At 40.8% G+C, this 63926-nt stretch overlaps 5 protein-coding genes across 12 annotated transcripts in view; all 5 read right to left on the reverse strand.

Annotated features, from left to right (window-relative positions):
- The window catches only part of LOC133621732 (aerolysin-like protein), a 3463-nt gene extending 735 nt beyond the window's left edge, over positions 1–2728 (reverse strand). Inside the window, exons 1-3 of the mRNA XM_061984035.1 lie at positions 2273–2728; positions 1945–2049; positions 1300–1792 (exon numbers count right to left, since the gene is read on the reverse strand). Of these exons, the coding sequence (XP_061840019.1) occupies positions 1300–1782 (483 nt within the window). The 5' untranslated portion in view covers positions 1783–1792; positions 1945–2049; positions 2273–2728. The remainder of the gene's footprint in view (positions 1–1299; positions 1793–1944; positions 2050–2272) is intronic.
- Positions 2729–18904: 16176 nt separating this feature from the next.
- On the reverse strand, positions 18905–39783 carry LOC133621733 (PRELI domain-containing protein 1, mitochondrial-like). Of its 2 annotated transcripts, XM_061984037.1 has the most exons (7): positions 39625–39783; positions 34830–35015; positions 34536–34761; positions 29205–29318; positions 25880–25958; positions 25218–25243; positions 18905–19602 (listed from the first exon to the last, which is right to left on the reverse strand). In XM_061984037.1, exons 2-7 carry the CDS (start codon positions 34919–34921, stop codon positions 19567–19569), a joined length of 573 nt encoding a protein of 190 aa, XP_061840021.1. In that variant the 5' UTR covers positions 34922–35015; positions 39625–39783; the 3' UTR covers positions 18905–19566. The 2 variants fall into 2 exon arrangements, with proteins under 2 accessions (XP_061840021.1, XP_061840020.1); XM_061984036.1 differs by lacking the exon at positions 25218–25243.
- Positions 39784–40189: 406 nt separating this feature from the next.
- gpank1 (G patch domain and ankyrin repeats 1) lies at positions 40190–50062 on the reverse strand. Its single transcript, XM_061984038.2, has 4 exons — positions 49047–50062; positions 48834–48975; positions 44280–44355; positions 40190–41757 (listed from the first exon to the last, which is right to left on the reverse strand). The coding sequence occupies exons 1-4, from the start codon at positions 49464–49466 to the stop codon at positions 41316–41318; spliced, it is 1080 nt and encodes a 359-aa protein (XP_061840022.1). The 5' UTR covers positions 49467–50062; the 3' UTR covers positions 40190–41315.
- Positions 50063–50691: 629 nt separating this feature from the next.
- On the reverse strand, positions 50692–60548 carry LOC133621736 (uncharacterized). The gene is made up of 2 exons (XM_061984040.1): positions 60362–60548; positions 50692–55530 (listed from the first exon to the last, which is right to left on the reverse strand). Exon 2 carries the CDS (start codon positions 55456–55458, stop codon positions 52744–52746), a length of 2715 nt encoding a protein of 904 aa, XP_061840024.1. The 5' UTR covers positions 55459–55530; positions 60362–60548; the 3' UTR covers positions 50692–52743.
- Positions 60549–63256: 2708 nt separating this feature from the next.
- The window catches only part of LOC133621737 (protein sidekick-1-like), a 782002-nt gene continuing 781332 nt past the window's right edge, over positions 63257–63926 (reverse strand). For all 7 annotated transcript variants that reach the window (XM_061984042.1, XM_061984041.1, XM_061984043.2 and 4 more), the window contains one exon: positions 63257–63926. This exon is cut by the window's right edge and continues 469 nt beyond it. The gene's annotated coding sequence lies outside the window, so the exon portion shown is untranslated.

The following is a 63926-nucleotide window of genomic DNA, read 5'->3' on the forward strand; positions in this document are numbered from 1 at the left end:
ATAAAGCGAATAAGCTTTTACAAAATGTACATGCCTACTTAAATTTGATATATTGCGACCCCAAAGGGAATAAGCGGTAGAAAATGGATGGATGGATGGATGGATATGTTTGACCTACTTAACACTTAGACTTATTAATCTGCTGGGGGAAATGTTTGAAATATGACACTATTTTATTGACCTATTGTAATTAAACAAACTACATTACTGTCAAACCCATATCAAATTACAATCTTTATGGTGGGCACAGTGGCGGAACTAATCATAGCTAAGCCATGGGCACGTCCCTTTAAACTCTGTGCTTATCGAGGTGCTGGATCTGGTTTTTAGCGCAGTAGTCAGCACGCTCGCCTCTCAAGCCAGCGCCTTGGGTTTGCGCTCCGCTCGGAGCAGTAGGAAAAACTCAACGCAGCCGAGAGAGAGAGAGTACACAACCGCTTGTTCTCTTTTTCTTCTTTTCTTTTGCTTTACGGCTCCACTTTTATGTTTACTGTAATGAACTTCACGTTAGCTTCTGAGTAAAAAATGCTCACCGAGCTTGTACTTTGTTGACAAGTGACTGATGACATCGGTGGATGGTTGATGACGGTTTTATCCCAAATACACTTGGAGACATATTTGCACGTCGGAAAGTGAAATGTGAGAGTGAAAATAAGGCACAACAATTTGTTACACTGACTAAATCACTAAAGTCAGTCTTGGTAAGATTTTAGCAACCATGACTCACCCTGACTGGGGCAACCTATAAACACGCATACGTCCAGTTCTTGTATTAGTGGTAATCAGAATAAAACAGTTTGCATTATCTGAGCTCTTCCGGGTCCAAGCGTGAAAAAGGCCCGCCCTCCCTAGCCCAAAACCAGGTTAGGGGGGGGGCCAAGCTCCATCCTTCTCCGACCCAGGCCGCTAGGGATCCAAACAAGTCCTTAATTCTTCTCTTATAAAAACACATTGTGACAACTGCTAATACAAAATGGTATTATACCCTATGACATTTAGATATAAAACATGCTTTTGTCCGTGATAGGAAATAGTAAAAATACTTGGCAATATCTGTCCTGTATACAACCTACTATAAAAAATAGGTGCTATTCATCCTTCCATTCATCCATTTTCTACCGCTTGTCCCTTTTGGGGTCGCGGGGGGTCGCTGGAGCCTATCTCAGCTATTCATGCATTGAAAATAATTATCCCATTTCAATTGCTTGTTGGAGTTAATAGAGAAAAAAAATGATTAAAACGTATTGCACTTATCTTGCCATATTGTGACTCAGGTGATCCACAGATACTACCACTCACCTGGGGTGTGTACATGGCCAGGCTGGGATAGGTCATGTTGGTTAGCACAGAAGACTTGATGGCATTGATGAAGAGGAACCCCATAGAGTCGATGTCTGAGCCAGATTTCCCCTCCAACCCCAGGCAGACTCCAGACCCAACGTCGATAGAGTACTCGGTCTTCAGGGGCCAGTCAGTCATGTGTGCGAAGAACTCACGTCCAGAACTCGTCCAGAACCTGATGCCACCTAGACGTGTCCCGAAGCCGTTCCCCCACAGGGACAGCTTGGTGATGTGCTCGCCAAGTTTGAACGTAAACTCACTGAAAGTGTGCGCATTTCCAAAGGTCTGCACACGCCCGTCGGTCAGTTCAGCCCGCACGGCTTTGATCTGCCAGCCGGCCACTGCCACTCCAATCTTCTTGAGGGTGGCACCATTGTCAAGGCCGTGTAAAGAAAATGAATAGCCTCCCTGTCCGCCAATGAGATAGAGTGAAGTCGCCATCTTTAATAACCTGAAAGAGAAATGTTCTTCAATATATTTACCAATTACTGGACTTCCTGAAGATCTGTAGCAGAGTGTGAACAATGTCTTTTCCATATCAGTGGTAAAACAAACTGTTGTTTAACAGCTGGGCGGTAGATATCTACTCTACTTTCAACTCACCTTACTGATAGTCCAGAGACACACAAACCAAGAAAGCAGTGACGGCCTGGTTTCTGTAATGTGGAGGTTCTTCTGGAAATGCGGCTCGCAAGGTGAAGGACTCACCTATTAATAGGAATAAGGGGGTTAACATGCATTGGAAATCACATCCTGTTGTTGAGGCTAGACAAAGGTCCAGTTATCTGACGTTCTTCTGGAGTAAGACGTTCAATACATTAGTGATTTTAGTAAATTTGATAAACAAATACAAAACCAAACCAGGATAGATGTAGAAAGGTTGATAGGAGCAGACTATGAATCATCAATGACCAGATGTGCATATACTCACAAGTTGAAGAGTGGACAGACAATATAAGACCGGTAAGATGTCCAGGGACCTTCTGTGGTCAGACTAATGATGAAAGTCAAGGGAACTTTCTGTTTTTATAGGTTAGAGTGGTGAAATCACCTGAGAGCCTGTTGAATCTGATTGGTTTGGATGGAGACCTGGACACTGGGTGTGACTTCTTATCAGAGGAAATTCTGTAGACTTATCTTTGAAGTTCATTAATGTTATCCAAAGCAAACCTCTTTGAGACAAAAGTCCATTAATGATTGAGCACTGAACAAGAGAAGCAGGTTGCTAAAATACATTATCTACAAAAGTCAAAATATGAAATATCTACATCATATCTATATCTGCAAACTCTCACACAATAATGACTGATAGAATACTAAAAACATTATCATTGACCAACTCAAAACTCTTTTTCGCTGAATAAAACACCCAGAATGTACTTGAAAACAAATAACGTGGGATTTACGATATTAAAGGGGCGGTTTACAACTAGCTCACAGTTATATTTTTCAAAACAAAAGATAAACTAACAATGACACCACCTTATGTTACCATTAGTGGTTTAACAGCACACATTTGTTTTCTATATTTTGTCTATATTTTTCACAGTTACTAAGTTTACGTAATAAAAATATTTACCGACCCGTATAAAATAACTGGTGTTCACGGCGGTCACTCCCCCGGTCTCATCAACATGTACGTGCAGGGAGCACGTGCACACATACAAGAACCAGCTTAGTTGTCTTGTGGTTAGTATGTCCACCCTGAGACTGGGAGGTTGTGAGTTCAAACCCTGGCCGAGTCATACCAAAGACTACAAAAAATGGGACCCATTACCTCAGCATCAAGGGTTGGAATTGGGGGTTAAATCACCAAATGATTCCCGAGCACAGCACACGCTGCTGCTCACTGCTCCCCTCACCTCCCAGGGGGTGAACATGGGGATGGGTCAAATGCAGCGGACGAAAATCACCACACCTAGCGTGTGTGGGACTATCGTTGAGACTTTAACTTTAACTTAACTTTAAAACAGTTCAAGAGAAGCAACGAACAATTTGCAGTCATGTTGTTATGATAGAATATACATTCAATGATAGCTAACGCTCTCCAAATCGCTATTATTAACTAAAAAAAACACCCAAAGCCAATGTACGTACGTAGTTACGTCATTACGTCCTAGAAACCGTACGAGGGCGAGATATGACGCTTGAAATACGATGGAAAGTCAGCACCCTCAAGGCATCTGTGTAAATGTTGCAAACCGCCCCTTTAACTATAAATGAAAAAATACTTAATATTTAAAACAAATATTTGTTTGCAGACCACCTCCTCCAGATTTATCTTTTACAATAAGGCAAAATGCACATGAACACAAAATATAAAAAACACGCCTACAAATCCGATATTATATCACTTTTCTGTTGTAACTAAAACATGTTTCCGTGTCTTTCCCGGACACTCACGACTCAGGCTGGCGGCTTTGTAAATAAACCCTGTTTTGTGCCTTGTCTGCCTGGAACTGCTGTGACGGATATTACCGTAATAACCCGTATTTCACTCAAACGCACAGATTCCAACCATAGTAATGCTCTCTGTAGTTCAAGACTTACGGTAATTTGAAAACTGCATTGCACATCAAATTGGCCACTCCGGTTTCGATGTTAAAGGTTTAAAAAATAATAATTTGGAGAAGTCCGGCAGGCTGAGTTGAAAACTTAACGGGCCGGATGCAGCCCGCGGGCCGTATTTTGCCTATAGGTCTGCCACAGATAGTGGGTGAGTGTTCTACAGAATGGGTGCAGCTCAGCTAAAGGTGTGATTTCTGTGTGCTGAAAGCTGCTCATTATTTTAGTTATATCAGTTATGTAATGCCTGTTTTGCGACACGGCTTATACAGTTATAGTTAACTTTTAACTTAAAGGGCAAGTTAAACAAATGGGACTCTGTTCATACGATTATTAGACCTTTTTTTTTTTGCAACATAACCTTTGATTGTAGTTTAACTGTACTGCTTTTTTTATACTTACTTTATGGTATACACACAATCGCTGCATAAACAACCATTGTGTTAGTCATTTATTACCATGAATTGATTTACGTGGACCCCGACTTAAACAAGTTGAAAAACGTATTCGGGTGTTACCATTTAGTGGTCAATTGTACGGAATATGTACTGTACTGTACAATCTACTCAAAAAAGTCTCAATCAATCAATGTCAGTCTACTGATACGGCTTATGAACAGAGTCCAATTTGTTTAACTTGCCCTTAAAGTTAAAGTTAACTTTTAACTTGCCCTTTAAGTTAACTTTTAACTTGCCCTTTAAGTTAAAGTTAAAGTTAACTTTTAACTTGCCTTTAAGTTAAAGTTAACTTTTAACTTGCCCTTTAAGTTAAAGTTAACTTTTAACTTGCCTTTAAGTTAAAGTTAATCGGATATCTGCAAAAAAGCCATTATCGGACATCTCTAGTATAAATGACTAACAAAATGGTTGTTCATGCAGCGACTGTGTGTATACCATAAAGTAAGTAGGTAGATATAAAAAAAAGCAGTACAGTTAAACTACAATGAAAGGTTATCTTGCAAAAAAGAAGTCTAATAATCGTACTGCTCAGCAGCATAGAACAAAGGCAATGCAGGAGAAACAATCAGATTCACACACTCAAAATATCACAGCAATAATATAGCAACAATAGCAGTAGCAATCTTCATAGCACACCTGTTAGTTAAGCAGTAATTACAGCTTTCACACACTGCAGCACAACACAGCCCTCCACATGCACAGCAGTAGAAGTACCGGTAGTACTAAAACGCTGCCAAGCCTCACGCTTTGAGTGTGACAGTCACGCAATTGAACCCATTGTCACGCCACACTTAACATTTCTCACGCTTATATTTCCCCATTCAGTACTCTGTTTATTTTTTTTAATGATAGTAAACTTCAGTCCTCGCAGCTTGCAGTAGTTCGAGTAACTCCGATTGACTGACCGAGATTACCAGTACCAAACCAATGCATCAGTCCTTTGTGCCTGAATCTAAGCAGCCACAAAAGGCTCCATGCAATGTCAAATCAAATCAAATCAACTTTATTTATAAAGTAAACCAATCAGAAGCAACGCGAGGCGGGTTTTTATGCTGATGGAGCTATTTGGGTCAGGGGGTGAGACCCTGTAAATATGACAAACATAATTAAGAAAGCAATAAATAAAACAGAACTGTGGCTATAACATTGGGGATTTAAGCTCTGTCCCAGTAATCCAGGAAGAAAGGAGTAGATCCGGGGCATCACTAGGTTTGAAAACTAGGTTACTGTGATGCACTTGCAAGATCTTTTCGCTCACAACTTTTTGGCACTGTATTAGAATTACACAACAAACACGGAATACATCTAAATGGTGGAAAGTGTAAGTGTAAGAAAGTTTTAGTCAGCTTTGGTAAGCATGAGATGGCCTCAACACACAAGGACAGTGTTGCTGCATGGAAAAGCTAGCAGGCAACTTGCAAACAGGGAAACTGTCAGGTTCAAACACTGATGACATCTATTAAACAAGACAAGAAGCAAGGAATTAAACAGAGACAAAATTAAATTTAGCTCAATGAGGAGAAACGCGTAGACACTGTACCCTTTTACAGTGTCTCAACACGCTCTGGCGAAAGATTGTGCGCTTCTTTTATTTGGACTTTCCCTGATTACATGGCAACAGCTGTTTCTAAGGTACGGGGGTCGTAAACAGCCACCGCCTTTGATAAAAACAGTTCAAAGAAAAGGTCGGTTCAAAGAAAAGGTCGTAAAAGAGTTCAAAGAAGAGGTCGTAAAACAGTTCAAAGAAGAGGTGCCTGTAGGTTGGGCAGGTCCTGCTTTCTCTCCACTTTGTAGTTCTTGGGTCACAACAAAATCTTTCTGTGGATTACAATACATCCAAGAAACAGAACACCTCCATGTTGCTTCCCATCCTACACAGTGGAGTTTTACAAGCCTTCTTCTTGGTAGGTTCAAAGACATCTTTTGTCTTCTCGCCGGGAACTCATGGCAACACAAAGTTTTGTGGTAACTTAGATACAATGATTCTAACAGAAATGTTGCAGATGATAGCAGTGTAAACACACTTGCACAGCACTACAAAGTTGACCTGGAAACAGAGGAGGTTCTGGTGGAAATAAAATGTATTGCCTGGAAAACGGGGGTTGGATGTCCACCCAAAGATATGTTGTCTGCGGACAGAGAGTCAGGACCCGGGGTGGACCGCTCGCCTGTGCATCGGCTGGGAACATCTCTGCGCTGCTGACCCGTCTCCGCTCGGGATGGTGTACTGCTGGCCCCACTATGGACTGGACTCTTACTATTATGTTGGATCCACTATGGACTGGACTCTCACAATATTATGTCAGACCCACTCGACATCCATTGCTTTCGGTCTCCCCTAGAGGGGGGGGGGGGGGTTTACCCACATATGCGGTCCTCTCCAAGGTTTCTCATAGTCATTCACATCGACATCCCACTGGGGTGAGTTTTTCCTTGCCCTTATGTGGGCTTTGTACCGAGGATGTCGTTGTGGCTTGTGCAGTCCTTTGAGACACTTGTGATTTAGGGCTATATAAATAAACATTGATTGATTGATTGATTGATTGACAACCTCTTTGCATGATTTAGAATTTTTGCACTTGCAATATTTTTTTGCTTACAACTTGTTGTTACTGTATTCAGATTGCACAGCAAATACTGAAGAAATTGAAATGGTTGAAAATCAATATTGTTAGTGTCGACGTATTTGTTTAATTTGGAGCCAGAAGATGTTTAAAGAGGACACAATGCCTAAACTTAAAATCAGAAGTATTTATTCCCTATTGGATGAAATTGTAATACGATTTGTCCCTATTATCAAGACAGCGACTTACACAGGACTGTCTGGACACACCCTGTCTCTCGCGCTCTTACAAACCCCGTTTCCATATGAGTTGGGAAATTGTGTTAGATGTAAATATAAACGGAATACAATGATTTGCAAATCCTTTTCAACCCATATTCAATTGAATGCACTACAAAGACAAGATATTTGATGTTCAAACTCATAAACTTTATTTTTATTTTTGCGAATACCGGTAATAATTAACTTTGAATTTCATGGCTGCAACACGTGCCAAAGTATTTGGGAAAGGGCATGTTCACTACTGTGTTACATGGCCTTCCCTTTTAACAACACTCAGTAAACGTTTGGGAACTGAGGAGACACATTTTTTAAGCTTCTCAGGTGGAATTCTTTCCCAGTCTTGCTTGATGTACAGCTTAAGTTGTTCAACAGTCCGGGGTCTACGTTGTGGTATTTTAGGCTTCATAATGCGCCACACATTTTCAATGGGAGACAGGTCTGGACTACAGGCAGGCCAGTCTAGTACCCGCACTCTTTTACTATGAAGCCACGTTGATGTAACACGTGGCTTGGCATTGTCTTGCTGAAATAAGCAGGGACGTCCATGGTAACGTTGCTTGGATGGCAACATATGTTGCTCCAAAACCTGTATATACCTTTCAGCATTAATGGCGCCTTCACAGATGTGTAAGTTACCCATGTCTTGGGCACTAATACACCCCCATACCATCACAGATGCTGGCTTTTCAACTTTGCGCCTATAACAATCCGGATGGTTCTTTTCCTCTTTGGTCCGGAGGACACGACGTCCACAGTTTCCAAAAACAATTTGAAATGTGGACTCGTCAGACCACATAAAACACTTTTCCACTTTGTATCAGTCCATCTTAGATGAGCTCAGGCCCAGCGAAGCCGAAGGCGTTTCTGGGTGTTGTTGCTAAACGGTTTTCACCTTGCATAAGAGAGTTTTAATTTGCACTTACAGATGTAGCGATGACAGTGGGTTTCTGAAGTGTTCCTGAGCCCATGTGGTGATATCCTTTACACACTGATGTCGCTTGTTGATGCAGTACAGCCTGAGGGATCGAAGGTCACGGGCTTAGCTGCTTACGTGCAGTGATTTCTCCAGACTCTCTGAACCCTTTGATGATATTACGGACCGTAGATGGTGAAATCCCTAAATTCCTTGCAATAGCTGGTTGAGAAAAGTTTTTCTTAAACTGTTCAACAATTTGCTCACGCATTTGTTGACAAAGTGGTGACCCTCGTCCCATTCTTGTTTGTGAATGACTGAGCATTTCATGGAATCTACTTTTATATAATCATGGCACCCACCTGTTCCCAATTTGCCTGTTCACCTGTGGGATGTTCCAAATAAGTGTTTGATGAGCATTCCTCAACTTTATCAGTATTTATTGCCACCTTTCCCAACTTCTTTGTCACGTGTTGCTGGCATCAAATTCTAAAGATAATGATTATTTGCAAAAAAAAATTATATTTATCAGTTTGAACATCAAATATGTTGTCTTTGTAGCATATTCAACTGAATATGGGTTGAAAATGATTTGCAAATCATTGTATTTCGTTTATATTTACATCTAACGCAATTTCCCAACTCATGGAAACGGACGGGGTTTGTACAATATATATCACAATGTATGAATATGCAATGAGGTGTAATCTTCCTCTGCTTTCTCCTCCCTGGACTCCGACCCCACATCTGGTGTTTGTCCTTCTGACCTCGGCAAAGAAGCCAAGTGACCAGTGAAGATGCGGTAGATAATAACGGGCCGTATTTTGCCCACGTCTGCCTTAGATGGTCAGAGAGAGCATTCCACAGCCTGGGTGCAGTTGAGCTGAAGGCGTGATTTCTGTGTACTAAATGCTACTCATTGTGGTTTTATCAGTTGCGTAACGCCTGTTCCGCTAGCCCACTTCCAAATAATTCTCTATTTCTATTTTATCAGTGACGAATAGAATGGCTGTACATACAGCTGCAGTGTGTACATAGAGTGTGTGACTGACCACTTGTACAGGACAAACCATAAAACAGCATTACAGTTAAACTACAATGACGTAGGGGAGAGGTTATGTTGCAAAAAAAGTTTGGCTACCACAGCTAAATGAGGGTAATCGTCTGCGATATTAACATTCAAAAAGCAGGCCCTGGTGCATATCAAATCAAGCACTTTCACAGAGAACAGCCTTAACATTAACATTAACAAACTTTTCCGGGAGTTTGCTGCAGCCTATCGCTTCGTTTTATTTAATTTCACCGCCTTCACTTCAGTGGAGTCTCGGCGTGCATTCTAAACCGCACCGCTGTTATTAGACTGCAACAGGTGTGGACAATATTGGAGACAGGTGTATTTGTCCCACATTAAAAGTATACAGCGGAGGAGAAAAACATTTGATGTTTTGAAAGCGCAATATCGGTCGCTCCTTCACTCACCTGCTCTGACTCTGAGAGTGTTAAAGACAGGCGGAAACATGCAGCAGGCGTTCTGTAAAACGCAGTGTATAGGGATCCTTGCCACAACTTGTTAATGAAGTCTTTCCGTATGTTTTCTGGGATGGTCGCTGGTCCTTATATTTAATTGTTAACTTTGTCAGTGTCCCCAATAACATTTATAGCTAAAATGTTTTGTCATCTCTTTGATTTGAACGCATGCTGTAAAGACACGTAGCTTGTGTATTAGATGTGAGAGGTCCCACTGCTATTTATTTTTGTTGGCCAAACTGTTGCACTGATCCACAAATCAATCGATCAATCAAAACATGTATTCATATAGCCCTTAATCACAGACCACAAGGACACCCCCTGATCTAAATCCACATCCGGGCAAGGAAAAACTAAAAACAACCTTGATGGCGAAATAGAAGACACCTTGAGAAGAGATGGCAAATGTCGGACTCCCTTTCCAGAGTGACCGGCCACAATGGATGTCGAGTGGGTACAGTTATTGATTGATTGATTGATTGAGAAGTTTATTGACATCTTAAAGAATTGAATCCATGTAATGCTTTAAAAAGGCAAATGGATGGCACAAAAAAGCCAAAAGGCTGGTTTCTATTGTGGGTTTTTTTGATTGATTGATGGAAACTTTTATTAGTAGATTGCACAGTGAAGTACATATTCCGTACAATTGACCACTAAATGGTAACACCCGAATAAGTTTTTCAACTTGATTCATGATACAGATATATACTATTTTCATAATACAGTCATCACACAAGATAATCATCACAGTATATTTAATTATTTACAATCCAGGGTGTGGGATATGGAGGGGGTAGGGGGTTAAGTTTGGTTGGTATCAACACTTCAGTCATCAACAATTGCATCATCAGAGATATTGACATTGGAACAGTGTAGGTCTGACTTGGTACATATGTACAGCAAGTATTGGACACAGAGAGAGATCAGAAATTATAAGAAAGAGTGACTACATTTGATTGTTTACATTTGATTATTTACAATCAGAAGAGGTATGATGAGGAAGGGAGGGTGTTAGTTTAGGGTTGAAGTTGCCTGGAGGTGTTCTTTTAGTGCGGTTTTGAAGGAGGATAAAGATGCCCTTTCTTTTACACCTGTTGGGAGTGCATTCCACATTGATGTGGCATAGAAAGAGAATGAGTTAAGACCTTTGTTTGATCGGAATCTGGGTTTAACGTGGTTAGTGGAGCTCCCCCTGGTGTTGTGGTTATGGCGGTCATTTACATTAAGGAAGTAGTTTGACATGTGTTTCGGTATCAGGGAGGTGTAGCGGATTTTATAGACTAGGCTCAGTGCAAGTTGTTTTACTCTGTCCTCCACCCTGAGCCAACCCACTTTGGAGAAGTGGGTAGGAGTGAGGTGTGATCTGGGGTGGAGGTCTAGAAGTAATCTGACTAGCTTGTTCTGGGATGTTTGGAGCAGTGACGTGCAGTCACTAGAGGCAGGGCCTCACCTGCCATCATGGAAAGAAAAAAAATGTAAAAAGAAAAAAAGAATTATTGTTAAATGTATCCAGTGATTATACTATAAAGTTATTTTCCATTTAACTTCACCAGTTTTCGATTATTTTTATTCAAAATCGCTGAATTTTCACATTTGCCGTTCAAATACTGAGAAGAGACGGTGCGGTGAAGAGCAGCCAGTTGAGGCACGTCACTCATTTGTGTCTCACCATGGATTGCGGACTCGGCTAACTGCTGGCCTGCTGTGCAGTGAGACCGTATTGCTATATGAATTATATTATACATTTCCATAGTTTAGTTAGCTGAGGTATATAATGTACAGTGTATTTTGTCAACAACTGTATGTGTGTAACGTATTTCTTGTGCTGAGCGATCATAAAACTGCTGCAAAAGACGCACTGGCTGAGGCTCGCAGTAATCCGCCTCCTGCACCCCCGCCGTAGAATTTGCACCCCCTGACGGGAGTGTTTTATCAACTAAAGCCCACACTTAAACTATATATATATACATGTGTATATATATATACACATGTATATATATGTATATACATGTATATACATGTATATACATGTATATACATGTATATACAGGTAAAAGCCAGTAAATTAGAATATTTTGAAAAACTTGATTTATTTCAGTAATTGCATTCAAAAGGTGTAACTTGTACATTATATTTATTCATTGCACACAAACTGATGCATTCAAATGTTTATTTCATTTAATTTTGATGATTTGAAGTGGCAACAAATGAAAATCCAAAATTCCGTGTGTCACAAAATTAGAATATTACTTAAGGCTAATACAAAAAAGGGATTTTTAGAAATGTTGGCCAACTGAAAAGTATGAAAATGAAAAATATGAGCATGTACAATACTCAATACTTGGTTGGAGCTCCTTTTGCCTCAATTACTGCGTTAATGCGGCGTGGCATGGAGTCGATGAGTTTCTGGCACTGCTCAGGTGTTATGAGAGCCCAGGTTGCTCTGATAGTGGCCTTCAACTCTTCTGCGTTTTTGGGTCTGGCATTCTGCATCTTCCTTTTCACAATACCCCACAGATTTTCTATGGGGCTAAGGTCAGGGGAGTTGGCGGGCCAATTTAGAACAGAAATACCATGGTCCGTAAACCAGGCACGGGTAGATTTTGCGCTGTGTGCAGGCGCCAAGTCCTGTTGGAACTTGAAATCTCCATCTCCATAGAGCAGGTCAGCAGCAGGAAGCATGAAGTGCTCTAAAACTTGCTGGTAGACGGCTGCGTTGACCCTGGATCTCAGGAAACCGAGTGGACCGACACCAGCAGATGACATGGCACCCCAAACCATCACTGATGGTGGAAACTTTACACTAGACTTCAGGCAACGTGGATCCTGTGCCTCTCCTGTCTTCCTTCAGACTCTGGGACCTCGATTTCCAAAGGAAATGCAAAATTTGCATGGTTGGGTGATGGTTTGGGGTGCCATGTCATCTGCTGGTGTCGGTCCACTCTGTTTCCTGAGATCCAGGGTCAACGCAGCCGTCTACCAGCAAGTTTTAGAGCACTTCATGCTTCCTGCTGCTGACCTGAAGTATTGAGTATTGTACATGCTCATATTTTTCATTTTCATACTTTTCAGTTGGCCAACATTTCTAAAAATCCCTTTTTTGTATTAGCCTTAAGTAATATTCTAATTTTGTGACACACGGAATTTTGGATTTTCATTTGTTGCCACTTCAAATCATCAAAATTAAATGAAATAAACATTTGAATGCATCAGTCTGTGTGCAATGAATAAATATAATGTACAAGTTACACCTTTTGAATGCAATTACTGAAATAAATCAAGTTTTTCAAAATATTCTAATTTACTGGCTTTTACCTGTACATGTATACATGTACATTGACATGCATATACACACATGTATACATGTATAAATACTCATGTATACACATGTATATACATGTATACATGTGTATATATACACACATGTATATACTTGTGTATATGCATGTATATATATATATATACATACACAAATATGTATATATGTATATACATGTATACACGTGTGTACATGTATTTATGTATATACATGTGTATATATGTATGTACTTACGCACATGTGTGTATATATATATATATATATATATATATATATATATATATATATATACACATGTATAAACATATATATATATATATATATATACACATGTATAAACATATATATATATATATATATACATATATACACATGTATATACCGGTACATGTAAACACGTATATACATGTATATACATGTATACACGTATATACATGTATACACGTATATACATGTATATACATGTATACACGTATATACATGTATACACGTATATACATGTGTATATATATATATACACATGTATACACATTAGAGATGCGCGGATAGGCAATTATTTCATCCGCAACCGCATCAGAAAGTCGTCAACCATCCGCAATCCACCCGATCTAACATTTGGATCAGAACCGCATCCGCCCGGCCGCCATCCGCCCGCACCCGCCCGTTGTTATATATCTAATATAGACGATGCAAGGCATTAGTGAGGTTATAAAGCTTTTGCCTGTTAAAGAAAAGAGACTGATCCAATGCAGCATTCGCGTGCCACGCTGTCACGACCCAGACGCACACCAGTGCGCAATCATATGGGAGCCGCGCTGAGCGCACCTCCAAGCGCGTCTCGCTGCCGGCGACGGCCGGGTATATGGGCCCGACGCTCCAGCGCCATCCATTTTCAGGGCTAGTTGATTCGGCAGGTGGGTTGTTACACACTCCTTAGCGGGTTCCAACTTCCATGGCCACCGTCCTAGCTGCTGTCTATATCAAGCAGGGTGAGCTGAGCGCACTGCGCGCGGAGTGACCCCTGTTACGCGCCCCCGGCAACAGGGGTGGCGGGCAGGTAAGCTGCGCAGGCGGAGCGCGCGGAGTGACCCCTGTTATGAGCCCCCGGCCACGGGGGTGGCGGGCAGGTAAGCTGCTTACCTGCTGCGCGTGACGCCGGCCGCGGCGAAGGCGGACGAGGCGGGGTGTCGGTGCGGTGGGCGCGGTGGTGACCCTGGACGTGCGTCGGACCCTTCTCGAGGATCGCCTCAGCTACGGCTCCCGGTGGGGCCCTCTCGGGGGAAGGGGCCTCGGTCCCGGACCCCGGCGAGGCGTCGGGGGCCTTCTCCGCTCCGTAAAAGTGTCCATCTCTTTTTTTTTTTTCTTCTGTTGTGGCATATGCAGCAGGTGCCTGCTCGTTTTTCGTATGTGGGTAACAACATTTAACTATGTATATATATTTCCGAATTGGTTTAACTGCCACCCGCCTGAATCTATTTAAAATCTAATTTTTTTAAATTTTAATCGCCCGACCCGACCCGACCCGCTGATAAAATCTAATTTTTTTAAATTCCATCCGCCCGATTCGCGGATAATCCGCGGACTCCGCGGTTGTGCCCGCAAACCGCGCATCTCTAATACACATGTATATACATGTATATACAAATGTATATATACATATACATACACATATACATGTGTATATATAGATATATACATGTGTATACATGTATAACCATGTGTATACATGTGTATACATGTATATACATGTGTATACATGTATATACATGTGTATATATATATACATGTATATACGTGTATACATGTGTATACATGCATATACATGCATATACATGCGTATACATGCGTATACATGCGTATACATGTATATACATGTGTATACATGTATATACATGTGTATACATGTATATACATGTGTATACATGTATATATACACATGTATATACATGTATATATACACATGTATATACATGTATATATACACATGTATATACATGTGTATGTATACATGTATACGCATGTATATACATGTATACATGTGTATGTATACATGTATACACCTATATACATGTATATATACATATACACATGTGTATACATGTATATGCGTGTATATACATGTGTATACATGTATATACATGTGTATACATGTATATACATGTGTATACATGTATATACATGTGTATACATGTATATACATGTGTATACATGTATATACATGTATATATACACATGTATATATACACATGTATATACATGTATATATACACATGTATATACATGTATGTATATACATGTATATATACACATGTATATATATACACATGTATATACATGTATATATACACATGTATATACATGTATATATACACATGTATATACATGTATATATACACATGTATATACATGTATATATACACATGTATATACATGTATATATACACATGTATATACATGTATATATACACATGTATATACATGTATATATATGTATATATACACATGTATATACATGTGTATGTATACATGTATACGCATGTATATACATGTGTATGTATACATGTATACATACATATACACATGTATATACATGTATACACCTATATACATGTATATATACATATACACATGTATACATATACATATACACATGTATATACATGTATATGCGTGTATATACATGTGTATACATGTATATACATGTATATGCGTGTATATACATGTGTATACATGTATATACATGTGTATACATGTATATACATGTGTGTATATAGATATATATATATGTATATACATGTATATATATAATAGTATGTATATATATATGTATATACGTGTATATATATATATATACATGTATATATACACACACACACGTTTATACACACATATATATATATATATATATATATACACATACCGTATTTTCCGCACTATAAGGCGCCCCTAAAAACCACAAATTTTCTCAAAAGCTGACAGTGCGCCTTATAATCCGGTGCGCCTTATATATGGGTTAATATTAATATTAATTTTCATAAAGTTTAGGTCTCGCAACTACGGTAAACAGCCGCCATCTTTTTTCCCCGTAGAAGAAGCGCGCGGTGCATGCTGGGATATGTGACGTTTCATTTCCATTTGTGTGTTTATGTAAAGACCCCAAAATGGCTCCTATTAAGTGTGTTGTCTGTCTAATTATAAATAATGCAGACGAGGCGTGTTAACTGAGTTCTCAACGTTTACTCACAGCGTGCTCATAACCACATTCTAACTGCCAGCACATACAACAACGCTTCTCAGGGCTACCGCGCCTGCTCGTCACTATCGTTGCATGCTGGGTAGTGTAGTTGTTATATTTGCTAGCTCATAACATCACATTAAGAGACACGCTTACGCGCTTAATTCAATACTCGCCGTCATTCCGGGTGGATTGACAAAAGACCTCCAGCCGCTAGATATTGGTGTCAACAGGGCATTCGAAGCTAGACTGCTAACTGCGTGGGAACAGTGGATGACAGAAGGCGAACACACGTGACGTTCACCAAGACAGGGAGACAGCGCCGGACGACATTCGCCAACATCTGCCAGTGGATCGTAAATGCCTGGGCAGATATTTCGGTCACAACTGTGGTCCGAGCTTTCCGGAAGGCAGGATTCACAGAACTGCTGGACAACAGCGACACTGACTCCGATTACTTCGACGAGACGGAGCCGGCCATTTTGGATCCCACATTCGCCCAACTTTTCAATTCGGACACCGAAAGGGAAGAATTCGAGGGATTTATGAATGAAGAATAACTTCAGAAAGTGAGCGTTATGTTTATTTTGTGTGTTGTGACATTAACGTTCGAGCAACATTATGTTGCTATTGCTCTGCACTATTTTGAATTTTACTATGTTTGTGATTGCACATTTGCGTACATTTTGGGAGTGAACAGAGTTGTTAGAACGCTGGTTTTTAATATATTATTAAAGTTTGACTGACCTATCTGACTGTTTTTTTGACATTCCTTTAGCGCAGTTAGATGCGGCTTACAACACGGGGCGGCTTATAGGTGGACAAAGTTTTGAAATATGCCGTTCATTGAAGGTGCGGCTTATAACCCAGGGCGCCTTATGGTGCGGAAAATAGGTATATACCGTATTTTCCGCACTATAAGGCGCACCTAAAAACCACAAATTTTCTCAAAAGCTAACAGTGCGCCTTATAACCCGGTGCGCTTTATTACGATTCATTTTCATAAAGTTTCGATCTCGCAACTTCGGTAAACAGCCGCCATCTTTTTTCCCGGTAGAACAGGAAGCGCTTCTTCTTCTACGCAAGCGACCGCCAAGGTAAGCACCCGCCCCCATAGAACAGGAAGCGCTTCTTCTTCTACTGTAAGCTACCGCCCGCCCCCGGAAGAAGAAGAAAAAACGCGCGGATATCACCGTACGTTTCATTTCCTGTTTACATCTGTAAAGACCACAAAATGGCTCCTACTAAGCGAAAAGGATCCGGTTCATAAAAAGACGCAATCTCTCCATCCGCACACGGATTACTACCGTATTTCACAGCAACTGATATTCCTGTGAACCGCACTGTGGAACGGGAGCACGTACGGTGAATATTCGCACCACAGGGAATGAGAAGTCATCCTTCACTGTGGTTCTAGCTTGCCATGCTAACTTCCACCCATGGTGATATTCAAAAGGAAGACCTTGCCAAAAGAGACCTTTCCAGCCGGCGTCATCATAAAAGCTAACTCGAAGGGATGGATGGATGAAGAAAAGATGAGCGAGTGGTTAAGGGAAGTTTACGCGAAGAGGCCGGGTGGCTTTTTCCACACAGCTCCGAAGGCGAACACACCTTCACTAAGACGGGCAGACAGCGCCGGACGACATACGCCAACATTTGCCAGTGGATCGTAAATGCCTGGGCAGATATTTCGGTCACAACTGTGGTCCGAGCTTTCCGGAAGGCAGGATTCACAGAACTACTGGACAACAGCGACACTGACTCCGATGACTTCGACGAGACGGAACCGGCCATTTTGGATACCACGCTTGCGCAACTTTTCAATTCGGACACCGAAGACGAAGAATTCGAAGGATTTACGAATGAAGAATAACTTCAGAAGGTGAGCGCTATGTTTATTTTGTGTGTTGTGACATTAACGTTCGAGCAACATTATGTTGCTATTGCTCTACACCATTTTGAATTTTACTATGTTTGTGATTGCACATTTGCGTACATTTTGGGACAGAGTTGTTAGAACGCTGGTTTTCAATATATTATTAAAGTTTGACTGAACTATCTGACTGTTTTTTTGACATACCCTTTAGCGCAGCGTAGGCGCGGCTTATAATCCGGGGCGGCTTATTGGTGGACAAAGTTATGAAATATGTAATTCATTGAAGGTGCGGCTAATAATCCGGTGCGCCTTATAGTGCGGAAAATACGGTATGTGTATATATATATATATATATATATATACACACATATATATATATATATATATATATGTGTATATATACACATATATATATATATATATATATATATATATATATATATATATACACACACACATATATATATATATATATATATATATATATATATACACACACACACATATATACATATATATACACACATATATATACACACACATATACCCGGTATACACATATATATATATTTATATATACATACGTGTATATATATATACATATATATATATATATATGTACATGTATATATACACATGTATATATGTAAGACAGCCCGTTTACAAATGGTTCTCGTAGGAGGAACACAATTTCCAATTTAGCTGAAAAAGTGCTAAAGAACAACTGTGTTTAAATTAATTTATGTAATAAGTAAAGTTTTCATTCATTTTTGGTAACAAAGGAAAGTGATTTAATCGAAAATAAAAACATGAATGTTGAAAATATTTACACAAAAAACATTTTATTTAAATTAAAGTTGAAGATAAAATTAAATATTCTAATTATTCTGTCCAACTAAATCTTTCATTAGACATTCTTGCTAAACACATCATCATGTTTTCAGTTGCAGAAGGAAAACATTTCACTCTAAAAAGAGGCAGCAGTTATTGAAATGTTCCTAAGTTGTGAGAGGTTTGGCCTCACAATTGCATATTTACATTATGTGGACTTTTCTTCCCACCCCCATCAAGGTGTTTGCATGCTTTTACTCCACAATCACCTCCAGCATGAGGGCGTGTCTCTGAACGCTCCTCTAATGGGAAAAGCTGCTTGTCAGACGTGTTCGCCGTGCAGGTTTGATGTTCAATCCTGCCAAAAGCTGCTGAGACGCGACTCCGGGAGGGAATTACTCGGCAAGGAATTAGCATTCATCCTGTTCATAACATCCGATGTCAAGCCATAATCGAGAAGCAAAAGCCAGGCTTTCGATCTTGAAATATGTATTAAAATGATACGGCATGATTGCAGCAGCGATACCGCATGTGCGGCTGGACCTGAGACATAAAGTAGAGATAGTTTCTATTAAAGAGGATGGACAAAAGTCCTCGTTAGACAAACTGCTGAGGCTTCTGTGACGCGGCCGACGCCAGACTCTCGGCCGCCTCCTTCACCGGGCCCCGGGGCAGCCGCTGGGGCGTCTCTCCTGAGCCCACAAAAACAAAAATACACAACAGGAGCGTGAGCTGACCTTAACGTACTTCCTGAAACAACATGGATTTTATTTGTGTCCTGAAAGAACTTTCACACGCACACACACACAACATGCCAGGACAACGAGCTACACGAGTATCATCAGGGTTTCCCCTAGATTACCACTATATACTTGTTGGTGTGGGTGTGGCCAATATGACATCATCATGCATATATTTTCTTGAAAAAGGCTTAAAGTTATGTGTATTTGAACACCAATATTAGTGTTATTAGTTACTAATAATACCATTAATCATATTATTAAAAAATGTTTCCTTATATCATCACAATCAGCTTTAACACAATAAATTTGACTTGTGCTCTCTTTGTTCAATGCAGTTTCAATTGTTGCTTATTGTAAAAGGTAATATAGGCTACACTTTATTCTGCCCTACCTCAATGTTGCAATTTAGTTTGCCAAATAAGTAAACCGTCATTTGATTTAGATTTGAAAAAATAACCATGGGTTTTGTTGATATTCTTCACAATGAAGTCACTGTAAAACTAACCACACTAAAGAAAGTACATTATATACACACATGAAGTGCACATACATGTAGGAATCACGTTGGATTAAAAATAGACTGAAAAAGCAAAGCAACTGTGCAGTATGAAGGTTAAGCTCTAATGCTGCTAGCTTAATGCTAACGTACAATGGACTAGCTCATAGACAAGCTAACTCAAATTAGCATGGCCAATCGCAGGGCACAGATCGTCAGATAATCATTCACATTTACAGTCTGCAAAGAACCTAACATGAATATTTTTGTAATGTGGGAGGAAACTGGAGTGCACACATGCATGGGGACAAATGCACTCTCCATACAGCGATGTCCAAACGGAGGTTCGAAGACGCAAACGGCGTAAATTTAGACGTTATTGTCGGTAGTAATGTCAAAAGATGTAGGGTAGTTTACACAAGAAATGCATTATCCATCCATCCATACATTCATTTTCTACTGCTTGTCCCTTATGGGGTTGCGGGGGGTGCCGGAGCCTATCTCAGCTGTGGCGACTTGTCCAGGGTGTACCCCGCCTTCTGCCCGAATGCAGCTGAGAAATGCATTAATTAGCTTAAAATACCTTTCTCTCCTTACTTTTGCCAGCCGTCAACTCGACCAGCTGCTGACAGGTGATTTAGATTTTTTTTTCTTTAAAATAAAGCAACAAGAAATGTTTTTATGATATTTTAGCTTTTTTGCAAACGTTTTATAGCCAATAGTACGTAAACTACATACGGTATATCCATTCTTACAATATCTATCATCATGTCATATAAGAATTGATGATATGGAGATAGAAAGGGTGTATTCAACAACATTTTTGGGAATCTATATAGATGATAAATTAAATTGGAAACTGTACATAAATATACTTAAGACAAAGATGGCAAAAAATATTGCTATGTTACATAAAATCAAAAACGGCTCTTAATATGTTATATAATTCTTTCGTACTCCCTTATCTTAATTATTGTGTTGAAATCTGGGGTAACAATTACAAAACAAACATCAACTCTATATTCTTACTTCAAAAGAAAGCGATTAGAATTGTAAATTATGCAGATTATCATGACCATACCAATGTTTATTAAATTAAAAACATTAAAACTGCATGATATTGTTGACCTCAACACTGCTATTGTGACGTACAAAGCTCATAACCACATGCTGCCTGGGTGTCTACAGGAGAGGTTCAAACCCAGAGAGAATCCCTATGACCTCAGAGGTTCAGCTGTCTTCCAGAAAGCTAAGATAAGAACGAGCTTAAAAAGTAGATGTGTTTCTGTCAGGGGGGTTCAACTGTGGAACAGCTTGGATGATTCCTTAAAATGTTCCAGTTCCATTCACATTTAAAAAACACTTTAAGACCAATGTCTTGGAAAAATATATCACTCTTGAATCAACACAGTAGTTAATACTATGATCAATGTTAATTCAAATACTAAATGTGGGATATAAATAATAATGGAAGTATAATTGTTTGTATATAGTATATAAATTGGTACAAAGGTTTAACACGCATATAAGGATATTTCACATGCCTTTACTGTGTATATAATTGAACTGTGTTCATATTGTGTATTTATAATATGTTGTACAAATGACATTTCATCATTTTCGGAAGTTCATCTTGTATTTGACATTGTTTATAGGGTTAGGCGCTATAAGTGTTCAACTTCAGCCTAAACCCTTTCGGTCTGCAACATTTTCATTTTCAATCTATGAATGTACAACTGTTTGTTTATTTTGTTGACCATTGACCGAAGAATAATAAACTAACATCAATTCATCTTCTTCCGCTTATCCGGGGTTGGGTGGCAGTATATCACTTACATTTACATAAAAAGTGTTTTCATGTAGAAGAAAAACTCTTTTTGAAAGTGTGTCGGCAGTAATATTGCCATGATCGTTTACGTGTAGGGGAAACCCTGATCATTCAAACAGTCCGACGTGTCAAAGAGGTGTTGGCCATTATTCAGCTTCAGCACTTTGGTCCTGCTGCCTCTACAACTTTTTTCATATCATTTCAGTATTTTCCGGGCTACAGAGCGCACCGATGTTTAAGCCGCACCCACCAAAATTGAGAAGAAATAAATATATTTACATATATTAGCCAGACTATAAGCCGCAGATATATAGCAGTCTGAAATATTATTTTAATGTTTATTTACATATCTTAATTGTTTTCAAACGGTGCTTACAGTCATACTCATAAGTTTACTTACCCTGGGAGAATTGATGATTTCTTGGCCATTCTTCAGAGAATATGAATGATAACACAAAAACCTCTTTCACTCATGCTTAATGATTGTGTGAAGCTATTTATTGGCAAACAACTGTGTTTACTCTTTTTAAATCAAAATGACAAAAGAAAGTACCCAAATGACCCTGATCAAAAGTTTACATACCCCAGTGACTTTGATCTGAACACTGCTGATTGGCGTTCTCAATTCCTTAGATATCTTTTTATACCCCTTTCATGTTTTATGCAGTTCAATTACCTTTTCTCGCAGATCCTTTGATAATTATTTTGCCTTCCCCATGACTCAGAATCCAGAAACATCTGTGCAACACTGGATGAAAGATGCAATGGTCTGTCAGAAGTCCAGAAACTCACTGACCTTTTATACACACACAATCATTACAAACAAACATGTCACAGGTGAGGATTGGAACTTTGATTAGCCATTCAAACCTGTTTGTGTCAACTTTTGTGCATGTTATCAGATCAAAGTCACTGGGGTATGTAAACTTTTGATCAGGGTCTTTTGGGTACTTTCTTTTGCCATTTTGATTTAAAAAGAGTAAACAGTTGTTTGCCAATAAATAGCTTCACACAACCATTAAGCATTAGTTGAAGAAAGGCTTTTGTGTTATCATTCATATTCTCTGAAGAATGGCCAAGAAATCATAAATTCTCCCAGGGTATGTAAACTTATGAGCACGACTGTACTAGCTGCGGAAGGTAGCTCTCCAATCAGCTAAACAGACTCAATAAATCCACGGTGACGATTTGGTGAATTCACTGAGGAATTTGTGAAACTGAAACAATAATTATTATTGTAAGTTAATGATACTAACACAGACACTTGTAAAAGTGTGAGCATAATCGCTAATGCTAATGACGCTAGCTTGATTACATTACGATAGCACGCACAAATATGCATGAAAAACTCCTTTGGTAAGTATGAATTACTTTAGTTATATTGTAAAACTTACAAACGTTGCTTGGAGTGATGAATGAAGAATCCTGTTGAGCAGAAACGCTACGGACGGTTACACTTCCGGTTAAAGGTACGGAACAGGAAGTACATTTTCAACCCACAGCACCTGCAGTGAGCAAAATCATCCAAAAGATGGCGCCATACCACAAACAATAACACACCTTTTCAGTGTCTCTGTCGGTATTAAACGTAAACTGTTCAATACAAAAGATTACGGCCGTTAGTGGACAAAAATCCATAAATTAGCCGCACCGTTTTGTAAGCCGCAGAGTTCAAAGCGTGGGGGGGGGAAAATAGCGGCTTATAGTCCGTAATCAAAGGTAGTTGTACACAGCATTAGAAGTGCTAGATGCCGTTTAGAGTAATGTTAAACACAGAGGCACTAGATATAATCAAGAAATGTAAAGTTGTGCTACACAAAGCGCTGCTACATGCACAATATTTACCACCTAAGACAGTATTAGACTGGTTCAAGACTTCATCCACTGCATGCAATTTAATCATCCATTCTAAAGTGTTCAGAGTAGTTGTAGTCATAATTATAGGAATTCGATTTTGCTGCCCTTCCATGGCGACATGCGGCGTTACAAAGAGTTTGCCTCAATGAGACAAAGCTTGTAACAACTTTGACAAGCAACATCGTTCATGCAGAGAGTAGCGACTAATGCCAGACAACCATCAAATAGTCACGATAATTGATTACATCCTGGAAATGCTGTGATTGTACATTTTCTAGCTATAAAATCACATACTAGCTAACAACTGGACATTGATCTAATGTTTACTGTGCATACGTGCACGCACATAAACACACTATTTCTGCTACATCATGTGACCGCTTCAATACTCACGGCCACATCATTAGGTACACCTGCACTACTGAGAGACATCCTATACAAAAGCTATACTTTTTAAGGGGAAAAAATATTTTAATTATGAGAAACATTGCTAAAATTAAACTGAAAAACATTATTGGGAAAATTTGAAAATTCGTAGGAAAAAATGTTTTAATTACGAGAAATATTCTGAGGACTTTATGGGACAAAAGTGTTGAAATAATGGGAAACTCTTAAAATTATGATAAACAAATGGGTAAAATTATTGGGAAAATGTAAAAATTGTAATTAAAAAGAAGCAAAATTATGAGAAACATTCTTTAAATTGATGATTAAAAATTATTGGGAAAATGTGAAAAATCTGAAGAAAAAGTTGTAAACTTGTGAAAAAAGGATTTCAAAAATGTTGAGGAAAGGAGGTATTGAAATTATGCGAAATGTTCTTAAAATTAAAAATGGGTAAAATTATTGGGAACATGTAAAAATTCTAAGGAAAACAAATTGCTAAATTATGAGAAACATTCTTTAATTACAAACACTGATATGGAAATTTAGCATTAAAAAGTTATAAAACTTTACAGAAAAAGTGTGAAAATCATGAGAATAACATTTTAAACAGATTAAAAAAAAGTGTTGAAATGATTAAACATTCTTAAAATTCATGGAGAAAAGGTGTGTAAATTATGAGGAAAAGTAAAGGAAGCTGGAGGGGAAACATGTTAAAATGATGAAAACCTTATTACAATTCTTAGGGATTTCTTTTTTAAATACATAAAGAAAATTGATGAAAAAACTCTTAAATTATGAGAAATATTTTAAACTAAAATCTTTTTTGGACTTGCAGCATATAAGATATGTTTGACTTCATTGGCATTACATTGCAAATATGTCATCTATGCAGAGTCACAATGTTAAATTAAATCATCATTATCATCTCATCTCAGTAGATGGTGCAGGTGTACCTAATGTTGTGACCTAGGTCATGACCGCTGCTTCCATACTCACCGCTGCGCTCAGCCTGAGTCTGATGCCTGAAGGTGATGTCGACAAAAGGCGGCGGTGGGACAGAATCACAACAATGCCGCGTCAGCACAAACGCTTTGCCAATCAAGGAGCGCCATGTATCAAAAAGTCTGCTTTCTTTCAATAACTTGATGCAGGACACAAATCGGCGCCATCCCTCTATCACATCTTCACTTCCTTTTCCTGCTACTTCCTCATATTCTGTTAAATGAGGTGATGGCGGCAACACATCTGAATTCCATAACCAGAATAATGTTTGCATGATAACTGATCATTTTTGCTGTTGATGCAGTTTTGTCTTGTTTGCTGTCTACAGAAGCTGACGTGAGCTGGGGGAATTTGATCTATTGTACTTTCACGCAGACTCCCGCTAAGTCACAAGTTCAATGCAGCAATGAAACAGGAGTTCAGAACATTCAGAAACAGATGGTCCCTCTTGGTGAAAGTGTGTTTTTGTTGACTTCTAAAATTCTACAGCATCCCGTTTAGGCAGCAAACCAGTGTAGTCACGCCCTCTGCTGGCTTCTTAGTGACAGTACAAGCTTGTTGACGCCACATGCTCCATTAAATGAACTGCATTTATGTTCCAAACCCACCACAAACATCTGCTTTAAGGACGACTTCAGCGCTGAGTGTGTACCAACCTTGTATGTTGGACAGCGCGTAGTCCAGCCCTTTCATGGCTTTCGCTTGGTTGCGCTTGAAGCGAGCCAATCCGAACTCCTGGCGGGGAGGACAAACAGGAAATAAGCTTGACATAAAAGAGAGATATTGAAAAAAAAGAAAACAACTGCCTCTTTTTCTTGTGGCGGTGGCGACAAATTGTCATGTCCTTCGGGGACCGTGAGAAACCGAACTTGGATTTTCTTGCACAAACTCAGCTGGTGAGTGTGTGACTAATCGCAGACTGGGCGATAAAACGATTTCGATATACACTATATTGCCAAACGTATTTGGCCACCCATCCAAATGATAAGAATCAGGTGTCCTAATCACTTGGCCTAGTGTATAAAATCAAGCACTTAGGCATGGAGACTGTTTCTCCAAACATTTGTGAAAGAATAGGCCGCTCTCAGTGATTTCCAGCGTGGAACTGTCATAGGATGACACCTGTGCAACAAATCCAGTCGTGAAATTCCCTCGCTCCTAAATAATCCAAAGTCAACTTTATTATAAGAAAAGTGAATAGTCTGGGAACAACAGCAACTCAGCCACCAAGTGGTAGGCCACGTAAACTGACAGAGAGGGGTCAGCGGATGCTGAAGCACATTGTGCAGAAAGTCTTTGCACTGTCAGTTGCTACAGAGCTCCAAACTTCATGTGACCTTCCAATTAGCCCACGTACAGTACGCAGAAAGCTTCATGGAATGGGTTTCCATGGCTGAACAGCTGTCTCTAAGCTAGGCCTGGGCAATTATTTTGACTCGGGAGCCAAATTTAGAGAAAAAAAATGTGTCTGGGGGCCGGTATATCTATTTAAAGGAAAACTAATACAAAACCTCACACTAAAGTCTGATTTAATGCTAAAAAAGGTTATGACAGACCGCCTTAAAAACGGAATGGAATTTAAAAAAATGTCTATGAACAATAAAACCCTGAACATTGAGAACATATGAACATCACACCTCCTCTCAATCGACATAAATTACAATCAAGCCAAATGCAACAAAAATGCAACAAACACAGCGAAATATGAAGGTGAAGGGTAAAAAAACAAAAAACCATCTACAATCTGATATATGTGATAAATCACTAAGCTTTAGAACTTTCTTGTAAAAATCTCCTTCCATGTCTGTCCCTGACACCCACTGCTTGGTGCCTCGTCTGACCTGCTGTGACGTAGATTACCATAGTAACTATTAGGGTTGTACGGTATACGGGTATTAGTATAGTACCGCGATACTAATTAATCATATTCGGTACCATACCGCCTCTGAAAAGTACCGGTCCGCCACACCCTAAGATTTTTTGTTAAAATAAAGCCAATAATGCCATTTTTTCTGGTCCCTTTTATTTAGAAAAGTATGAAAAAGTACCAAAAAGAATCAAAATAATATTGGTATCAGGACAACACTAGTCACTAAAATATCATGCAAAAGCGCAGATTCCAACCATTGAAATATGTCGTATTGTTCAAGACTTATGGTAATTTGAAAACATCACTGCACATCATAATGGCAGCTACACTTTCCATCTTAAAGATCTAAAAAAAATATTTGGGAATGTCCGGCGGGCCATATTGAAAAGTTTAACAGGCCGCATGTGGCCCCCGGACCTTAATTTACCCAGGTCTGGTCTAAGCCATACATCACCAAGTCCAATGCAAAGCGTGGGATGCAGTGGTGTAAAGCATGTCGCCACTGGACTCTAGAGCAGTGAAGACGCCTTCTCTGGACTGATGAATCACACTTTTCCATCTGACAATCTGATGGAGGAGTCTGGGTTTGGAGGTTGCCAGGAGAACGCTACATTTCGGACTGCATTGTGCCGAGTGTGAAATTTGGTGGAGGAGGAAATATGGTGTGGGGTTGTTTTTCAGGAGTTGGGTTTGGCCCCTTAGTTCCAGTGAAAAGAACTTTGAATGCTCCAGAATACCAAAACATTTTGGACAATTCCATGGAATGGCACTTCAAGTTCAAGTCCAAATACTTTTGGCAATATAGTGTATATCGCGATAGACACGTAAGATTGGTTGCGTGAACAAAGGCCCTCGCGCTCTGGTAACTGAGCAAGGCAGGATATTAGCACTGATCAGTGGGGGTGACACGCTAAGGTATCAGTATCAACTATCAATTTTGGTTGCGCCGTCTTGTGGTCTCGCGGTTGATTCTTTGCAATGAGTGAGAAGCGAAAGTAAATATGAAGAAATTGGGGATTAAACAGAAAAAGTCACAGAATAGCAGTTTTTTGGATTTTTAAAAAGCAGACCGTAGTCCGATGTGGACCAATGTGGTCTGTAAACGATGCAAGGCGCTCGTCCCCACAGAGACTGGTAATACCGCACCACTTTAGCCATGCTCACCCTTTAGAGCACAGCTGCAACTTTCTGGCACTAAACCTGCAGAAAATATTTCTTCTCAGGTTTCTCGGTGTTTACATTTTCATACTTTGCACTATTTTGTTACACTTTATTAAGCATTTCTTACATGTTCCCTATTTTTGCACCTTCATTCTAAGAGATTATTGTTAAAGTGTTCGATATGATTTTAGAATTTTGTTTACCGTATTTTTCGGAGTATAAGTTGCACCGGCCGAAAATGCATAAGAAGGAAAAAAAACATATATAAATCGCACTGGAGTATAAGTCGCATTTTTGGGGGAAATTTATTTGATAAAACCCAACACCAAGAATAGACATTTGAAAGGCAATTTAAAATAAATAAAGAATAGTGAACAACAGGCTGAATAAGTGTACGTTATATGACGCATAAATAACCAACTGAGAACGTGCCTGGTATGTTAACGTAACATATTATGGTAAGAGTCATTCAAATCCAAACAATCTGTCACTCCTGATCGCTAAATCCCATGAAATCTTATACGTCTAGTCTCTTACGTGAATGAGCTAAATAATATTATTTGATATTTTACGGTAATGTGTTAATAATTTCACACATAAGTCGCTCCTGAGTATAAGTCGCACCCCCGGCCAAACTATGAAAAAAACTGCGACTTATAGTCCGAAAAATACGGTACATTGATTGTTTCCTATGGTTTTGTTGACATTTTCTTTCCTTTTTGTCTTGATAGCTGAGGTTTTATAATCAGAGGAAGATTACATTTGAAATACAAATGTTTACATTTAATATATTTTCCGCCTGGTCCTTATTTTAGATAGGTCATAAAAAAACAACAATAATTATCGATATTGATCGATACAGAATACTTTTATCATGGTACAGTTTTCAACAATAAAACAGGAAGCCAAGTACGGCAGGAGAATGAATAAAAGAGTACAAGGTCAGGCACCTGGATGGGTCTGGAGAAGCCGTAGATGCCTGAGGAGATCCACGCCTCCCGTTTGAGCAGGGTGACGCCTGGCTGCTCCGCACAGTCTTGGAAAACACAACGCTCCTCCACAGACTTCACGTGGCACACAGACACAGGCAGGTTAAGAAGATGTTTTACTTTTACATTAGTTGCTTGTCACAAGGATAAGAGTGTCTCTACTGTTGCCACGGCAACCCCAAATCACTCACCTCAGTGCAGTCGTCTGTAATAACAATAATAATACTCGTAATGATAAAAATAATGGTGGACTAGCCCAGATATCTCAGATTGTGTTGTGTGGAAGTTGCATACCTGCCAACTACTCCGGTTTTCCCGTAATTAGTACGGTTTTCATCAACCTATTCCGGGTTACGGTTGCAGTGATAAAAAATACGTTTTTTCATTAATTAAAAAAAATATTTAAAAAAAAGTTTTATTCACGAAATCGCGTAACAACAATGACAATCGACACTGCTTCCCGTAACTTCCTATCGAGCCATTCCGAATGCCATGTGTAACACGGGTGGGAAATAAGCCATATTTCCTCTCAGGACATATCCTCATATTACCTGCGCCGTTTCCACGTTTAATCTCGCGAGTTTAACACACGCGCTCACGTGACCCGCTGCAGCCAATCACGCTCTATAAAATCCAGCATTCCGAAATGGCTGTCAGGTGCGGTGGCTAAGCCTGGGGACATATGAAGCCGGTATGTTTTAAAGTTGTCGTTTGCTTGCATATTGTAAAAACAACCGTCCAACATTTTACAACTAATTGTAAACTTGTAGGTGCCGAACATCAGGGACGTGTTGCGACGAGAGAGTGTGTCGATGATAAGATATTAAGCCGAGTTGGTAAGTGAATCTGTTTGCTAATAGTAGCGACTAGCCGTACCCATGTATTTCCTATGGGCGGTTAGCATCGGGTTTTAATCCCGTTTCCTCCAATGTTTCTGATCCGATTGAATTTATACTTATGTCGAGTCTTTATTTTGAGTATTTACATATGGTAACTGAATGTTGTGGCGTTTTAAGGCCATTTGCACTTTTTATGCTATGGTAAAGACAATGAATGAATACTGCCGCTGGTGTGCGGTTACACCCGTCATAGTGACGTCACTGTTAGTTAATGTTACTCCCGTCATAGTGACAACACTGTGTACTGTCGTGTTTATTTTATACATGCATGTGATTGTTAATGTTAGCAGTATTATAGCTAATAATGATAATAATAAGTGTAACTTATTTATTGAAGGTCGAACGATAGATGACTTAATGTTGATGTTTATGTGCGCATATTGATTGAACTTCGGGTCCTGTGCTTACGCAGGCCAGGTCCCTAAGTCTTGGATGGCGAGCTGTAGATAGGCCTCGAGCCTGAGCCCAAGGATCTCCACCTGTTCTGGTCGGGCCAGTAGGCGGCTTATAGCCGAACCCCTTGCCTCGCACCTCATTGCTCTGCGGCCCTTTGCACTACCTCATACACACCCTGCCCATAAACTGAACTCTCACTACAAACTACCATATCCACAACCCCAAACCGTGTGGCTGTATGAACTCTGAATGCGCATATGGACTGCGATCAGTCTCATATGACCTTTTTAAGAACTTTTGATACTACCTGTTATGAATTACCTGAACCCTTGCTGTTTTTTTCTTTTGTTTTGAATGGCCATTCCTATCAATGTATGTCCACTATTTGTTGCACTGTACATATTTAAATAACACCAGTATAATTTAAAGCATTTAATTGTGTCTGTCCTACTCTCTCCGAGTCGTAATCTAGACTTCTGATTAGCCCAAATATTGAGAACGTCTACTATAATAGCTAACGTACCTGTTACACATGCGCGAGGCTATTTATAGCACCGCTGCCAAGCACGAGGGACCAGTTGCCATTGTTTCCAAACGAGCGAACGATCATGGATCAGCCGGAGAAAAATCGCATACGAGTCTTAAACCGAAAAGAAAACTGCAGTCATTCCGTGAAGAATATTCAAAAGCCTACCCGGGAATAATTATCCGTTCCAGAAAGGGTGAAAACTACGCAAATTGCACCTTGTGCAGACAAGATTTTTCGATCGGACACGGAGGAATTAGCGATGTAAAAGACCACGTTGGGACAAAAAAACACAAGTCTAATGCCGTTGTTAGCGATACAAGTGGAAAACTTTAAACGTTTTTCGTCGCCCAAACAGATTCTTTGGATGTGATAAATGCCGAAGTTTTATTTACGGAGGCAATAATTGGTAATGACACCAATGTTATCTATTGGAATTGTTTAGTACTGTTATACTGTCAAAAGTGTTTATACTATTTATGCTTTCAAGTCCAAGTTGAAGAAATCTTGTTAAATGTTGACAGCATAACTACCAAAATACAGAAGTATGTCCTTAATATTTTTGCAGTGCTATTTCTGTTGAAAAGTTAAAATGATTACATTAGAGATGTGATGTGCCACTTTTCAAGTGTCTGATGGCTTACATTAATTTATGAATTTTTCATATTTTGAATTCTTTTGAAAGGCTTACAAAAAAACTACATTTGAATTGTAATTCCATGCTATTGACAGGACTATTAATTTTAATGAAGTTAGCTTACCATGTTTACAGTATGATAATTGTGATAGAAATGTGAATTTTAGGCACAGAATATTTTTTACAATTGAACAAGGCAATAGATTATACAAGCTTGGACAGAAAGTTAATAATGACACCAATTTTTTTTTTAATGGAATTGTTTAGTACTGTTTTACCATTTGTTTACTGTAAAAAGTGTTTATACTGTTTCAATTAACAAATTGAAGTCTTGTGAAAGGTTGACAGGATAACTGGCATTAACTGTCAAAATCATTTCAAACTATTGAAGTTAGCTTACAGAATAAACATGTCAATCAACCCATATGATTTTTGCTGTAATATTTTTGTTTTGAAAAGTCACTGTGACTGATAGAAAAGTGATGGTTTTAGCAACATTTTAACCTGTCTGAATGCTAATAATCATTTTGCGTCGGGGGGCGAAGGAACCCCCCACCAGGACTTTGTCCTGGACCTACCGGGGCCTGCGGCCCTTGGACCCTGGCTACTAGGTTTTTCTGATTTCAAAAGTTGGCAGGTATGAAGTTGGTGGAAGACAACAACGTGATGAACTGTGGGCCTTTTTATACTATCAATTTTACACCACAGAAATATTTGGTGTCTTGTTTTTTTTCGGGACTGGCTCAAGCACTCAGAGTGGACTCAGTCGGACTGTCTTTAAGTAATCTTACACATTTCCACACCAACAAAGCAGGAAGAAGGCGCTAAAACGTACAGTAAGGATACACTTTTCAAAATGCGCAAGCTCGATGCTAATTTACATTACATTTGATATAGACATGCTACCAATTAGCATTCGCTGTTTTACATGGGAAATTCAACACTTCCAAATTTGGTAACAGGACTATAACTAAGATGGATGTTACAGTCCAACAGCTTATGTGAAATAAGCACAATACTTACAGGACTTTGTAGGAATCAGCAAAAGAAAGACTGGCACATTCAACTTAATGGCAAAGACTACTTCTGGCTACAGCAACACTACTAGTCTAGACCGGTCCGCAGCTACAAAAGGGTTGGGGACCACTGGTCTAGTGGTCCCCAACCCTTTTGTAGCTGCGGACCGGTCAACGCTTGAAAATTGGTCCCACGGACCGGGGGGGGGTTGTATTTTTTTTTTGTCATAAAGAAATACAATCATGTGTGCTTACGGACTGTATCCCTGCAGACTGTATTTGATATATAATGTATACATTGTGTTTTTTATGTTGATTTAATTTAAAAAATATATATACCGGTATGTATATATATATATATATATATATATATATATACACCGTATTTTTCGGAGTATAAGTCGCACCGGAGTATAAGTCGCACCTGCCGAAAATGCATAATAAAGAAGGAAAAAAACCATATATAAGTTGCACTGGAGCCCGGCCAAACTATGAAAAAAACTGCGACTTATAGTCCGAAAAATACGGTATTATATATATATATATTTTTTTTTTAATTTCTTGTGCGGCCCGGTGGTTGGGGACCACTGGTCTAGACACTATTGCCATCTAACGTCTCGGAATTGCAAATGCGTGCAACGTCCACTATATAATACCTGCAAATGAGGCACAGAAGTATAAGAAAAGAAAATATAACAAATGGACAGCATTAGCTCACTGTTAAATATTATTTCTAAAAATTAAGACTTTTAATAACTAAACAATTAACATTTATTAACATATTTGAAAAAACATAAAAGCACCGAAAATTGGTACTGCTGAGTACGAGTATCAATTCCCAGGTACTGCACGGCTTGAAATGTGAAAGGTAACCATTCCAAAAAACAACAGACTTGTCACATCTGTTCGTCAATAAAAGCTAGTGGTACGCGGACATATGGAGAAGTACATTCCTTAAAGGCACTGCCTTCGCGTGCCGGCCCAATCACATAATATCTACGGCTTTTCACACACACAAGTGAATGCAAATCATACTTGGTCAACAACCATACAGGTCACACTGAGGGTGGCCGTATAAACAACTTTAACACTGTTACAAATATGCGCCACACTGTGAACCTACATCAAACAAGAATGACAAACACATTTCGGGAAAACATCCGCACGGTAACACAACAAACACAACAGAACAAATACCCAGAACCCCTTGCAGCACTAACTCTTCCGGGACGCTACAATATACCACCCGCCCCACCCAACCCCGCCCACCTCAACCTCCTCATCCTCTCTCAGCATGTCCCAAATTCCAAGCTGCTGTTTTGAGGCTTGTTAAAAAAAAAAAGAATGCACTTTGTGACTTCAATAATAAATATGGCAGTGCCATGTTGGCATTTTTTTCCATAACTTGAGTTGATTTATTTTGGAAAACCTTGTTACATTGTTTAATGCATCCAGCGGGGCATCACAACAAAATTAGGCATAATAATGTGTTAATTCCACAACTGTATATATCGGTATCGGTTGATATCGGAATCGGTAATTAAGAGTTGGACAATATCAATAAAAGCCATTTTCGGACATCTCTAGTTACAATTAAACATTTGGTACGTACTTAGTACAATACTTACAGTATTAACACTTTTTAGTGTGCAACAAAACACTAGATTCAGCAAAGAGTGAACTGACTAGCCAACACACCATAAACTATACACTACTGCCATCTAACGTCTTGGACTTGCAACTGCTCCTTCTTGCAAATGACAAAACAACTCACTTCAGTTGCCATATAAAAAAAAGTGTTTTTGTGCTTGTGCTCACCATGAGTGTGGTGTGGTTGAGGTTCCAGGTGTAGGTGGTCAGAGTCCGGCTGACGGGGTCCACGATGGAGTCCTCAACAATGTAGACAGAGCGTGACATGCCAGAGGGGAAGAAGACCTCAGCCCAGCGGGGCAGCCGATTGGTCTTCATCAGGAGGCGTCTGGACAGCAGCCTGTGGTCGGCGGTCACCTCGCGGTACACCACGTCCTCTGTGAGAACGTGCGTACTGAGCAACACAACAGGCTTACTACAGGTCAACAACAGGATTGGGGGGGGGAAAAGGTGCTGATTTACCTGAAGGGGTTGGGATAGCGCTGCCAGAAGGCAGACACAACATGGTCCCACGCACTGTTGATGTCACTTCTACTACTGAAGTACTTGACCATCCTTCTCCTGTCGCCCGCCACAATTTTCACACATGCAGTCACTTGACAAGGTCACCAGCCATCGAGCCATGGCCCGGTACTGGTCCGTGAAAAACTGAGAGAAAATAAAAAAATAAAAAAATCAACATCCATTTTCCACCGCATATATACATTGTGTCCTTGGGCCAGACATTTTACACACCTGCTCTCAGTGCCACTCACAGTGGTATAAATTTAACTTAGATATTAGGTTTCACTATGTAAAGCACTTTGAAGTTTGGACACACCTTCTCATTCAATGTGTTTTCTTTATTTTCATGACTATTTACATTGTAGATTGTCACTGAAGGCACCAAAACTATGAATGAACACATGTGGAGTTATGAACTTATCAAAAAAAGGTGAAATAACTGAAAACATGTTTTGTATCCTAGTTTCTTCAAAATAGCCACCCTTTGCTCTGATTACGCTTTTGCACACTCTTGGCATTGTCTCGATGAGCTTCAAGAGGTTTTCACTTCACTGGTGTCAGAGTTTTGATGCCTTCAGTGACAATCTACAATGTAAATAGTCATGAAAATAAAGAAAACGCATTGACATATATATGTTCATAATTGGCTACAGCAAATTCAGTATAATTGTACATATATTGTAGTAACTATATCATAGTTTCTGTTTTAATGAGGGATGTTCATTTCAGGGTTTTATGCTGCTGATAACGATCACATGTATTTAACCAGGGATGCTCAATAAAATCGATTAATATCCGAATCGTGATTCTTTTTTCCCCCCAATCAGCCCTTCCCTTACATGTACACCTACGCTCCAACAAACACCGTTATATTATCCCCAGTGTTTCTTAACCATATCTATTTCTCAAAATATCTATTTCTCAGCTGCGGTGGTATGGGCCGCAGCGGCGCTCAGTTGTCATACACTTTTCCACCACTTGTGGCAGTAATGACAATATCAAACAGAAGAAATCTGGGGCTAAAGTCATACAGCAGTTTCTTAAGAGCAAAATGTATGACTAAAGTGGTGAAGCTGTATTTTTATTTGCACTTTAATTTTATTGACAGTTTATCTAAGAAACACACACACACATATATATACAGTATATATTTAATATATACACAGTATATATATATATATATATAAAATGTAAATTTATTTTTTACTAGTTTTTGACTCCTTTCTTTTGCAGTATATTTGATTAGTATTTATTTCAATATGTATTTATATCAACCTGACCTAAGCCTTGATAATTATCTTTGTGATTAACACATGCTTCATATCATTTGACAAGGTTGTTTACCTGTTAAACTGTAAGTAGGCTAGAAACATTTATTGAATATGGTTAAACTCAAGAGTAAAATTACTGATTCAGCATTATATTTGAGGGGGCCCAGGACCCCTCTGTAGCGGAAAAGTTGGGCCCTGATGTCAAAAAAGTTAAGATTATTATTATTGATCTACTATATAATCCAAAAACTATTTGAAATGTGGACTCGTCAGACCACAGAACACTTTTACACTTTGCATCAGTTCATCTTAGATGAGCTCGGGCCCAGCGAAGCGTTTCTGGGTGTTGTTGATAAATGGCATTCGCTTTGCATAGATGAGTTTTAACTTGCATTTACAGGTGTAGCGACAAACTGTAGTTACAGTGGTTTTCTGAAGACTTGACAACACCGTGTTAGACGTGCAGTACTAAACATAGTCTTACATTCAATTATGTTGTAAAATGGACTGTAAAATAAACTTTTTACAAATTGTCTATCTTTTTCATTGATTTTAGGGCAGCATTGGCGCCATATACCAGATCCAACCTTTTATTATTTTATACAAAAGATGGGTCAGACAAAAAATTATATATTTTTTAATCCCCAGAGATCAAATCTCTTGTCTATTTAAATCCATGTATTGGAATTATAAGCCAATTGAGTATTTAGCGGCCAATGAATCTATTTCAATTCACTAATAACTAACACACTTTTGATTTCATACTTGGTCCCTTTAATGTAGACTAAAATAAAGTACATTTGAATTTATTTTTTTTCTCACTGGCACTCATCGAGGGTGGACGCTCCCCTTTCCTCTCCCTTATCTCTCCTGCTTGCTTCTTTGTCTTATCTTAACTTTTTTGTTGCCTCTTTTTGCACTGCTCTCCAAATCTAAACATTGGAACTATTTAACTGGCCTCAACGAAATTGACAAGATCTTGGGTATAGGGAACCTGCTTGTCGTGACGGAGCGATTGTTGCTGGACACACCACGAACTCTGGGGAGAAGGAGTGCCGCGTGCCTAGCGACCCTTTTCAGTCAAGGACGTGAAGATATCCACCTATTCGGAGGGGTGATGGAAGGATGGGCAGCGCCTGAGAGCTGCGGCCTGCCACCATGACTCCCCCACTCCCTCCCCTCTGTTGCTAGATATCTCGAGATGTACGTTGTAATATGTATATGTGCTTTGCTATGGAGGTTTTTTCCCGCTCCAGACTGGACCCCCTTAGGAGCCCAGTCTAGATTGTATTTTTTTACTCATCCTTCCCCAGCGTTGACCTTTTTCCCATCTTTTACAGCGTTCATGTTCTGTAACCCTGTACACCAGATCCGGGCAAATTAAGGCCCGGGGGCCAAATGCGGCCCGTTAAGCTTTTCAATCTGGCCCGCCGGACATTCCCAAATCATTTTTTTAAGACGGAAACTGTAGCTGCCAATATGATGTTTTCAAATGGCCGTAAGTCTTGAACTATACAAAGTATTTCAATGGTTGGAATCTGTGCTTTGCATGATATACTAGTTACTATGGTAATCTAATTAGTTACTATACTAATCTAATTAGTTACTATGGTAGTCTAAGTCACAGCAGCTCAGACGAGGCACCAAGCAGTGTGGGTGGAGAGCGTTTCCACAGAGGTCAGCCTGAAATGTGGGTGTCAGGGACAGACACGGAATGAGATTTTACAACAAAGTTCTAAAGCTTAGTGATGTATCAGATATATCAGATTGTAGGCGATTTTTTTTTTACCCTTCGCGTTCATATTTTGCTGTGTTTGTTGCATTTTTGTTGCGTTTCGCTTGATTGTAAAATATGTCGATGGAGAGGGGGTGTGACGTTCATATGTTGTCAATATTCGGTGTTTTATTGATCATAGTTAATATTGTAAATCCCACATTCTTTATTTTCACGTACATTCTTGGTCTCATTCAGTAAAAAATTGTAAAATTCCATTGTGTTTTTTAAGGCGGTCTGCCATAACGTTTTAGCATTCAATCACTGCAATTTTGTATTAGTGTTCCTAAAAATAGATATACCGGCCCCAAGACACATTTTTTTCTCAAAATAATTGCCCAGGCCTGCTGTACACTGTTTGTCTAATCTTGAACGGGTTTGTGCTGAAAACAAAGTTTCGTTGTACTTGTGCAATGACAATAAAGACCTATCCTGTCATCCGCGACAGCACACTCTCCTTTCAAGCCCACATAAACAGCATTACCCGGTCTGCTTACTTTCATCTACGAAACATTAATCGTCTTCGCCCATCCCTTACCTCACATACTGCTGCCATACTAGTCCATAGCCTGGTCACCTCTCGCCTGGACTACTGCAACTCTCTCCTGTTTGGTCTCCCTCACAAGTCATTTCACAAACTTCAGCTTCTCCAGAACTCTGCAGCCCGGATAATCACCAGAACCCCTTCAATCCAGCACATCACCCCTGTTCTGCAGCAACTCCACTGGCTACCCATCAAACATCGCATCCACTTTAAAATAATTCTCCTCACTTTCAAAGCCATCCATAACCTCTCTCTGTCATATCTCTCTGACCTGATCCATGTCGCCACGCCCTCACGTTCCCTAAGATCTTCTTCATCCATCCATCTCACTGTCCCTTTATTTAAACTGTCCACCATGGGTGCCTGAGCTTTCAGCCGCTCTGCCCCACATCTTTGGAACTCTTTACCACCAGACCTTCGTAACTTAGATTCAAGATCCCTCTTCAAATCAAGGCTCAAAACACACCTATTCCTGACTGCCTATTCATTGTAATCATATTTTCTTCTCTATCTTTGTTGTTGTTTTTTATCCAATTTGATTTTATTGTTGTGATTTTGTACGGTGTCCTTGAGTGCCCAGAAAGGCGCCTTATAAATAAAATGTATTATTATTATTATGCTATTAAGAAGTGTTGAATTTGACAGGGATGATACACAGTGATGCAGTATTTTACATTATTCAGACAGTTGCTTGAAATTGTATTGATACGATATTAGATTTATTTGCGAGATATAATTGAATAAGCCGTTCATTTTTAATGAATACTGGCGTTACCATGAGTATATGTTCAAGGTTTATCACATGGCCAACATGAATGCTGTCGTAGTCACGTTGAGTTCTCGCGATAAGACAAATATCGCGAGTTTTGTTGCCGTGCTAAAGGTGTTTCACTAGCATGCTAATGTTGCTAACGCTATCTCCCAGCAAACCTTTCGCCACACGTCGAATATTTTGCACTGATATTAAATCGACTTGTTGTCGTTTCCAATGCCGCGCAGTGCGTTTGTGGCAATGTGTAATATTTCCGCTTAGTTTTGACAAGGGTGAACTAAACAAGAGAGGAAGTTGGCTACGAAGCGTTCATCATCATGCCCGCAGAAGAGGAACACAATAACAAGTTATACGCGCCTTGAACAATTGGAGGAAAAAAACATCACTCTTACCGAATATTTTTGAGAATGAGAGGCAGGATAAGGTAACCACGGCGTGAGCGTCCACTAGTTCGGCCTTTTCCCACGAAAACAACGACAACCTAACAAGAGATTAGCCATTAGTCGCTCTGACGCCAATTTAGAAATAGCGGCCAAATGAGGAACTGCAAGTGTGGCGTCTGTCACGTGATCTAGTGTTTGCTAGCAACAGCTGACATGATGAGGAAATATCCGGAAGCAACACGTGGTGTTCAACATTACACTTTTAATGTGTCATCTAAAAATAAGCACATTTCATAATGTGATTTAATATTATACAGCTCTGATTTAAAATATACACAAAATTAGAGATGCCGATAAATGCGTTAAAAAGTAATATCGGAAATTATCGGTATCGGTTTTTTATTATCGGTATCGTTTTTTTGTTTTTGTTTTTTGAATTAAATCAATGGGTTGTACTTGTACTTGTAAATAACATAAAAAACACAAGATACACTTACAATTAGTACACCAATCCAAAAAACCTCCCTCCCCCATTTACACTCATTCACACAAAAGGTTGATTCTTTCTGTTATTAATATTCTGGTTCCTACATTATATAACAATACAGTCTGCAAGGGATACAGTCCGTAAGCACACATAATAGTGCGTGCTGCTGGTCCACTAATAGTACTAACCTTTAACAGTTAATTTTACTTATTTTCATTAATTACTAGTTTCTATGTAACTGTTTTTATATTGTTTTACTTTATTTATTCAAGAAAATGTTTTTAATTTATTTATCTTATTTTATTTTATTAATTTAAAAAAAAAAAAGTACCTTATCTTCACCATACCTGGTTGTCCAAATTAGGCATAATGTGTTAAATCCACGACTGTATATATCAGTTGATATCGGTATCGGTAATTAAATAGTTGGACAATATCGGAATATCGGGTATCGGCAAAAAGCCATTATCTGACATCCCTACACAAAATGAATCATGTCAGTGAGTCATTTTGTATGCTGTCATAGGTTTTTTGAAATTGTAATACAATCTGAAATAATAGCAGTTTCCACACTGCAAAAAGTCAGTGTTCAAGAACAAGGAAAAAAAAATACAAAAATGAGGGGTATTTTATTTGAACTAAGCAAAATTATCTGCCAATAGAACAAGAAAATTTGGCTTGTCAAGACTTTCCAAAACAAGTAAAATTAGCTAACCTCAATGATCCCAAAAATACCTTAAAATAAGTATATTCTCACTAATAACAAGTGTACTACTATATGAGTACGTATTTTCTATTGTTTCATTGAAAATAAAACAGCAAAGTCCATTTGGCTGTCATCTGTTTTAATTATGAGACACAATTGTGTCAAAGTCATGATTGATTTTTTTTTTCATGCTTGAAATAAGAAATTATTACTTTAAAAAAGTAGTTTTATACTTGTGAGTGTTGATGACACAGCTTTGCAACACTTGATATCCTAGTTTCAAGCATGTTTTACTCAATATAGGTCATAAAATCTCAGCAACGAGCTGTAATATCTTACTGAGATCATTTAGGAGCAAAACCCTTAAAACAAGTAAAACACTAACATAAAATCGGCTTAGTGAGAAGAATTATCTTATCAGACAGAAAATAAGCAAATATCACCCTTATTTGAGATATTTAATCTTACTTAGATTTCAGTTTTTGCAGTGCAGGAAAACTACAAACATCAGAGATAAAAAGAAGCACGGAAATCTCTTTCCCAGTTCTTGTCCTTTAGTTCATTTATTCGATTTTCCTCTTTCGTCTTCCCTTTCCTTCCTTTCTCCTCTTTCTCTGCACGGCGTCCTTTCACCGCGTCCCGGTCCCCGGCTTTGAAGTGAGTAACTCGGGGTCTTTTCGTCTTCCCGTAACCGAGGCCTTTGTGGTCTCTCTTCAGGACGGTCGCCACTGGCAGTTTGGGCCCCTCGCCTTCTGGTCCGAGCCCCCTGCCGGGCTGCCAGCCGCTTCTGAGCATCATCTTGTAGCTGTTGGAGGAGGGGGGGAGGCAGAAATAGGGTGCGGGCGGGGGCCGCTGCTGACTGAATTGATGCAGCGTGGAGGAGAAATGTGAGGACGGGCTGCCTGTGTAACTGGAGTGACATTCATTGCACCAGTGAGGCTGCAGAGCACTGTGGGATAGACAGAAAACAACATGAAATAAAGTCATTTGTATCGACATCATATCAACTACTGTGCTAAGCAGTGTTGGGACTAACGCGTTACTGTAACGCCGTTACTTTCGGCGGTAACTAGTCATCTAACGCGTTATTTTTTATATTCAGTAACTCAGTTACCGTTACTACATGATGCGTTACTGCGTTATTTTACGTTATTTTTTATGTAGTATCGGCTAGAAACTGAGAAGATCTGAGTGTGTTTTATTGGAGAGCTGCAGAAGAGGCGACGGAGAAGAGGCGCGCTCTGTGTGTGTGTGTGTGTGTGTGTGTGTGTGTGTGTGTGGGAGGGGGCGTGTCTGTGTTTACATCATGGCGAAGCCGAGTTTCTTAACATGGAGATATTCTCACTACTATTCTTTTGTCGACCCCAAAGAAAATAACATTTTAGTTAAATATAAGTTGTGTCTTGGATCAAAGATCCCATCTACTGCCCAAAACAGCAATTCAAATCTGCTGAAACAGCTACAAAAGCATCATGCTTCGACAAAGCTAGTAAAGAGAGACACACTTCACCTCCTAAGCAACAGCGACTGGATTTTAACAAGGCACTGCTAGCCAGGACAACATTGATAGAGCCATTGCAGCGTGTGTGCGAGAACGGTGGTCCCCAACCTTATTGTAACTGCGGACCGGTCAACGCTTGAAAATTTGTCCCACAGACAATTTCTTTTGTTATAAAAAAATACAATCATGTGTGTTTACGGACTGTATCCCTGCAGACTGTATTGATCTATATTGATATATAATGTAGGAAGCAGAAATATTAATAACAGAAAGAAAAAACCCTTTTGTGTGAATGAGTGTAAATGGGGGAGGGAGTTTTTTTGGGTTGGTGCACTAATTGTAAGTGTATCTTGTGTTTTTTATGTTGATTTAATAAAAAATAAAATAAAATAAAAATACATTTTTATTTTATTTTTTTTTCCATTTCTTGTGCGGCCCGGTACCAATCGATCCACGGACCGGTACCGGGCCGTGGCCCGGTGGCTGGGGACCACTGTGCTAGAAGACATGCAGGCTATTTCTACAGTGGAGTCACCCGCTTACAGGCAGCTAATTAGCATGATACCGGGCGTCAAACGGCACCTGGACAGTGAGTACATACAAATGGAAAGCGAGCTAAAGTAGACACTCCAAACTCTGCCTCTGCTCATCATTCAGCACTGAAGGTACACACACTCTGTCAATTCTCTTATATACGTTTTCATTCTAGACTTCTAGAGTGTTTGATTATCACATCACTCTAAATGTGTAGACTATAAAGTTCACAAACATAAAGAGGGATCCTAGTGGGCCAGGCTAATCTTTCCTTATCTCTAAACTAAAACTGGGGAAATGTGTAGTGTTCTGGGCTTCAGACATGATTTTATTTCAGAATTCCTTGAGAGAAAAAAACACCTGGTTAGGCTTTGTGTATGTAGTGTGTGCCTTCCTTGGTTTACAGCTATGTTGTTATTATGCTGTTTGTTACTTATGTATGTTATGTTGCAGCTATTTAAAATAGTTTTGTCAATTTGTCCTGTCCATGAAACAAATTGGCCCTTTGAAACATATATTTGTCTTTGTGTGTTGTATGTAGACCACATTGCTTAGCAGAGTTCAGTGATGCAAATGCATGTCAAGTTGATCAACAGATTGTATTATTCTCCAGTGCAATAACAGTACTGAAATTAAGGCTTAAAGGGCATTAAAGGGGGCCTAAAAAAAAAAAAAAGATATATATAAATTACTAAATAGTTAATTTTCACAGTAACGCATTACTTTTTGGTGTAAGTAACTTAGTTACTTTTGAAATAAAGTAACTAGTAACTAACTAGTTACTGGTTTTCAGTAACTAACCCAACACTGGTGCTAAGTAGGTTTGGGTACCATTCACATTTGCTACTCAACGGTACCAAGTTTCAGTACCATATTTTTCAAACTATAAGGCGCACTTCAAAATAAAAGCCCTATGCTATACATCCGGTTTAACCACATTTACGAAATAAAAATGTCTTACATTACGATCATGCTTTGTCAATAGGATCTGGTACTTGTTTTTTAGCACCGACCAGGCATTGATTCACGTAAGATCCAGCGTTGCCTGGGTTGCGCGCGACATCACGTCTGGCTGAAATAGCACGAGTGAGTAGCGAGTACTTGCTAGCTAGAACTTAAGAGGAAAATAAATGTCGTACCAATAAAACTCTGACCATAACAAACACTTAGTACTCTCTGCAGTTAAGTTCAATGTCCCTGGCCATTATAAGGTCAAATGAAACAAAGGGTACACATAATATCACAGCATGAGTCACACTTTTGCAATGAAATCAATTAAATAAATACAAAAATTCTAAGTGTTGACAAAAGTGAAAAAAACCTTACTAAATGCCTCCCCGCACTGCAAAAGATCATCTTAAATAAGAACAAACGGCAGAGGCAATAGTATGCAAATGAACTAATGAGTGGACAACTGCTTGTCAAGAAAAGCTAACCTGTCATGAGTTTGTCTGGGTGGAAAAGGACTTCTCCCGTAGTTGTCCAGCTCTTCCAACACGCCTCTGTGACCCGCTGAGTGAGGAAGAACATGTCATTAGTTAATACAACCACTGCACATCATTAAATTAAAAGTGATACCAACACTTTTTGGAGGAATTTTGCCTATCATTCACAATCGCTATGTTAGACAAGAACGCATTTTCTTTTTTTATGGATTCTAAGTCATAAAATACGGCAAGTACAAAGTGGCTATCAACTCAGCCACACTGTTCACTACACTATTCTGCCTATAGAGCCCTCTGAAAAAACATCTACCGTATTTTCCGCACTATAAGGCGCACCGGATTATTAGCCGCACCTTCTATGAATTACATATTTCATAATTTTGTCCACCAATAAGCCGCCCCGGACTAAAAGCCGCGCCTACGCTGCGCTAAAGTGAATGTCAAAAAAACGCTGCGCTAAAGTGAATGTCAAAAAAACAGTCAGATAGTTCAGTCAAACTTTAATAATATATTGAAAACCAGCGTTCTAACAACTCTGTCCCAAAATGTACGCAAATGTGCAATCACAAACATAGTAAAATTCAAAATGGTGTAGAGCAATAAATAGCAACATAATGTTGCTCGAACGTTAATGTCACAACACACAAAATAAACATAGCGCTCACCTTCTGAAGTTATTCTTCATTCGTAAATCCTTCGAATTCTTCGTCTTCGGTGTCCGAATTGAAAAGTTGCGCAAGCGTGGTATCCAAAATGGCCGGTTCCGTCTCGTAGAAGTCATCGGGAGTCAGTGTCGCTGTTGTTCTGTGAATCCTGCCTTCCGGAAAGCTCGGACCACAGTTGTGACCGAAATATCTGCCCAAGCATTTACGATCCACTGGCAAATGTTGGCGTATGTCGTCCGAGGCTGTCTGCCCGTCTTAGTGAAGGTGTGTTCGCCTTCGGAGCTGTGTGAAAAAAGCCACCCGGCCTCTTCGCGTAAACTTCCCTTAACCACTCGCTCATCTTTTCTTCATCCATCCATCCCTTCGAGTTAGCTTTTATGATGACGCCGGCTGGAAAGGTCTCTTTTGGCAAGGTCTTCCTTTTGAATATCACCATGAGTGGAAGTTAGCATGGCAAGCTAGAACCACAGTGAAGGATGACTTCTCATTCCCTGTGGAGCGAATATTCACCGTACGTGCTCCCGTTCCACAGTGCGGTTCAGTTGCTGTGAAATACGGTAGTAATCCGTGTGCGGATGGAGAGATTGCGTCTTTTTATGAACCGGATCGTTTAGTAGGAGCCATTTTGTGGTCTTTACAGATGTAAACAGGAAATGAAACGTACGGTGATATCCGCGCGTTTTTTCTTCTTCTTCCGGGGGCGGGTGAAGCGCTTCCTGTTCTATGGGGGCGGGTGAAGCGCTTCCTGTTCTATGGGGGCGGGTGCTTTCCTTGGCGGTTGCTTGCGTAGAAGAAGAAGCGCTTCCTGTTCTACCGGGAAAAAAGATGGCGGCTGTTTACCGAAGCTGCGAGATCGAAACTTTATGAAAATTAATCGTAATAAAGCGCACCGGGTTATAAGGCGCACTGTTAGCTTTTGAGAAAATTTGTGGTTTTTAGGTGCGCCTTATAGTGCGGAAAATACGGTAAAAGCCGTCAACAATACTCCATTTACATGTTGTGACTTGAATATTAACCAAGTACTAGAAACATTGTTATTATAAGCGCCAACACAGAAACTATTTCTAACCGAGCCGTGATCACAGAGAGCTAAATAGCTTATGCTGCTATATTTACATATTCAGCTGGTGAGCTGCTGCTTCGCCTCTGAGTTGGTGAAATTTAATTCTAGATTATAAATCATGCCTCTCACCTGGATAGTAGAAAGTTGTGGACATAAACTGAGAAGTTGGTCACCTTTGACAATCAACTTAGACCCAGAGATGCGGCACTTTATTATTATGGCACAGGATAATGATTAATTCTTCATCTAAGTGGGAAGATATAAACATCCCATCAGTCGGCATTCCAGTGAGATCAGACATTGTACAGTAAGCGATTGTTTTATTATGTTCATAGTTTGTACTTTTTGTTTGGCACTTAACAATACTGCTACATGATGCTTAGTGTTTTCTAAAGGCCTTAGTGGCCACATGCATGGACAGCACCTTTTAGCTCTTATTTCCAAAATTGTGTACGCTACTGAATTGGGGTCTTATGGCCGCTTATGTGGACACTTATACTGCCATCTGGTGGTGTCAGAAGAGTATAACATACAATGGAATTTGGGGGAAAAAAAGTGTAAAAATAAGAATTAGCATGTCACTAAACATGAAGTACACGTTTGTGTACTTATGGACTAAGTACATCATTTCAAAATATGATTCTTAGTTTTTAATTCTAGTTAGGGTCCAATAAGCCCAAATAGCAAAGAGAAATAAAAAAAAGCATGTAAACAAACAGCTTGGGCCTTAAGAGGTTAATCTGTTTAGCACACAGCTTCTTAAACTCGTAGCTCATCCTCCTTATATTCCGGCTCCAAAAGAAATGTTTTGGTCCCAAAGTAGTCTTTGTTGCCTCTCATGAAGTCTACCATGATCATACTTGCCAACCCTCCCGGATTTTCCGGGAGACTCCCGAAATTCAGCGCCTCTCCCGAAAACCTCCCGGAACAAATTTTCTCCCGTAAATCTCCCAGAATTCAGGCGGAGCTGGAGGCCACGCCTCCTCCAGGTTTATTGTTAGGCAGTTTCATTAACGTCCTCCCAGCACGGCAACAACACACAACAACAGCAGTCACGTTTTCGTCTACCGTAAAGCAGTTTGTCTGCCGTAAACAGCAAAGTTGTGACACTCTTAAACAGGACAATACTGCCATCTACTGTACATGCATATGTGGCATTAACATCTAGGGCTTTTAGAGAGTGCAGTGCACAACTGCGCACACAACAAGGAGACGAAGCAGAATGCATCATCAGAGAGGGTGTTCAGCATGGTTAGAAAAATAGTGACAAGAGAATAGAACAAGGATGGACAATTCAACCCTTAACTCAACAATGAGTAGATGAGTGTTATGTGTGTGTATATGTGTAAATAAATGAACACTGAAATTCAAGTATTTCTTTTATATATATATATATATATATATATATATATATATACATACATACATATATATATATATATATATGAAATACTTGACTTGGGGAATTCTAGCTGTAAATATACTCCTCCCCTCTTAACCACGCCCCAAACCACGCCCCCGCCACCCCCCGAAATCGGAGGTCTCAAGGTTGGCAAGTATGACCATGATTAATAGTGGTTGTTGTTGTTGAAGGGAAACGCGAATGTTGTGATGCGTCTGTGAAATTTTAATATTGGGGCGGTATAGCTCGGTTGGTAGAGCGGCCGTGCCAGCAACTTGAGGGTTGCAGGTTCGATCCCCGCTTCAGCCATCCTAGTCACTGCTGTTGTGTCCTTGGGCAAGACACTTTACTCACCTGCTCCCAGTGCCACCCACACTGGTTTAAATGTAACTTAGATATTAGGTTTCACTATGTAAAGCGCTTTGAGTCACTAGAGAAAAGCGTTATATAAATATAATTCACTTCACTAATATGCCGCCATATGCTTATAATGAGCAAAATACACATTATTATGAAAGTGCCTGTAAGTACATGTCATATATACTTACAGCATGTAAATATAACCTTGGTAGAGGTTTTTAGAGCACTGCATATATCCATCCGTCCATTTTCTACCGCTTGTCCCTTTCGGGGTCACTGGAGCCTATCTCAGCAGCATTCGGGCAGTAGGCGGGGTACACCCTGGACAAGTCGCCAGCTCATCACAGGGCCAACACAGATAGACAACATTCACACATTAGGGACCATTTAGTGTTGCCAATCAACCTATCCCCAGGTGCATGTCTTTGGAGGTCGGAGGAAGCCGGAGTACATGAAGGGAACCCACGCAGTCACGGGGAGAACATGCAAACTCCACACAGAAAGATCCCGAGCCCGGGATTGAACCCAGGATCTTCGTATATACACATCTATATATTTTAGCTAGAGAGGTCCGATAATATCGGACTGCCGATATTATCGGCCGATAAATGCTTTAAAATGTAATATCGGAAATTATCGGTATCGGTTTCAGAAAGTAAAATTTATGACTTTTTAAAACGCCGCTGTGTACACGGACGTAGGGAGAAGTACAGAGCGCCAATAAACCTTAAAGGCACTGCCTTTGCGTGCCGGCCCAGTCCCATGAATATCTACGGCTTTTCACACACACAAGTGAATGCCATCCATACTTGATCAAGAGCCATACAGGTCACACTGAGGGTGGCCGTATAAACAACTTTAACACGGTTACAAATATGTGCCAAACTGTGAACCCACACCAAACAAGAATGACAAACACATTCCGGGAGAACATCTGCACAGTAACACAACAGAACAAATACCCAGAACCCCTTGCAGTACTAACTCTTCCGGGACGCTGGGGCAAAATTCAAAGAAAAATGCAGGTCCCCTTTAAAGTGCAATGCCTTTCCTACCTTCCAAGGCCAGATCTCGGGCATCCCGACCCCGAGTGTCGACTACGCCCACCCAAGCAGCTCCTTGCTCCAGCAGCAGCCTCACCACAGCTCTTTGTCCTGACCAGCTTGCACACATCAAGCCTGTCCAGAAAAAAGTATCCTGGAGGAAAAAAAAAAAAGTACATTATTTCTCAAACATAACAAAATCCCACTAATTGTTGTGTAATGCACCTGGAAGTTGATGTCCACCCCTTTGGACAGCAGGTCTCTGACCGCAGAAAGGTCGCCTTCTTGGGCACAACGCAGCAGCTTGAGACCCTGAAGCTCCGAGGACCGGGCTGTGTTGCTGATGACGTGCCCTTGAGCAACCTCTCTTCTTGGGGTGCTTCCAGCCGCTCTTCTTTCGGTTTGAACTCTTGTGTCTGCAGCCCTGCTCCTCCTGCTGGAACTCGTGTGTCTTCTGTGGTGCCGTCGTCCACATTGTGTTCTGAACGTCCCTTCTTCTACTTTGACATCTCTGATCACGTGTTCGTAGAACTGCCTTGCTTCGTTTCCGCTGCAAGTGGCAATCGATGGACCACGTGACGGCTGAAACGTCTCAATACAGAAAACATCCTGCTTTCTCGCAGGTGTGAAGCTTGAGCCAGACATGGTCAATTATTGCTCGTTCAGCTACGTAGCCCTATTAGTTTTCATTTTACGAGTGGCAACGAGCTAACGTCAATGGGTTTGACGACACAAATAATGACTATTTTCGATTTAAATGTAACAAAATAGTGTCGTCCACAACCCCCGCGACCCCGAACGGGACAAGCGGTAGGAAATTGATGGATAGTGTCCAGCAAAAACAGGATTTACGAGTGGCAACGAGCTAACGTCAATGGGTTTGACGAGACAAAATAATGACTATTTTCGAATTAAAAGTAACAAAATAGTGTCGTCCACAACCCCCGCGACCCCGGACGGGACAAGCGGTAGAAAATGGGATGGATAGTGTCCAGCAAAAACAAGAGCTAGCTTAATGCTAATAGCGTGACTGTAGGAATAACCCCCGTTAAGAGTGAGCTTTCAAATTATTACTTGAATTACCTTTTTATCTTCACATTGAGAGGTATTATCGTCATTATCTCCACCGGTTTAATGAAGTATAATATGAATTAAATCAAAAGAGAGACCGCACCGACACGACGCTGTTAGCTGGGTTTTTTTTTCTCTCTACCGAGGTAAACAGAGCGTTTTGGCGTTCTTAAACGACGACGAGTGCTGCCCCCTACCGAGCTGGAGTTGAATCGGCGCAATAGGGAAGAACCTCAAAGATGCATGCTGCCCTCTGCTGGGCTCAAGGCGACTTGCAATGAATGGTGGTCATTCCAAATACAGGTGGTATGGTAAGAAATGTGTGGTTTTATGTAACCAAACATAAAACACATTTAAATAAAAATATATTTTAAACCAAGAAATATACACCGTTTTTTTCTGGTTAAAAAATATTTTAGTTGAAAATTGTTTGGTTTTGCAATTTAACTTAAATTTTGTGAACAAAATGTTTAAAGCCTTTTTATTAGTCGGTATCGTCCACAAGTTTCCCCTCTTAATACGTTAAAGGTGGAAGTAGTCCGCAGTCACGTGATCATCCGAGACTGACCAATAACAAGCACTCTAACATATTATTGAGAAAACGCCCCGCCCACAAGGTTGAAGTTAAGTTGCAACCATAAAAAAAAAAGATTTTCTGCTAAACTTTTTGTATTCCATCCATCCATTTTCTACCGCTTATTCCCTTTGGGGTCGCGGGGGGCGCTGGAGCCTATCTCAGCTACAATCGGGCGGAAGGCGGGGTACACCCTGGACAAGTCGCCACCAAAGTATTTATTCATATGACAAATTCATCTTTTTTTGATAAAAATAGAACATATCAATTTTTCTTGTTTGAAAAAAAATCTATTTGGTTTGCAAATCTTTTTTTGGTCGTACAAAAACAAATTTCTCACCATTGGAGAGGCCTTTTTTTTTCACGCATTAAAAGTGGAAACACAGTTCAAGCATCGTACACATACGACATTTTAAGCAAAACGACAAAACTGAAGTCGCCTTCAAAAAGCATATTATCAGCCTCTCTCTCTACAACTGGTAGTTTATTAAACATGTGGTTCAACGACAGATGTAAACACGTGCATCATTTTCACACTAGAATTACCTTTCATAATTCTCACATTTCACAATTAAAAAGTCCACATTGTGCCAAATTGTCGCTGTACAAAAGCCTGGTTTATAGATGAAACAGGAACAAAGTGAAACTAACAAAATCAGTGTTAGCATGATGTTAAAGCAGCGCGACTTTTTTCACTTTTTTTTTTTGCACAGAGAAGCAAAAAATACACAAGTAATAAAATGATAAATCAAAAAGTAACCAAAGCTATTTTTGGGTTCAACTTTTGAAAAACGTGTCATTTTTTGTAACATCAAAGTAATCAGTGAGCACAATTGTTCTGCTTTCTTTCCACCAAAAAGTACGAGTTTGTTCACTTTTTATCGGCCTTTTTTCCCAGCCTGTTCTTTAATCCTGCTTGTGAAAGGCAGTCCATTAAGCAAGTGGGCTCAACAATCCCTGTGAGACAGGAGAGAAACAACTTTTTTCCATCTTCATGACAACAAATGCTTTCTAGTCCTCAGTTGTTTACAATTTCTTCTTCATACACCTTTAGTTCAGTTGGGCATTTTATTGCATTTCCATTGTAGAGGCTCCTAAATGAGTCCACCTATTTCTATTAGTACAGCAGTACCTCAACTCACGATCTTAATCAGTTCTGTGACGACGCTCTTAACTCACAACACTTGTATCTCAAATCAACATCTAATAAAATCCAAAACATGCCTTTTAAAAATAAAAACTAACTTTTAGATAATAAATATTGTATAAAAACAATACTATGTAAGTAGTTTTATTAATTAATTTAATAATAATGTACAGCATGGACTTCAAGGGTATATCCTTTCAGCTGCTTCTCCATCAAACACACCATCAGCAGCTTCTCCATATTTTCACCGATAAATGTCCGCAATTCAGATATTGTTTTAACATTCTTGACGGGCGTGACTCATCCTGCTTCAGTATGGGGATTTTGATGATTAATTTATTTAATTAAATGAATATCATCCAATTTTTCTCAGCACTGTCCTTCACACGCTTGGAAAAACAAAGTTATGTCGCTCAGCTCGAAGCCAGTGATTCTCGGTGGTACGCCAAAGACTCACTTGATTAAAGTACAGTGTTTTATTTTTCTATATTCAAACACAGTGTTCCTGTTCAAACTGTGTGTAACGTTACAGTGGTCAAAAATATTAAATATGCTTGTTAAATAAAACCTCTGCCTTGTAATAATGAATATTTATGCCTACTACACTGCTTTTTAAGGTTGGTCATTATAGTGGTACATGGAGAGCCGTGTGTTTTCTGAGGTGGGGAAAAAGAAGAACCATAAATCATAAAGATAGTAAATAAACCGGATGTTTTGGTGGGATCGTTCTGTGATGCCCACTAATTGCGGGGATGCTTGTCACTCAAATTTTCGTTTGCGACTTCAAGCATAACAGTTCGTCGGGAGACGGCTCTAATCTCTAAACAAAGTTGAGGTACCACTGTACCCCTTTCTCAGGGGGTGTGGGCACGATATAGATCCCTGTGGTGATTTAAAAAGTGACTTTTGTTCCCCCTATTTTCCCCACCGCTGATCTTTGTCAGGGGTGAGCTAGAGTCTATCACAGGCAGGTGGGATAGATCCTGAATTGCTCACCAGCCAATCACAGTGCACAAAGAAAAATAAGCATTCGTGCTCACATTCTCTACAATTGAACAAGCATGCTTGTTTAGGCAAAGAAAAGTCATGCGAGCATCGATTTAAACTCCCATCTCAAGTCTCGTCACGTCTCACGGGTGGAACTTATTGATGTGTCTGTTCCTGTCTCCGGTCTGTGTGAAAGTCTGTCCGCAGTGGGGACACGAGTACGGCCTCTCGCCCGTGTGGACGCGAGTGTGAACCATCAGCTTGTGTTTGCTGACGAAGCTTTTGCTGCAGTACGTGCAGGAGAAAGGCTTGTCCCCCATGTGGTAGCGCTGGTGCATCTTCAGCTCCGTCATGCGTCCGTACGTCCGACCGCAGTCGGGGCACTCGAACCTGCGGGGGGCTTCCGTGTGCTTCCGGCTGTGCAGCCGCAGCCCGCTGGCTGAGCTGAAGGACTTGGCGCACTGCGGACACGAGAAGGGCTTCTCGCCCGTGTGGATGTGCACGTGCTGCTTGAGGCCGGCGGCCGACGGGAAGCCGTTGCCGCAGTGCGCGCACAGGTGCGGCCGCTCGCCCGTGTGGATGCTCAGGTGCCTCTCTAGCTTGCTGCGGTTGAGGAAGGTGCGGCCGCAGATCTCGCAGTTGAGCGGCGGCTGCCCGCCGTGGTCGCCCATGTGCTCGGTGAGCTCCGCCAGCGTGGCGAAGGCGTGGTCGCAGCGGGTGCAGTGGTACGGGCGCTCTTTCCGGAACTTCCTGTGCTTGAGGCAGTGGAGCTCCAGGCTCTCCTTGTCCTCGAAGGTCTCCACGCACCAGGTGCACTGGTGGGGTCTCTCCTCGGTGTGCGTCTGGAGGTGATACTTCAGGGCCGTGAGCTTGAGAAAGATGCAGTCGCAGTGCGGACATTTGCATTCGCGCCGGTCGTGCACCGCCTCGTGCCGCTTGTAGTGCGACAGCTTGCTGAAATTCTTGTCGCACAAGGTGCAATAAAAGTGCGCCTCTTTGTGCTTCTGCTCGTGCTTCTTCAGGGCGTACTCCACCTTGAACTTCTTCCCGCAGACGCTGCACAGGTAGCTGGTCTTATGAGCCGCCATGTGCGCCTCCAGCTCCTCCCGGCTGCCGAACTTCTGGTCGCATCTCGGACACGTTCCGCTGTTCTCCTTGGCGTGCTTCCGCAGGTGTTTTTTGAGGTCCTCCGCAAAGGCGTAGCTCCTGTGACACTCGGCGCAGGTGTAGCATTCGCCGTTGCCCGCCTTGCGATGCGCCATGATGTGCCTCTTCAGGTGGTACATGCGGCCAAACACTTTCCCGCACTCGGTGCAGATGAGCGAGTGCGGGTCTGACGGGATCTCCGTGTGGGACTTGAGGTGACTCTCCAAGAGGGCTTTGTTTTTGAAGCACTCCTTGCAGGCGGGACACGTCAGTCTTTTAGCCGAGTGAGTCGTGCGGTGCTTTTTCAGCTCCTGCCAGGTGCCCATGGTCTTGCCGCACTTGGCGCAGGTGTACGGCCGCAGCCCGTGCTTCTGCCGCTGGTGCCGGGTCATGTGGTACGACTCGCTGAAGCTGAGCGAGCAGACGGGACACCGGAAGGGTTTCTCCTTGGTGTGCGTCCGATAGTGTCGGGCGAGCTTGCCGGCCCGGTTGAAGCTGGAGTTGCACATGGAACACACGTGGCTCTTCTTGCAGGCAAGAGAAGACGTCTCCCTCCAAACGGCCGGCTCAATTTTGTCCTTTTCCTCGACGTCCTCTTTAGAAGACGCCATCGCTTCTACGGGCGTGTCGCCTTCCCGCTTGTTCGCCGCGTGGGTTTCGACGTGGCTTAAAAAGGCGTCGTCGTCCGGGAACCTCTCGGGACAGTAAGGACACAGAAGGACCTGCGGGACGTGCGCCCTCTTGTGGTTCTTCAGTTCTTCCATGCTCTTGAAGCTGTCGCAGCACACGGGGCACACGTGCTGGGCGGCGTTGTGCTGCACCCGCATGTGCCGGGTCATGTGGTAGGACTGGCTGAAGAGCGTGCCGCAGACGGGGCAGCTGAAGGGTTTCTCGTTGGTGTGCGTCCTCATGTGTCGGGCCAGCTTGTGCATGTTGGGGAAGTGTCTGTCCATGCACACCGGACATGTACGACGTCTTTTGGGAGCCGGGTCTTCGTCGTCGTTTGCTTCATCTGAGCTTTCCTCTTGCTTTATGACACGCGACGAAGAGCCGCTGTCGTCGGGCTCAGATTTGACCTTCCGATGTCTTCCGCTTTTACGTAGTTGGACCAGAGGCTTCACATCCTCGTCATGATTATTCATGGCAGACTCCATCGCTTTAGCGATCTGCAAAGCCGCGGCCAACGTCAGCGTTTCCCTTTGCGAGCGCAGCCGCTCTCTGAGTTTCGGCCACTTGGTTTTTTCAATTAGCTGACTCAGGATCAGCTCATCGTGCGAGGCGCCGCAGTCGAAAGGTGCCAGCAGAGCCTCCAAGGCGCACACAAACTGCTCCACGCTCTCGTCGGCGATCTGGGCTCTCTGATGGAAGCGGAGCAAGCTCGCCTGAGAGCCGAGATCGCCGTTGAAGTAGGCGGTCAGCGCCGCGATGGCCGCCGCGTACGAGGCGTCCTGCGGGACCAGCGCCGAGAAGACGTGCTGACCGTCTTGGCCGAGGCAGTTCTGTAAAAGTGCGCATTTACTGGAGTCGGTCAGCTGCTCTTCGCCGAGCGCCTTCAGGTAGCGCTCGAAGGCTTTGAGCCACTTGTGCCAAAAAGTGCTCTGGTCGTCCGCCAATGGGAGGAAAGGTGGAGGCGGGGCCAGGATGATGAGCAGCGGTTCTGGAAGGGAGGATTGCTTCGCTCCGTCATCAGCAGCTCGAGTCACTTCACCCATCTTTAGTGCTTTTTTTTACGCCGTCCTACTCGCTCTTCTGATGCTTCATCTCAGTCGGGCGTGAAGACAACACTAAACAGGACAAAAACATTAGTCATGTTAACTCTGTGTACGCAACTGCAGAGAGCACCAGGCGTCTTTAAAGGGGAACATTATCACAATTTCAGAATGGTTAAAACCATTAAAAATCAGTTTCCAGTGGCTTATTATATTTTTCAAAGTTTTTTTCAAAATTTTACCCATCACGCAATATCCCTAAAAAAAGCTTCAAAGTGCCTGATTTTAACCATCGTTATAAACACCCGTCCATTTTCCTGTGACGTCACATAGTGAAGCCAACACAAACAAACATGGCGGAAAGAACAGCAAGCTATAGGGACATTAGCTCGGATTCAGACTCGGATTTCAGCGGCTTAAGCGATTCAACAGATTACGAATGTATTGAAACGGATGGTTGTAGTGTGGAGGCAGGTAGCGAAAACGAAATTGAAGAAGAAACTGAAGCTATTGAGCCATATCGGTTTGAACCGTATGCAAGCGAAAACGACACGACAGCCAGCGACAAGGGAGAAAGCGAGGACGAATTCGGCGATCGCCTTCTAACCAACGATTGGTATGTGTTTGTTTGGAAACTAACAATTATGAACTAGGTTTACAGCATATGAAATACATTTGGCAACAACATGCACTTTGAGAGTGCAGACAGCCCAATTTTCATCAATTAATATATTCTGTAGACATACCCTCATGTCAGCAGGCCAGGGAAGCTAGGGTCGATATTCTTCTCTTGATCATCTTCGGGACGGTGTGAGCCAAGACATCCAGGGGTTTAGCTCGCTCGTCTGCGGGAACAAACTGCCGCCATTGCTTGCCGTGCTACTGAGGTCCTTTGTCCCTGAATTGCTCACACACTCCGGCAGATTCAATGGGGGTCTGGCGGCAGATTTCTTTGACTTTATCGTTGGAAATGCATCTGCTTTGAGTGTCGCAGGATATCCACACATTCTTGCCATCTCTGTCGTAACATAGCTTTCGTCGGTAAAGTGTGCGGAACAAACGTCCAATTTCTTGCCACTTTCGCATCTTTGGGCCACTGGTGCAACTTGAATCCGTCCCTGTTCGTGTTGTTACACCCTCCGACAACACACCGACGAGGCATGATGTCTCCAAGGTACGGAAAACAGTCGAAAAAACGGAAAATAACAGAGCTGATTTGACTCGGTGTTTGAGAAAATGGCGGATTGCTTCCCGATGTGACGTCACAACAAAATTCACCCATTTAGAGTTCGGAAATAAGTTAAAAAAAAAAAAGGTCTTTTTTCTGCGACATCAAGGTATATATTGACGCTTACATAGGTCTGGTGATAATGTTCCCCTTTAAGGGTTGTATTTGTATTTTTATAACATGAAGTCATTTATGACCCACTCGGTGGCCTAGTGGTTTGAGTGTCCGCCCTGAGATCGGTAGGTCGTGAGTTCAAACCCCGGCCGAGTCATACCAAAGACTATAAAAATGGGACCCTTATTAGTGATTCCCAGAGCCCAAAAAAGTCTGCGGGCTATAGAGCGTTTTCTATTCGGGCTCCAGTACTCTGGAATGCCCTCCCGGTAACAATTAGAGATGCTACCTCAGTAGAAGCATTTAAGTCCCATCTTAAAACTCATTTGTATACTCTAGCCTTTAAATAGCCCCCCTGTTAGACCAGTTGATCTGCCGTTTCTTTTCTTTTCTCCTCTGCTCCCCTTTTCCTTGAGGGGGGGGGGGCACAGGTCCGGTGGCCATGGATGAAGTGCTGGCTGTCCAGAGTCGGGACCCGGGGTGGACCGCTCGCCTGTGCATCGGCTGAGAACATCTCTGCGCTGCTGACCCGTCTCCGCTCAGGATGGTGTCCTGCTGGCCCCACTATGGACTGGACTCTTACTATTATGTTGGATCCACTATGGACTGGACTCTCACAATATTATGTCAGACCCACTCGACATCCATTGCTTTCGATCTCCCCTAGAGGGGGGGGGGGGTTACCCACATATGCGGTCCTCTCCAAGGTTTCTCATAGTCATTCACATCGACGTCCCACTGGGGTGAGTTTTTCCTTGCCCTTATGTGGGCTTTGTACCGAGGATGTCGTTGTGGCTTGTGCAGCCCTTTGAGACACTTATGATTTAGGGCTATATAAATAAAGATTGATTGATTGACCCATTACCTCCCTGCTTGGCACTCAGCACCAAGGGTTGGAATCGGGGGTTAAATCACCAAAAATGATTCCCAGGCGTGGCCACTGCTGCTGCCCACTGCTCCCCTCACCCCAGGGGGTGAACAAGGGGGATGGGTCAAATGCAGAGGAGAAATTTCACCACACCTAGTGTGTGTGTGACAATCATTGGTACTTTAACTTTAACTTATATTTTAATACATTTCCTCAACATCTGATAAATAGGCCGTTTGCAATCTTTACACTAACATTTCAGTGTTTTTAAGCATTACTTGGTCCCAAAGTACGGTAGTCTTTTGTTGTCGCTCATGAAGTCTGCCATGATTAATAGTGGTTGTTGTTGTTGAAGAGAAACGTGAATGTTGTGATGCGTCTGTGAAATTAATATGCCGCCATATGCTTAAAATGAGCAAAATACACATTATTATGAAAGTGCCTGTAAGTACATGTCATATATACTTACAGCATGTATATATAACCTTTGTAGAGGTTTTTAGAGCACTGTATATATCCATCCGTCCATTTTCCACCGCTTGTCCCTTTCGGGGTCACTGGAGCCTATCTCAGCTGCATTCAGGCGGTAGGCGGGGTACACCCTGGACAAGTCGCCAGCTCATCACAGGGCCAACACAGATAGACAACATTCACACACTAGGGACCATTTAGTGTTGCCAATCAACCTATCCCCAGGTGCATGTCTTTGGAGGTGGGAGGAAGCCGGAGTACATGAAGGGAACCCACGCAGTCACGGGGAGAACATGCAAACTCCACACAGAAAGATCCCGAGCCCAAGATTGAACCCAGGACCGTCGTATATACACATCTATATATTTTAGCTAGAAATGTCTGATAATATCGGACTGCCGATATTATCGGCCGATAAATGCTTTAAAATGTAATATCGGAAATGATCGGTATCAATAAGTAAAATGTTTGACTTTTTAAAACGCCGCTGTACGGAGTGGTACACGGACGTAGGGAGAAGTACAGAGCGCCAATAAACCTTAAAGGCACTGCCTTTGCGTGCCGGCCCAATCCCATAATATCTACGGCTTTTCACACACACAAGTGAATGCCAAGCATACTTGGTCAACAGCCATACAGGTCACACTGAGCGTGGCCGTTTAAACAACTTTAACACTGTTACAAATATGCGCCACACTGTGAACCCACACCAAACAAGAATGACAAACACATTTCGGGAGAACATCCGCACCGTAACACAACATAAACACAACAAAACAAATACCCAGCACTAACTCTTCCGGGACCTACAGTACATGTCACACTAAGGGTGGCCATATAAACAACGCCAACACTGTCATAAACATGTGCCATATAGTGAGACCATACTAAACAACAATGACAAACACATTTCGGGAGAATATTTGCACCGCAACACAACATAAACACAACAGAACACATTCCCAGAATTCCTTGCAGCACCAACTCTTCCGGGACGCTACAGTCATTTTCCCTCGCTTCCCGCCATGTGTTTAAGAGCGCACTGCTGTGTTTGGATGGAGACAGGTGTGGACAATATTGGAGACACTTGTCCCCACACTAAAAGTGTACAGCGAAGGAGAAAAACTATATGATGTTGCCTTCATTTTGACAATACAGCGTCCATCAGCTGCTGTGACATAGTTAATGAGGTCAGTAAACATGCTGTCACTCCTGTTTTTTTTTTTTTTAAAGGTAAAAGTTAAAGTACCAATGATTGTCACACACAAACGAGATGTGGTGAAATTTTTCCTCTGCATTTGACCCATCCCCTTGTTCCACCCCCTTGGAGGTGAGGGGAGCAGTGGGCAGCAGCGGTGGCCGCGCCCGGGAATCATTTTGGTGATTTAACCCCCAATTCCAACCCTTGATGCTGAATGTCAAGCAGGGAGGTAATGGGTCCCGTTTTTATAGTCTTTGGTATGACTCGGCTGGGGTTTGAACTCACAACCTACCTATCTCAGGGCGGACACTCAAACCACAAGGCCACTGAGTTGGCCAAACTGTTGTACTGAACCACAAGGGGGCATTAGAGAAGAACACTTCTTGTTTATTAGACTTTATCTTCATTAGCCAAACTGCTCTGTGTTTTATTTTGATATCTCACATCTCCGGGCCCAGAGCATCATACTACTACCACCACCACCATGCTTGACGGTAGGGATGGTGTTCCTGGGATTAAAGGCCTCACTTTTTCTCCTCCAAACATATTGCTGGGTATTGTGGCCAAATAGCTCCATTTTTGTTTCATCTGACATCACATGGACAAAGATAAGTTATGTGGTCAGATGAAACACTATATATATATATATATATATATATATATATATATATATATATATATATATATATAAATAAAACTTTATATTTTCAATGTCTTGGACCTCATTAGATTGTGCAAGTGCCACTAATGCTTACAAGAATGCATTTCAACCACTCATGTTCTCCAAAAATATATACAAAAAAAATAGAGCTTCCACATTATGGTATTATATCTACATTGACTTGACAAAGGAATAAAAATCTACTTTCATCTCACTGCATTATGAGAATTTTGATTTCCCATTTCAAACTAAGTCACCAGCTAAGTAAATAAATCAACTTTATTTGGCATCAAACGGACCCACATAAAGATATGTTTAATACATGTAGTGTCAAGTTGTGTTACAGAAGAGACGCAAACTCACCACATCGAGCAGGATTACGCGATCAGCAGCCGGTCTTGACAGTCACTTCAGAGCCGAAATACTCCTTTTGGTGGCGAACACGTTCAAAGTTGCATGAATGTTACGAAACGAACAAAATGTTTGATGTAATTGAACGATTTTCAACAAGAGCCTTGACGCTGGACGGAAGTGGGAAGGAAAACACAGTCAACACTTCCGGTCATGAAGCGGACAAATGCACCACAGCGCTGCCTGTGGTCTGGAGGCTTTCTGCTGCTTTTTTTTTTTTTTTTTTTTTACCATGACAAAAAAATCATGTTATTATGTTCTGTTGTTGACGGTTTAAGTAGAAATAGGCATTTAATCACAACTTTAGTTATTGTATCTTATTATTCAAAGTTTATTTGTATTTTTTTAAATACCTGTCATGGAGCTAGACACTGTTTTGACTCAGTTTTCCATTGATAGCAACACTACAAAAACAAAACGTCACCGTTTCAACTTTCATTTTTTAAACAAAGCCCATCGCTTTCCAAATGTATTATGTAGAATTCTTAGACTAATTCGCTATTTCAATTTGATTTTTAAATTTTTTTTATCGCTATGCTTACCCAGAAGTAGTTAGTAGAAACATATTTTAACCGTCCAAGTTAGACTTAGACTTCCTTTTTATTGTCATTCAAATTTGAACTTTACAGCACAGATAACGAAATTTCGTTACATAAGCTCATGGTAGTGCAGGATAAGAAAGCAATAAGGTGCATATATAAATAATAAATATATATAAAATAAATATATATAAATAAATAAATAGATTACTGTACAGATAAATATATATTGCACTTTTTCACATGCGTCCACGTTTATGGATGTATGTTATATTGTCTTTTTTATTCCAGCGAGTTAATCCATTTTGGGGGGAGTTGAGGGGATAATTTAATTTAATTATGATGCGTTCAAGAGTCTTACGGCCTGAGGGAAGAAGTTGTTTTAAGGTTTACAATTATCAATCAAATCTTGGAGGATGATTAAGAGTACAAAAGTCCTTAAATTTATATCTTTGTTAAAAACATTTTTGTCTTTTTTTGTTTATTTATTTATTATTATTTAATACTCTATCTGTATTTGCTTTTCTTTTCTTTTCTTGACATGTTTCGCTGATGTTGAAAGTGCCTTGACTTTTGTGTGCATTTGTTAAAAAAGTTGTTTTAAGGTGGTCGATATTTCGGCGTGCATTTTGTTGCTTTGCAATTTGTAATCATGTCAGAAAATGGGTAATTATGTCAGAAAAAGCTCCCAAATTCGATATTTTCCTAATCCTCATCTTGGTCTTCTACGTTTGTTTAAATGCGATCCCAAAACATGTAAAACTACTTCTGGGTTAACTCAAAATAAATCAAATGGATAGTGAATGTAGCTGGGATAGGCTCCGAAAGGGACAAGCGGTAGAAAATGGATGGATGGATGTCGTAAATTACGTTTGACAAGTTCATTTTTTTATTTATTTAAAAAAGTTTAGTGGCGTTTCCAAATGGATAAACAAAATAAACAAATTACATACATAGTTCTATTACTGTCTTATTGAAATGTTGTTTTTTCAAATCACCCTTTTAAACGACCTCAAATAAAATGCAAGATCGTTAGACAGGACAATTTAAGAATTTATGAAGTCAAACTTATTTTCATCGTGGGCCCTTAGATGTCCGCTTCATATTATACCCAATTGCCCCTTCATATGATTATTATAACTATCATTGTTTACCAACAACATTTTCTTGCTGTGAAATGTGTAGTATTTTATTTTGAAAATGCTTTCAATGACAAAAAAAAGGCTCAGAATAGCTTGTTGCATCAAATAATATCAAGTTCAGATATTTTTTTTGTGTAGTATTCTATTTTGAAAAGGCTTTTAATGCTATGTAAACTGACAGAGAGGGGTCAGCGGATGCTGAAGCGCATAGTGCAAAGACTTTCTGCACAGTCAGTTGCTACAGAGCTCCAAATTTCATGTGACCTTCCAATTAGCCCACGTACAGTACGCAGAGAGCTTCATAGAATGGGTTTCCATGGCCAAGCAGCTGTATCTAAGCCATACATCACCAAGTCCAATGCAAAGCGTGGAATGCAGTGGTGTAAAGCACTTCACCACTGGACTCTAGAGCAGTGGAGACGCGTTCTCTGGAGTGATGAATCACGCTTTTCCATCTGGCAATCTGATGGACCAGTCTGGGTTCGGAGGTTGCCAGGAGAACGCTACATTTCGGACTACATTGTGCGAGTGTGAAATTTGGTGGAGGAGGAATTATGGTGTGGAGTTGTTTTTCAGGAGTTGGACTTGGCCCCTTAGTTCCAGTGAAAGGAACTTTAAATGCTCCAGGATACCAAAACATTTTGGACAATTCCATGCTCCCAACATTGTGGGAAGTTTGGAGCGGGCCCCTTCCTCTTCCAACATGACCAGTGCACAAAGCAATGTCCATAAAGACATGGATGACAGAGTCTGGTTTAACTTGACTGGCCTGCACAGAGTCCTGACCTGAACCCGATAGAACACCTTTGGGATGAATTAGAACGAAGACTGAGAGCCAGGCCTTCTCGACCAACGTCAGTGTGTGACCTCACCAATGTGCTTTTGGAAGAATGGTGGAAAATTCCTATAAACACACTCTGCAACCTTGTGGAGAGCCTTCCCAGAAGAGTTGAAGCTGTAATAGCTGTAAAAGGTGGACCCACATCATATTGAACCCTATGGGTTAGGAATGGGATGGCACTTCAAGTTCATATGTGAGTCAAGGCCGGTGGCCAAATACTTTTAGCAATATAGTGTATTTCCAACAGCCTGCTCTGGCACCTCTATTGTTGTTGAAAAAAAATAAGCTAACACGGAACAATGAATTGAGAGCCACAGACACATCGTTTAACAATAACCATTTTAATCACACACCACGCGAGTGTTAAAACGTGTGACAGAGTGCTGGGCGCTAGGAGAACCGTTAAATTATACATGACGGGTACAAAGTGTGTGTGTGTGTGTGTGTCAGAAAAAGAAGGCTAGTAGTTCTGCAGGGGTCAATGCTCAGCCACCTTCAAATGTTTGACAGTTTCTGAGCGGTTGAACAAACACACAAGTAAAATGTCTTACCTGTACAAAATCCAGCAGTAAAAAAATGACAACCATACGTACGTGGCGATTTTCTGCACGCATGCTCGTGTGAAATGAGAACACAGTGGACTTAAGCTGCGGGACGAGGAGCATTAGTAAGTAAAAACAACAACCAATAATTTAAGTAAAGAAGTGCCACACACACACTTTCACCAACTTTTAACAGTGAGATCCTTCTTTTTTCTTTTAAAGCTGTCACCTACATGTTTGTGCCGTCTTCTCCCACGACGACGTTCCTTCAGACACGGTGTGTATTTTCTGTGTGCAAAAAGAGGCGACAGACGAGAAGCGTTGTGCTGATTTCTCCGTGTCGCGCCTCACGCTCGTCTACAAGGGTCTCTGCGGCGCACGACTCGAGCGTGGAGGTGCCAAGTGTGTGTGTGTGTGTGTGTGTTGTGAGAGCATGGTGACACTCAAGCATGA

Source organism: Nerophis lumbriciformis, linkage group LG25 (assembly GCF_033978685.3).
Source record: "Nerophis lumbriciformis linkage group LG25, RoL_Nlum_v2.1, whole genome shotgun sequence".
In the NCBI taxonomy this organism is placed as follows: domain Eukaryota; kingdom Metazoa; phylum Chordata; class Actinopteri; order Syngnathiformes; family Syngnathidae; genus Nerophis; species Nerophis lumbriciformis.

Coding starts and splice junctions, on each gene's coding strand:
- LOC133621733 (XM_061984036.1), bottom strand. CDS start 34,921: ATGGTCAAGTACTTCAGTAGTAGAAGTGACATCAACAGTGCGTGGGAC. Junction 25,959..29,204: donor GCTTCTCCAGACCCATCCAG/GTGCCTGACCTT, acceptor CCTCCCCGCCAG/GAGTTCGGATTGGCTCGCTT. Junction 19,603..25,879: donor CGCGCTGTCCAACATACAAG/GTTGGTACACAC, acceptor TTGTGGGCTCAG/GAGAGACGCCCCAGCGGCTG.
- gpank1 (XM_061984038.2), bottom strand. CDS start 49,466: ATGTCTGGCTCAAGCTTCACACCTGCGAGAAAGCAGGATGTTTTCTGT. Junction 48,976..49,046: donor GGGTGGACATCAACTTCCAG/GTGCATTACACA, acceptor TTTTTCCTCCAG/GATACTTTTTTCTGGACAGG. Junction 41,758..44,279: donor CCCAGACAAACTCATGACAG/GTTAGCTTTTCT, acceptor TCTATCCCACAG/TGCTCTGCAGCCTCACTGGT.
- LOC133621736 (XM_061984040.1), bottom strand. CDS start 55,458: ATGGGTGAAGTGACTCGAGCTGCTGATGACGGAGCGAAGCAATCCTCC.